This window comes from Nelumbo lutea, chromosome 2 (genome assembly GCF_056320005.1).
Source record: "Nelumbo lutea isolate HS-2025 chromosome 2, American lotus-T2T, whole genome shotgun sequence".
NCBI classification, from domain to species: domain Eukaryota; kingdom Viridiplantae; phylum Streptophyta; class Magnoliopsida; order Proteales; family Nelumbonaceae; genus Nelumbo; species Nelumbo lutea.
In genome coordinates this window covers 16,365,724-16,430,392 of record NC_142685.1, presented here as the reverse complement: position 1 = coordinate 16,430,392, position 64,669 = coordinate 16,365,724, and the positions used below count along the sequence as shown (strand labels likewise).

Sequence of the window (64,669 nt, the reverse complement as noted above, 5' to 3'; positions counted from 1 at the left end):
TATATATAAATAACATCTTTAATGTGATTTATTGAAATTTTGATTTAATATGGAGCAAGTATTTGAAATACATGATAACTGCACTGTTCCAAATACATCCTCAAAATCACCTCAAAGGCGCTAAGGTGCCGAATATGCATGTCAAATTGTCAACCAATTCTTTTAATTTTAGGTAGAAAAAGTCAGCCAATTCTCAAGGAGATGAATAATAAAACAAAACTGAGTCCCATCATAGCACGAAATGGAATCAAAATTCTTTGGAATCGAAATAATCCATTCTCATAGTGTGTTTGATTTAGAAGGGGAGGGAATGGCCATTCCCTCAAATGGGGGAATGTCATTCCAGCAAGAACGGAAACAGGATTCCAATTCCATCCAACCAAATAGTTGAGAATTGAAATAGTCCATTCCAATTCTGATTCTAGGCCTTTATTCCTACAAACCAAACAGGGCCTAAAATCATTTGGCTAAAGGTATCTTTTTCAGTAGCATAGAAATTGCAAAAAATACTTGCTTAAAAAAACAAGGAAAAAAGTTTTGATACTGGAAAAACATTATACAGCCACCAATTAACCTGATAAAAAAAAAAGAATAAGAAAAAGAAAAAAGCTCAAAATATTTTGATCTCACCCAACATAACAGAAAGTTAGAAACTAATGGTGGATAAAGACTTCCAGAGTGAAAACCTGCTCTCACAAGCAGGGAAGGGTGTTCTATTCAAGAGTTTTATTGAGGTGATCCCTAACTACTACCTTTCTACCTCTCTAATTTGTCAAAGTATACTTATAAAATTAATTCTCTTTCTCAGGATTTGTAGTAGGGCCGATTCGATAAAGAAAAATATTATATGGATAATAAGTACACTGTTTCATCTCAGAATTTTGAATTCTATTGCAGACTAACAATAATTCAAAATGTCAAACACCCTCACCCTAAACATTAATACCCACCTATGTATTGGCATCAATTCTGAGTTGACACATACCTCAACTATACGGTGGAGCTAAGAATTTTGGGGGTGAACTGAACAGTTATTCTCCCAAAAAATATATTTTAGGAAGAGTGGGAATATTCCATTACAGAAATTAAAGAAATTGAAGGTTTGGCTTTTGTGACGTACTAGTCACAAATAAGGTTTCAATCATGAAGCTCATTTGGCGGTTCCTTTAACACCTAGATATCCAATGGGCTAGAGATTTATGGGCAAAGTATCTTAATTATGATTTATGATTCATCCTTTTGGGATGTGAGGGGGGCATGTCCGTTCCCTTCTCAAGGGGGTTTAGACGGGGCCATAGTGTCATGTGGTTAGTTTTGCAGCGGAAGAAACCCATGTGGCGTTCAAGACAAGCCTTTGTGTGTATAAGGGCTATGAATTAGTCTGATGAATGGCTGCACCAAGGTCGGTGGCATTGGATCATAACCTTGTGACATATGGGGTAGCCCGATAAAGCAACCGTTGTGCTAATGATGTATAAAGGCAACCGTTGGGTCATGAACACTCCCGTGCATTGTGGGAAATGGGGTATCTCGATTAGTTTAGATGTAGAGCTAGCAAGGTATAAGGACATGCTTGGGCTAAACCCACATGGAAAACTTCCCCTTCATGTGTATTGTGCAGTGCAAGTCCATGCACTGTCCCCATAAGTGTGCATGTGTGTATGCCCATGAAGAACCCTGGTTGCCATGTTAGCCATTAACTAGGGCTGCCCCACAAGGGATGCTACTCTATAGAGTGCCAAGGTTAGGCACCCAAGGAGGTAGAGCATCCCTCCTCAAAGAGAACGTTAAACATTTAGGGGTCTATCAATAGGAAACACAACTCTTCTAAAAAATCATACTGACAATATTGACGGTAATGTTATTTAACATAAGCCCACCAAACATAAATAAGGCTAAACTTATATCATGACAATAACCTTTGATTGGCAAATCAATCAGGATGTTAGATGGTCGGTGCATGGGTGAAACTTTGGAGACCAAGGGCCATTTGTACAGCTGGTTTGACTTGTAATGGTTGACCGAGTGGCTAATTTAACTAATTTTACCACTAGAGAGTGGAGCAGGATTCCATACTTTCTCTCTTTCTAGTTCATATTACTGAAGTTAATGGCGCTCCCAATCCCATCTCCCTTCAGTCAGATACCCCCATCTGGAAATTATTATCTCATGGCTTATTTACCACGTTGTCTTCATGCTCTTTACTTCATCTCAAGCTCACTTAGCCTTGGGATATGATATTTTTGGAAGTTCAAGCACTTGCTGCCAAGTTTATTTGTTGGGTGCTAAAAGGTGGATTCACAGTGTTCCCTTTGTAATGAACAATGAGGAGTCGATGGAGCATAATCTTCTCTTGCTGTCTCTTGGCGCATTTGATTTGTAGGTCCCATGAGTATGAGGGTGAGTGGTCCCTTACTGATTGGATGTATTTTTTGTATTCTTGGGATCGAGTTCCCAGCAAATACTTCTCACTTATCTGTCCTTGCCCAATCCTTTATAGTGCTATGACAAATTTGGCAGGCTCAATGCAGATTGGTGTTTGACAATGCATTTTTTATTCTCACCATGTTGTTGTTAGAAAATAAAAACCTATTTAGGGATTTCATTCAACAACTTAAGTTTTTAAAGTTAAATGTTCTTTGAGATGATAGCGAAGCATGTATTATAAAGTGGTTTAGTTTTCGATTTTCGTAACCCCATTATAATTATTAAATTATAGCACAAGGTCTAGGTGGGCTTATGCTTATTCACTTCAAGCCCAGTGGGCTTTGTCATGAAGAGGCTTGTTAGAAAATAAATACCTATTTAAAGATCTCACCTACAATGTATTCATGGGTCAGATAGCTTAAGGGTTAACTCAACCCGACCCATTCTTTGTTAGGCTTGGACAAAATTTTAAGCCCATGCTAAGTACCAGGCTTGGCCATTTATGGAATCCAACTCTGACATTTTCAAATAAACTTAACTCGATAATATTGCTTATAATTGCAGTAGTTTAATATATCAACATATTTTTCATAATCATAGTCAATCATATAAAAAGTGAAACATTGTAGCAAGAGGCCTTTTAGACCGGTAGGTTTTTAATGAATGGTCATACGACTCATACCCAAACCAAAAGTCCTGAATCCTGGAACAAGCCCAGACCAGGCTCAAATAATAACTATAGTACACTTGAAAAGGGCCCATTGGGGGCTGTCCAGTCCCTATCAATTCTAAACTACATTGATGTTTTTAGGCTAGGGGAGTGCAATAGATGAAAAGTACCTCTCTGTGATTAGAGATTCTATCATACCTGCTCCTCTTTACCCTACCCTCCCTATCCAATTGCACATATCTTCTTCACTCTATATAAATTATATTGTCTATACATTTCAAAGTGGTTTACCAGAAAAAAAAAAGTTGAGAAGAGTGCACTTGCTGCTCATCGCCTACCTATACCACAAAAGATTGATTGTTGATTTACAATGAGAAGTGTGGTTGTTGTCTTTGGTATTTGGATATGTAAATGTAAGGGTTCCATACACTTCAGTTCAAATCGTCCACAGTTCTACTCGCAATACTTGGCCGACCACCCCAGCTCTATCATACGTGCACTTCATTTTCATATTTAGGCTGTTGTATTGGCCCGGTACCCTCCGGTCATAATAGAGGGTTTTGAAGTGATATTTTGCCTTCTCTAATGGTGTGTGAATGTATAACAGCACACCCAACCAAACACTTTTCTTTAGAAATGTCAATGGGTGGGGGCTTGTTTGGTGTATAGGGTTGAGCAGTCTTAACTGATTATTAATCGTTCTTATTAAGATAGATTCAAAGCTAAAGGCAATTATTAATTGGAATAATTCGGTGTGATCTGATAAGACCCAATTAAATTTGGCATTTGTAATTACTTATGAAATAACAAGTTGAAATTTCTTATTTGATAATATAACCTTAATAAAAATTGGCTGTAAGTAGTAAATTGTTTATATGTTAATAAAACGAAATAAGATTGGTTGAACGTGATAGCAGGTTGTGTGACCAATGATAACGCCCAATACCAGTCACAAGAAAAGGATATAGTTCACAATCACTTAGGTTCAGTTTGGAAACAGTACATATGCAAATATGTACAGCGTAAATACATACAAAATATAAGATTTTGTACTCTACATATTTGCATCTGTGCTCCTTCCAAACTCAGCCTAATCTATCACATAGCATTTAGAGCTTCCAAGTGGCATTTTCATTGGTTCCACACATGGCCATTGCATTCAGCTAATCCGAATTCTAATAAAACAACAAGTGTTTTAACCAAAATGATCTTATATACTGTCTATAAAATTTACTCTTTTAGACATACATTAAAACAAAAATTATAAAAAGAAGATACCTTTATATATTATTAAATGCAAAAATTATAAAAATCAGTCCTAACCCAATAATTATAACCAGAAACAAAACTGATAACCAGAACCAATAAAATTGGGTAGGTCGGTCTGATACATCAGGTGGAACCAGCCCATTCACATCTCTATTCCTTTACTACCCATATATAATTTCAAAAGAAACTCACAAAGAAATGTATATTATAAAAATAAAAATACACAACTAATAAGATCTATAAAACAAAAGAAAAGAAAACTAGTTTTAGAAAACGTCATTGATTCTGCTGTTCTGTGCTGTTGCACGTAGCCGTTAATTTCTATTATAAACATTGACAGGTTTCTTGTCTCTTAGTTGACTTAATTTGTAAAATCATTACTATATAATATAGATTAAGCAAAACCCGGGAATCTCTAGTTAGTTGCCACTAACTTACAAAAGAATTTAAACCCACAAGAAAAGTTTAATCAAAATATTAGAAAAGAGAGGCCAAAGAGAGGCCCACTAGTAATGACTGATGAGGTAGGCTTAACTAGAAGCGCCTATGTATAGAGCCCATCTGAGAAATTAGCTCAACTAAAACTAAAACCATAGGCTATAGCCTTAACTTAACTAAGCCAGAAGTGGGTCCAGTATGGGCCACCAGAAAGAAAGGTCCAAATTTCTATTTAATAAAACAAATATAAAGGCCCATTAACCATCTCATCAGTCATCACGGTAAAGGTGCATCCAAGTAACTGTACGATTCAGAACCTCGGATATTAAGAGCACGTATCTTCTTTAATTTGATGAAAGGACTACGGTTAAGTGGTACTCCATTAGAGTACCTGATACTCGCAAAATAGAATATTATATTTCTCAGTTCAATATCTGAGAAATGGGAAATTTTATGGTGCATCTAAATCTAAGGTCCATTTAATTTTAATGTCAACGGAACCGGTCCTCCATAACTCACTGGGTCTGTCTGGAATAAATAAATAAAATCTGTATTCTTTCGTGACTACAGTACAGAGTACGGGGGGTCCACACGTCTACCCAATATCAAATTTTGACAGCATTTTTTTCGAGGTGGGCCACTGACCAATCGGTCCATTAGATGAAGCAGATAACACAAAATTCTATGAATAGAGAATATTTGTTCTTGATCGTAAATGTAGTATTGTTGATGTGCGGCGTTGGGACAAGCCAGACAATTGGACGACGCACCTTGCAATTTATGCTATGATTGTCTTTTGAGTTTTGGCCAACTGAAAAAGTAAAAAAATAATAAAAAGTAATATTACCGATTACGTGGTGGAGTAGATAAATACTATGCATTGACGAGCGTGTCAAATATCAATCAATTAATTAAACTAATAATAATGAAATCATCATAGGCACTAACTAAAGTGAAAGAGAATTAATTGACCGTCGTTTCAAGTTCAAGTTCAAACCCTTCACACTAATATTTCTTCTCACTTCTCTCACTCATCGTAAAATGCAATGGAACTTCCAAGGTCATTTCTTTAATTTTAGGGTTAAATCTGTCATTTAGTACAACTTTTATATTTTTTTATTGTTTATTTTTTATTATATTTTTATAGTTGGTGAAGGGGAAAAAAAATAGGAAAATACCAGTACATTACAAGAAAAAGACGGGCAAAATTTCCGGGAATTTCTTCCAGGCTTCTTCTGGGCTCTGACTGATGTAGATTGTATTTTTCTTTTATCTTTAGAAAAAGTGGATATTAATTTTCCTGTAAACTTCGACCTCCATGTATATATATTTCTGGGCAATCGGCTCTTCTTCCCTTGGCCCTTATTCCTTACCATTCCTTGTAAACGTTTACCTCACAGCTTTCTTCTATAAAATTCCATTTTTTTTTTCAAAAATTTTCAGTATCCTTTCTTGAATCCAAATTTGTTTGTGAAAAATCAGAGCTAGTCATGAATTCCTGCAAAGACTGTAGATTGTCTCCTTAAATCCCCCTCTATTCATCGTCTGCTGTTTATTTCTCTCTGCGGAAACTGAAGTTCTTTTGTATTTTATGAGAGCTAGGTACTGACAGTCTGTGAGGAGATAAAGAGAGACCAACTGCTCAGAAACCCACTTGTTGCAATCTCCGTGATCTCATAGATTTACGAGATTTTTTATTCGCCTTTATCCTGCTCCTTCTGGAGCGACAATGGTTTAGACCTGCAAACCTTCAACCTTGCAGAGTGTTCACGTCATGTCTTTCGGGCAGAGTCTTAAGCTGTTTACCACCAATACATGAAGTTTCTGCTCCTAGGTTTTAGAAATGGCAGCTGTAGAGAAGTCCCATGTTGATGTAGAGGAAGGAGGTGGTCGTCGTCGTTCTGTTGCTGCAAGCGATGCAGGGAGTGAGGAAAGTGTCTGCTTTTCCGATGCTGACGACCGGTCGTGGCACTCCCAGTTCGGTTCCACTGCCTGTGGGTCGTATGATGAGTACAGGTTCTCTAGCGTGTCTGATCCCGAGAATGTGGGGAGTTCAGCCCCCCGGAGGAACTCTTCGGCGTCGGATTGCTCGGTGGAGGTAGATTTAGAAAATGGGGTTCCGGAGATTAAAGTGCATTTAGCTAAAGTAGAGAAAGACTGCAGGATTTGTCACCTAAGCTTGGACAGCACTAATCAGGAATCTGGAATTCCTATTGAATTGGGTTGTTCCTGTAAGGATGATTTGGCAGCTGCCCACAAGCAATGCGCTGAGGCCTGGTTTAAGATTAAGGGAAACAAGTAAGTAGAAAGCCCTAGCATTACTATGTGTTTGGTTATAAAATTCAACCTTTTATGCTCGATTCCGTTTTTCTGCAACAAAAACCCTTTGTGTGGTTTACTTATTTGCCGACTTAAGATGCTCATGGAATTTCCCTACAGCGAGATGCTTCTGTTCATTGTTGTATCTCATCTATTGCATACCGTGAATTTGTGAATTCTCTTTGCAAGTTGGTAATTTTTCTGGTAAATGAGGAAGATATCATCCAACATTAGTCATATCAGTGATATTAATTTGAAATTCTTGTCTAGGTTCTAAGCGCTAGATTTTGAGGCAGAACGTAGAGTATAAGGATCTCATTTAATGTAGAGCACATGGTTTTAGAAACTTAAATGGGAAGCAACTTGCTTCTCTGTCGTGGATTTCATAAAAAAAGGGTGGAAAGTAAAGCAGATTATATTAAACAAAGGGCATCAGGGAAATAAAGCAAAAGTTTAAAGCATCAGGAAGTTCTGTTTATGTATCTAATTTGTGCCAATGATTCCTTTCGCCTTTGTTTTAGAGTTCCAGAACGGCAATTGCAGTTTCTCGTCCTCTCCTTTCTGGTTTCTCATTTTCCTCTTGAAAGCGGTGATTTGACCCTTGTTAATGTAATTGCCATCAAATAGAAGGATTTATTACTTGGAGATACTGTCAAGATGATATTCTGATTCGTTCACTAAATGGAGAATTGTAGACTTTCCATTTGTTTAATGTAAATGCAAAATGCATTTCTACAGAAGCATCATTTCATAATGCATTTCACTTCAACGAAATGATCTGAATAACATTATTTTTAGGCAAAAAGGCAATTCCTTTAGTCCCAAATAAATTGGATCCATCAGACATTAGAAACCATCATGAGTTTTGACTTCTAATCAACCTAAGAACGCCTATCTGGGTTGATATGATTTGTTTCAATTTTCAAACTCGTATTTTAATGGTACACCTGTTACAACGCCATTTGTACTATAAGGTGTCCTGGTGTTGTCTTCGACTTTATGAGTTCATTTCCATATCTGGTTTTCCGAAATCCTGATATTTGGCATATCCTGTTTGTGCCTGAAATTAGCACACTCTTGTGTGTCCAAGTTACATGTCCCTTCCCCATTTATGGGATTTTATTTCTCTGTGTATGCATATTTTTTCTTTCTTCTCATTCTATACTATCAAGTGGAGAATGCATGTATCACTTTGACTAGATTGTTACCAATTTTCTACTTGATTCTTTTCCTATTGAATACCTCCATGGGTTTTTTCATTTTTTCCCCAAAATGACCCTTCAACTTGTTACCAAAATGACCCTTCAGGATTTAGGCCAGTCCAGGAGTGCATCCAGGAACGGCCACTCTGAAGACCTCCCTGAGTTTTTCATTGGATAATGGCTTTTATGCTAGGGGCGGTAATGGGCTAAGCTCTGGATGGGTTTAGCCCAGTCCCATACTGCCCTAGAATCACCTTTTCTGGCCCCAAGATCTAGTTGCTTGCCACCCTGTCCAATACATCTTCCTTTCTGCTTATGTTATTAACAGCATCAGCCAACTTGATTCTGCCTATATCCATATCTGTGGTTGTGGAGGTATGGACTAAAAGAGTAATTTTTCGTTTGACTGTTAACTAAATGAAGCTAAAAGTATTTTAGCCTTGGAAAAGGGTTGAGTTGTCAGTGTTTTGGTTTTATAGTCCCAAGGAAGGAAAGAAGAGCAGGAGGGCAGATCCTAGAACTTTATTTTAGGGTCTTTAATTCCAGAATCTCTCCTAAATTACAGAGACTGCAAATTCTAATTATAGAAAAAGAAAAACAGTTAATAGAAAGGGAAATAAACTCCTTGCCATAAACAGAAATGAACTTTTTACAATTACTAAATAAAGAGTTACAGAGAGACCAGAAGATAAAGGAAGTATGTATGAGAAGCATAAAATAGGCCCAAACATGTAGAACAGATAAATAAAGTAATAAATTTAACTTTGAGTGTTTATGATCTGCTGGTCCAAAATATTTACATTATCAAGAGATGTAGCAATCATGACCCCCATCGTCAATTATTTTCATCTCCATTTGGAATAATAATCTGATCCATTCTGATTACTTTTTCATATGTTCGAGTGACCCATGACTGCCTTTTCAAACATTTCTGCCAGAATTGCATGTCTCATTGTTGACCTTGTTTACCGTTTACTTGTATCCCAGTAGTGCAACTTCTGTCTTTGTCTTGCTATCAGTATCTTAAATGCAGTTAGCAAGATTGGGAAACGTGGAAGGAGGGATTCATAAAATTAATTCTTTATCTGAGAATCTTGTTGCTTTGTAATTCTTTCCATTATTAATTATTGAGTTTCTGGGAGATTTATTGAAACGTTTGGTAAAGATATTATCTCTCTTTGCCCATTTCAAACATTTTTAGATGGTTCTTGCTGGCCCTGTAGAGGCTGAAATCAGGCAACTTCAAGACTCATCCAAATTTCGTTGGGCCTGGAATTCCAGTTCAGCATGTCATGCCATTAGGCCTGGTGAAGTTCCTTCACAACATGAGCTAGACTGGACATTTACTTACTGCACCAAGTTCATTGTTCTCAACAAAAATACACTGTCCTGGGACCATCTCAACACTCTAGGTGATCCAATGGATGTTAGTTTCTTGAATTATCTGTCTTGGCAAACAACATCAATATCATGGTCTTGGCCATCTAGCCATTTTATCATCTTGGATGGTCATTTTCTATATAGGAAGCTGTGTTTTTTCCTTTTCTTTTGGTCCAATTGAATGGTTGTTTCTTGAATTATCTGTCATGGAAAACAGCATCAGTATCATAGCTTGAGCATCTAGTTGTTTTATCATTCTGGATGGTCACTTTTAATATAGGAAGATGCATTTTTCCTTTTCTTTTTTTCTTTTGTTTCTTTGACAATGTAAGAGTGTGATTTTTGGATCAGCTGGCTGGTATGGTATTCTGCCATTGGCTATTCCAAGAGATTGACCGACCCATTGATTGGAGGGTGTGGATCAATTCAATAGCCCCAGGCTGAATGGCAGAGGGTTTCTACTGTTAGCAGTATTACAAATTACTATTTCTTTTAGGTAAGTATGTTCTGCAAGCTAATACTGGCAAGATGCCTTCATAAAAACTTGTGATGCCGCTTGGTTTTTCTTCATTTCCATCATATTGCTTTTAGTCCAAGAAATTTAACCTCTAACTTAAGGTCTGTTATGGATAAATGGACTATCAGGAGGCGCAACTTTAAGTAATGGATTTTGAATCTTATCACCAAAGTTTCAATTTTCCCAAGTTTCTGTATTGCAATGCTATGCTTTAATCATGAAATACTGAAAATTGTAATAAGTTGGTTCAGGGGAAAAAGGCCAACTCATATTAGCATTCAAGGCATTTGCAGGTGATGATGTCAGAGAAGGACCAGCCCACCATGAAAAGTCTTGTGTAGTCCATGAAGATATTGCATATAAAAACTTTAGTATTGTATGACAATGAACATCAGAAGACAACTATTGCATATTTAAACTTTAGTATTGTATAACATATGAAAATATTGGCATGTTCCTACTTCCTTTCATTTGTGTATGCATACACATATTGGATCCATTGTTGGGAGATGTTTATGCATACCCAAAATCCTGTCCCAATTATTTTGGAACTTCAGCTCCTCTTCACTTTAGCAAATTTGTCCTAAGGACCCTCTGCTGTATATCAAAACGGATATGCATTGATAAAAGAAAATCTCTCTCCCTCTCTCTCTCTCTGCATATGTATTTATTTATGCCTTACTTTTTTGGCAGGACATGTGAAATTTGTGGTTCAATTGCGCGCAATGTTGTTGGTGTGAATGATACTGAGTTCATGGAACAGTGGAATGAGACAAATAATGCTGCAGCACCAGCACCTGCTCCATCTGCTGAGAGTCGAAGCTTTTGGCATGGCCATCGCTTCCTTAATTTTCTGCTTGCCTGCATGGTCTTTGCCTTTGTGGTATCTTGGCTCTTTCACTTCAATGTACCTTCGTGAAAACACCATAAAATAGATCCTGATCTCTCTGTTGCTGTGATGGATGAGGAGCATCAGGCAAGTTCTAAACCTTGGTATATTAGAGGGTATCTCACCTCTACCTTTGGCCCTCCATTCTCACCCGCATTATATCCATATTTGCATGTTATATCCTCTGGTTTGACCAGAGCTCAGGGGGGCATCCTATATCATCTTATATACGTGTTTTTTTTTTTTTTTTTCCTTTTAACAGGACCTACAATATCATATATGTATTGTTATTGCTTCCATTACATGGTTGCCCTTTCTTCCTTTTCTTGATAACAATCTTTCTGTTTTCGGACAGTGCTAAAAAATGTGCTCTGGACAGACCTAGTTTCATGAAGGCCCTGTTCCCCTATGATAAGGTGATGAATCAATACAAGATAATAGATATCGAAATTCTAGCACTACACTTAGAACTACTTAGTATAGTACAGTTGTTAAGGTTCAAGGGCATTATCATCTAGTGGGATAGGTTTGATTTTGAGCCACTTTTCTGCTCGTCGTCCTGCCTCTTTGAGGTGTTTCTTCCACAGACCCATTTGGTGCTTCTCAATAGTCAATTCAAGGTGTTATTTGAATGAGGAAAAGTGAAAACTGAATAAATTACAGAGATCATGTAGAGCTCACGTACCTTCCAACTCTTTCATGATCAAAGATTGGACCACGAACGGCTGGGATTTGATTTCAAGTTGGATATGGGAAGCTTCAGATTGGATCCTATAATATCTGGGTTAGACTTGAATCTTATCCATCCGGTCTAGATCGGACTAATCTTTGGTTAGAGTATTGCAATTTCGTTAATAGATTGGATTAAAAAAAAATGAAAATGTTATATTATCTTTACTTGCCCTGGCTTATCTTTACTATAAGAATTAGGAGCTGAACAGAAAAAAAGAATGATTCGTATAGCTGACCCCATGGCCCAAGAATCCTTCTTGCATAGTTTTTGGTCCACAATACATTCCTTGAATGTAGACAAGAATTTATATGTGCTCATATCGGTGATTTTTCCTTGTGTTTATTCCCTCCTTGACATGGCAGTTGCTTTTGTTTTATTAAAACAAAATCATCTATATTGCCAAATATGCCCCTACTAATTACATTTCCCTATGCATAGAAGGGACCAAATTGAGATTAATGCGTTTTTGGCCAAGATACCTGTAGACATGTGAATTTTCTCAAGGAAATGGAGCTAATTTGCATGGCGGCTTCAAATTAATATGGGCCTCCATGGCCCAAGAACTGAGTCCTAGTGGACATGATCCATGGTCTAATAATCTAAATGTACCAAGTCTAATTAGGTCGAGGCCTTGTTGTAATAGAGTAGACCCATTAGCAAGACCATTTAACTCCTACATACTAGAGCATATAAAGGAGTTAGCTTTAACCAACATCCCACTTAAATGGGATTGGTTAATGAGTAGACTGAGGTGGTAGCCTTAATCATATGCTATACCAAATTGTGCCTTAGGAAGAAAATGCTCTCTCCTTCAGTCTCACAAAAACACACTTGAGAATTGCAAGCCATAACACCTATGAACTCACTTTAATTCCACTTCAATCTCAAGAGAGAAAAAGAAAGAAGAATAATTTCTTGTCTCTCTACTTCACATTTAGGTTCAAGTTCTCCAAAATGATCAAGCCATTATGGAGGTCCTTCCTAGAGAAGCATTCTTCACAATTAATCAAACAAGAAGTCCAGAATGAGGAAATCTACACCAACATTCCAAGAAGTATTAAGAAACAGGTCATTGACCATTGTCTTCACCATTTTTGACCATTAATGGTTTCTCATGTGATTACACACAATCAAAAAGAGTCAAATTCCTTGTATTTTTTTATTTTGTAATTTATCTTCATATTTTGATTTAATTTAATACACAATATTTGTATCTTTAGTACTAAAGGGAAATAGATCATTTTTTTTCATTTCCTAGGATGTGCATATCTTATGGGGATATCAGATATGGCATATTGGCACTTCCTAGGAAGTGTATATCAGTTTTTTTCATTGTTTGTTTTGTTAAAAAAAAATGATAAGATATATGGCACATTGGCTTCTTGATACCACTAGGAACATGGGAAATTTTCTAACAAATCCAAAGACAATGAAAAATTGGATCTATTTCCAACAGATCACACGCATCAAGAAAAATTTCCCTGTTTTAAATATATAAAATAGAAATAGGCACAAATTTAACCATGCTTTTCTCTCATGGATAATATGCAATTTGTAGTTGTCAATCATATACTTTAGTGTTTTCGGTTAGATGGTAGTTTCAAATAAACAGGATCAATAGCTTTTGGTTTGATAGAAAATAAAAGAGAAACAGAAAGTTTTGGGAAATTTCATAAGTAAATTTGCAAATTTCCTTAACAACTTTCCATCAAATGTTTATGTTTCCCTCTTATTTTCTGTCAAACCAAACACAGCCTTGGGGTTCAACATCTCCACATCAGGCAGAAGTTTTAGGTTGGAAGGAAGGAATCTTGTTAATAAAGAAACTAAGGCTGAACATGACCACTTTGGACAGTGATTGCAGGCAGTAGGTTTCCGGGTCTGTATGTTGCAAGTGAAGCTTGGTCAAAAGAAAGCTGGTTCGCGACCAGGGACATTCTTCACCTAGTATGACTAATTTGGGTTTAAAAGCTCAGTTTTGTAAAGCGCCTAGGGGATATGGCTGCCCATATAGCCACCCAAAGAGGTTTCCTGGAATCCTGAGAAGTTCCGAGTTCTTCTCCAAGTTGGTTGCTAAACAAACTTCAAGACAATTTGAAAAAAGGAACCATTAAATTAATCTCCATTTTGAACCATTGAATTAATAATGTTGGCAGTTCTGATGCCTTATGGTTTTTTTTTTTTTCCTGATACTTCAATTAACTAGTAATTAAGCAAGTGCATTGCATGTGAAATTTTTTTTTCATATTAATTACTTGAATTTTAGATATATCATAATTAAGATAAGAAATGAAAACTAACAAAAGTAAAAATATGATTAAAAATAAACTCAAATGCTTGTAGTAAATGTGCATGTGCATTGCATATGGAAATTTTAAATTACAATAACAATTATTATTACTATTCTTATTATTATTCTTATTAATTTTTTATTCTCAAATGCAATGGAATTTTGTACTTTTTCATTGTTTATGTTCTATCTTTTTTTAAATATTTATTATTCAATTATGGCATCATGAATTTCTTTGAGAAGTTGGATCATTAACCCACCATCTAGATAAGAAAATAGCTTTACTTTCAGATTTTTTTAAGTTATATATCATATAAATAATTTTTACTTATCATACTTAATTTTTGTTTGACATAATTAATATATAATTTTTAATATATTCTTTTGACTACTTGTACTTTTTTATTTTTTAAAGATTTATTATTTAACTATCATATCATCACTTAATGCATTTGATCCAATCCACTAACCCAAAACCCAAAAAGGAAAATAATTTGATTTCTAAGTTGAGACTAAATTTTATATTACATTTCCATCATTGATAATGAATGCATGATATTAGAGATGTACCCAATATATAATATTAGATATGTGCCCAATTTTTTATATTTATTTTTGTTATTATTTATATTTTTTACTTTTAAAAATTTTATTATTTGCCCATGACATCATTTCATTTATAGGTTGATTTTAACTTTGGCATTCCATTTTCATCATTAATAAAATTACTTCTTACATTTCATACATATTTTTGTTTAGTATAATGAATATTCAATATTAGATATATCCAATTCTTTTTGTTTTTTGTATTATATGTTTTATATATTTAAAATTTTTATTATTTAGTTATGACATTATTTATTAACCCATTTGACCCAAAATGGTTGAATTGTTTATCCACCATTGGGATTGTTTTGTTTGCAAATTATTTTTCATAATATTAAAATTAATTTTGTAGATTTAATAAAAGATTATACCTTAATATGAGATTTAATGAGAGAGAATAGGAAAATAGTTTTATTTCTAATCGGTTTTAAATTTTACATTCCATTTCCATCATTAATAAAAGCATTTCTTATTTATCATACTTATTATTGTTTAATATGTCAAATATATGATGCTAAAAATTTTCTCAATTTTTTTAATTTCTATATTTTTTCATTTTATCTATTTTTTCATTTTATTATTTAATTGTGACAATATGGATTGCCCATTTGACCCAAAATGGTTTAATTTCTTACCATTGCCTAGATGAAAACACTATTTTTTTAGGTAGATTTTAAAAGTATGTTTTTATGTTACTGGAATTATTAATTTATTATGTGTGAATTTAATTAGTAGAATTTAATGATGATAAGAAATAAAAATGCCTTAAATATATGATTCAATGAAGGTGAATGCAAATTAATAACTTAAGTGTTGGATTTAATGAGAAGAAGTTGAATGCATTGAATATCTTATAATTGTATCTTTTCAACTCATTTATATTAATAATTGATTACCCTTTTGTCTTCATTTTTTATCAATAAATTTAAATATGGAAGGGTAAATTTTGTCATCAAAAAATTCCAGAAATATTAATGAGGCTATTCGTGCTTTTTAATTTAAAATAGTAAGTATAGATGTGACAATGCACATATAATGGCTAGACCTGTTCATGGGCCAAGTGGCCCGACCTGGCCTGACCCGACCCTCGGACGGGCTTGAACGGGCTTTTTGGCCTACATAAAATTTGAGCCAGGCTCGGGCTTTGCCAAAATAGCTCGGCCCGAGCCCGACCTATAGTTAAACCTAAGTAAACCCAGCCCGACCTATAGTTAAACTTAAGTAGAAACCCTACGTGATGTCCATTTGAATAAATTTTTTGATTTGAGATGGTTGTTGATTCACTTGTAGGCCCATTGTTCATTTAAATAGGGGAAAAACATCTGAATTAAAATAGATAATGTCTATTTGAATAGGGAAAAAATCGAATTTCTTTTATTAGGTCGGGCTTTGGGCTCGGGCTCGAGCTCGGGTTCGAGCTCGGGCTTCAGGCTTTTTATCAGAGTCGTGCTCGGGCCCAAGTTGTAGGCCCGTTGGTCGGGCTAGGCTCGGGCTTGGGCCTAACATTTTTTTGTTAATAAAGAGTCAAAGCCTGGACCGAGCCCAGCCCGGCCCGGCCCATGAACAAGTCTAATAATGGCAGATTTATCAAAACAACAAGAAAAGTATCGAGTAACTCCAAATCTCCAATGGCCCAAATCCTAATTTTACAGGGTATTATTTATCTTCTATGCGGTTAGAAACATGAGAAGAGAAGGTGCCTTATTGATTATACCATATGAAATTACTAAAACTTCTTTGATCCTACTTGGATTTGGACCTGTCATTAGAAACTGATGGTGCGCAATCTGGCTGGTCCTAGTTGTCAACAACCTTGCCTCTGACTGGAGCAACAGGTGCTTGAAACGGAGAAGAAGGTGAGGAAACTCCGGGGAGGAACCCGGTGAGATTGCTCCAAAACTCAAGTTAGTATTCTCTCAAAGGCAAGATCAAAACCAGATAGCGCAAAGTTATCACCTACCTCCATTCTTGGGGGTAGAGGGCCTTTTATAACCACTTCGCGCACTCACTCCCAAGCTCCTGTCAGGTCGGGTATCATTACCTCTGCACTTTTGCCAGTTCGGGTGTCATCACCTCTACTAGAGCAGACAACCGCCACTGCTCTCTTTGTCGGAGCCGTCTCTATAACTAGAGGTGGCGGTGGCAGGTGGCCGTTGAAGTGCAGCTGCCAAGCGTCAGATCCTAAGTCAGTCAGGCACACTGCCTTGGGATACGAACTCCTTTGGTGTCAGGTACAGTTGTTCAGTTCGGCAGCCTGGAGACGAAGTGCTGGGGTGGTGTGTGAGGTGAAGTCTTGAGTTCGGATAGGGGTGTGGCCCAAAATGCCTTGGGGCGGGCCAGTTCGGGCTGTTGCCCTTTGTGCTCGTAAGGCCCAGGGTCAAAGGGAGAGTTTGGGCTCCTTGTGGGGAGTTCGGACTGCTGGTTCCTCCTTTCGGAGCTCGCACCTTGGGCGTACTGTCATGCCGAGCTGTTGCCTTTGCCATGTGTTGAGTGGTTATGAGGTCGGGCCAAATCTTCCTTCATCAATTGCCCCCTACTCCTCGCGCAAAGGGGCTTGCCCTAGCACAGGGAGTTTGCGAGGTGGCAGGTGGATTTGACCCGTACTTCAGACTGGTTTGACTGATAGCGCGAAGTGCACATTCGTCAGGATTTTTCTGGGTTTCTCGAGCGCCAAAAAGTTGGGAAACACGCCAGTCCGTCTATAAATGTTGACAGACGTGACAGCACGCGTTTATTTCAAAATTTAAAAAACGCGTCGCTGGGAGACGTGACAACGGACATTATTTCAAATTTGAAAAAACGCGTCGCTGCTGCCTTTAACGCGGGGAGACGTGTGCCAACGCTCTTTCAGTTTCAAAAGACGTGCAGCCAGTCACTTTTCGGTCTCAGTAGACGTGCGGTCAGTGCGACTGCGAGCTGTTGGACTTGCCTTGATCAGAGCCATTGATTTTTGGTTACTGTGAGTATAAATAGGGGAGGCAGTCGCTTTTCATTGCCATTCTCTCGCGTTTTGCTTCTCGAGCTCTTGTCCAAGTTTTAGTTCGCGTCCAAGTTTTTTAGCTCGCATCCAAGTTTTCGTAGTTCGTTTTCCTTTTCCAAGCGAGTACTTTCTTCTTGATATCTTTTTACTCCTGATGTCTAGCTTGGATAGCTCAGACGATTCTTTGAGGGGTTTAGATACAGGTTCTATGAATCGAGCTGCATCCCCCGAACGCCTTAGTGAACCCGAGGTAGAGCTCGAGGAGGAGCTTGAACCCGTAGGCCGAGTCGCCTCTGGTAGTTTGGCGTCCTCCTCCCGTCGAGGTCGGACGTTAGACAAGTCTGGGCCCTCAACCATGATGCCTGAAGGGCTTCACTCCCTTATTACCCAGTTCAACTTGCCTAGGGAGTACACTTACTTTATACCCTCGGGCAATTTCTTTTGGGAACACGGTCCCGATGAGATCATGATTTTCCGGGAGCAGCTCGTCGCTGGGTTGCACCTGCCTTTCCACCCCCTCATTGTCGAGATTATGAACCACTTCGGCGTTACTATCGGCCAGCTTCACCCGAATTCTATTCGTAACTTGGTGGGGACTATCTCCCTATTTTGCGAACAGATCTTGCCTTTAGGCCTGGAGATCTTTTCTTCTATTCTAATGCTTAAGAAGCAAGCAGGTCCCCTTCTCGGGCGTAGGCAGGCGTATTACCTGTCGCCTCACCTGGGGTTTAAGCTTTTACACGATCTTCCCAACAAGGTCCCGGCGTAGAAACGAGACTACATCGGGGTGCGGAGTGCATTGGGGTGGCCGTTCCAAACCGGTGGGGGATGGCTGCCCTTGATGTCGGTGTTACGCTTGATAAGGAGACAGTGAAGGGCCTCCGGGAATGAGCACAGCTTGGGCAAAAATGCCACCATTATCTGACGGAGGCCAAACTCATCGAGGCTGGTCTAAGTTCGGGTAGGTTCCTTAGAGGCTTGCCTTTTGTTTTGCTTTGTTCTTTCGTTTTCCTGATGTCGAGCTCTATTTGCAAGTGCAATGGATGCAGAGAAGACTTGTGGCGGGAACCTGTTTCACGTCATGAAGAGGAGGAAGCGAGTCACCAAACGAACTCGTGCCGAGCTCCCTCGAGATGCGGAGCCTGAGGTACCAGGCTACCCGCCGGTGGATCCTCCTAGGGAGCCCGAGATGGCCCCTCCAGTACAAGAAGCGGCAAGAGCCCCTTACGCCGAGGCTGCTTGTACGGGGGCTTCTTACACTGAGTCTGCTTATATGCGAGCTGGGCCTTCAGGCTTGGAAGGCCAAGGTGAGTTCAGGAGTGTGTTGTCGCTAAACCACGCTCTTTAAAAAAGTAGGGAGGCCGTTTACCCTGAGGAGGTCGCAGCATGGACCGAGCTTCCTTTGAACCAGGTAGCTTGTCGTGCTGCCACTCATGCCATGGTGGTAAGTCAGTGATTTCTTGTCAAGCTCTTTGTCATCATCTTTTTTGCTATTGCTCTTTTGAACATTTGTAATTTTTCCTTTTCGTAGGTGAATTCTTCTATCCATGCCTTGGCGGCCCAAGTGGAAAGGAGCTCGAGGCAGGCACGGGCTATCGAAGAGGCTTCCCACGCTGCCGAGGTGGCTTCTCGCGTTGCACAAGCTAGGCTGGCGAGGTCTCAGAGAGATACTGAGGCCATGGGAGTGGTGGTGAAGCATATGACGAACCTGAGGCTGGACTTGCAACATTAGGTTGAATACCTTCAAGAGGATATTAGGGAGAGGACTGAGATCTTTTCTTAGGGCATCGAGGATGCCAAGAAGAAGGTCATCGATGAATATATCGCCTCATCGCGCTTTGACGACCTAATGGTGGGCTCGTACAGAAGGGGCTTTAAACTGAGCCGGTGGATGATCCGGAATACGTACCCCGAGCTCGACATTAGCGCCATAACCACTTCGTGCATTACTTAGGAGATGGCCAACGCTGCTGACGGTGAGCCAGATTCTAAGGATGAAGCAGGACCTTCAGGTATCGTTGAAGTGCCTTCTGATGGTGAAGAAGTACCTCCGGGCCTGTGAGCTCGCTTCTGTTGCTGTTGTTTTTTTTTTGGAATTATACAAAGTATTTTGCAATGGAATGATTTTCTTTTGGTCAAGTGTTGGTCACTCTTTCTTTCGAACTGGCCGTATTGCCCATGCCGATGTCCTTGTTAGTTCGTTATCCTAGCCCTTAGGCTTTGGTAGCGACTTAGTCCACTTCGCTTGGTGATCTATAGGTAGTATCATCTAAAGTTAGCGATGTTCCATGCTTGGGGTACTTGTTTGCCCTCTAAAGTTTCGAGCTTGTATGCCCCCCCGAGTGCTCTCTTTACTCGGTAGGGCCCTTCCCAATTCGGTCCAAGTTTGCCCATACCGGGCTCGGGTGCCATGATCTTACGGAGGACCAGGTCGCTGACGTGGAAGTTCCATTTTTTTACTCTGGCATTGTAGTACCGAGCTACTCTTTGCTGGTAAGCTGTGGTCCGGATGTACGCGAGGTCTCTTACCTCGTCCAGTAGATTGAGGTTGGTATGTAACTCATCTCCATTTGTCTGATTGTCGTATGCTTCTAGTCGTAGTGTAGGTATTTTGATCTCCGTCGGGATTACCGCTTCAGTGCCATAGGTGAGGTTAAAGGGGGTCTCTCCCGTGGCGGTTTTTTCCGTAGTTCGGTGAGCCCATAGAACACTTGGTAGCTCGCCCGCCCACAACCCTTTAGCTCGGTCTAGTTGCACTTTCAGTCTGCGGAGGATAGCTCTGTTCATTACTTCTGTTTGACCGTTTGCCTGCGGGTGCGTGATCGATGTGAAGTTCTGCCAAATCCCCATATCTTGGCATTGTTGGAGATTAGTACCCGAGGTAACCTGAAGCGACATACTATGTTATTCCAAAAGAAGTTCTGTACGTTTCAAGTTGTAACTGTTGCAAGAGGTTCAGCTTCTATCCACTTTGTGAAGTAATCTATCGCCACCACTAGGAACTTCCTCCCTCCTGTTGCTGGCGAGAATGGCCCCAGGAGATCGATGCCCCATTGCGCAAAGGGCTATGGGCTGGTGAGATACTTGAGATCGGCGATAGGCTAATGGTGGATATTGGCATGCTCCTGACATTTGTCGCATTTTCTGACGAGCTCAACGGCCTCTGACTTCATCGTTGGCCAGTAGTACCCTTGTCGAAGTGCCTTTTGGGCGAGGATTCTGCCCCCCAAGTGTCCACCACACAGCCCTTCATGAGTGTCGCGGAGTACGAGCTCAACTTCGGCAGGTCGCAAGCAACGCAGGTAGGGGAGCGTGTAGGACAGTCGGTATAGTCGTTCGTCTATTATGACATATTTGGTTGCCTGGCGCTGCACCCTCCTGGCTGTATTGCGGTCCGCAGGGAGGGTTCCATCTAGTAAGAAGCTCGCGAGTGGGTCGATCCAGCTCGGCTCTGCTTCAAGGATGGGAGCGACCTCCTCTGCCCCACTGAGAATGCTAGGTTGAGGTAAGTCCTCTATGTACACGGTTCTCATGGTGTTGTGACTGATGTTGGCTAACCGGGACAGGGCGTCAACTCAGTGTTCTCTGACCTCGGGATTTTCCTGATGAAGTGTGACTGAAAGTTGAGCAGAGCCTCCTTTACTTTTGCCAAGTAGGCGATCATAGTTAGCTTGCGTGCTTCGTATTCGCCGGTAACCTGGTTGACCACAAGCTGGGAATCGCTGCAAATAACCATGTGTTTTGCTCTTACCTTTTGCGCTAGGTTCAGCCCGGCTATCAATGCATCATACTCTGTCTCATTGTTGGATGCTGCGAACTCAAAGCGTGGTGCGTATTCCAATTTCATGCCACCCGGGCTGCGTAGGACTATTCCAGCCCCGCTGCCCTATTGGTTCGAGGAGCCATCTACGTGAAGGATCCAAGGCTCCTCATCCCAATTCGCGTTCGGCCTAACTGGGAGAGATGCCACCTTGGCTGCTACTTCATGGGGTTCAGACTCTATTGGCTTAGGAGCTCCGGGCTCACCCAAACTGGGGATCTCGAGCTCAACCGGCCTAGGGACTTCGAGGCTGAACGTGCACTCGACGATAAAATCTGCTAAGGCTTGGGCCTTAATAGCAGTTCGTGACTTATACTGGAGGTCGTACTCGCTGACCTCGATGGCCCACTTCGTCAGTAAACCAGAAACCTCGGGCTTGAATAAGACTTGCCTCAGAGGTTTGTCAGTCAAGACGATGACAATGTGAGCCTGGAAATATGGGCAGAGTTTCCGAGCTGCATTTATCAGTGCGTATGCCAACTTTTCTATCTATGGGTATCTCGTCTCTACTCCCTGTAGAATTTTACTAACATAATAGATGGGTCGTTGGACATGATCTACTTCTTTTATTAGTACCGAACTGACCACCTCGTCGCTTGCCGAGAGGTATAGTTCTAAGACCTCGCCCTTCTCGGGCCTGGTTAAGATTAGCACACTAGCGAGGTAGTTTTTTAGCTCATCGAACGTGAGCTGGCAGTCTCGGGTCCATTCGAACCCTTTGCCTTTGATTGCTTTAAATAAAGGCAGACAGCAGTCTGCCGACTTGGACATGAAGTGGCTCAAAGCGGTTATGCGGCCGTTTAGCCTCTGAACCTCTTTTACCTTTCAGGGCGGTCTCATATATAGGATGGCTTTTATCTTGTCTGGGTTGGCCTCAATAGCACGCCGGTTGACGATGTACCCTAGGAACTTACCCGAGGTGACACCGAAGACACACTTGTTTGGGTTCAGTTTCATGCTAAATTGACGTAGAATTTGGAAGACAGAGTCTAAGTCTTGTATTAATTCCTGTGAAAACTGTCTTGACGACCATGTCATCTACATAACATTCTATTTTCATGCCAATTAAGGGCTGAAACAGCTTATTCACAAGTCTTTGGAAGGTTGCCCCAGCATTCTCCAGTCCGAAGGGCATGACCTTATAGCGGTACAGGCTGAACTCGATTATGAAGGTGGTTTTTTCCTCATCGGACTGAGTAGGCATCCAAGAAGCTTAGCAACTCATGTCCCAAGGTCGCATCCACTAGGTGGTCAATTCTGGGGAGGGGGAAGCAATCTTTTGGGCAAGCTCGGTTCAGGTCGGTGTAGTCGATGCACATGCACCACTTGCCGTTTGCCTTTTTTACCAGTACTGGGTTGGCTATTCAGCTCGGGTAATGAACTTCCCTTATGGATCTGACTACAGGGTCAGTATTAAGTTTGTGAGTTATAAGGCTGGGGTCAATGCCAGGCATATCGGTCGCGGACCATGCAAAAATATCTAAATTTTGAAGTAAGAAACTTACCAGTTCGGATCGTAGAGGTTCCTAGATGGAAGCACCAATCTGTAGCGTCTGTGTTGGGTCCACAGTTGAAGTTGGGATCGTGACCGTTCTTCGCCTTGCTCCGTATGCCGCTCCAGTTCGAGGTCGTCAGCCACCTTGGTTTTTCTCTTCAGGGCGGCAACATAACACTTGCAGGACTCAAGCTGGTTGCCCCACGCTACCCCCACACCGAAGTCTGTAGGGAACTTCATTGCCAAGTAGTAGGTGGAGACCACTGCCCGTAGGACATGCGTGATTGGCCGCCCTATTATGGCATTGTATGGGAGGGGGTCGCGATCACCAGGAAATCGTGGTTGAGTCTGACCGCACAAGGCCATGTGCCGACTTCCACAGGTGCTGTTATTTTCCCGAGGGACCTGACTTCTTCTCCGCTAAAGCCCACCAGAGGAGTGTTCGCGGGCTTCAACTCGCTTTTCTACAACTGAAGCTGGTCAAACGCCGACTTGAAGAGAATGTCCGCCGAGCTACTCGAATCGACAAGTATGACCTGACTTCGAAGACGCTGATCCATAGTTTATGACAAGCGCATCATCATGAGAGTAGTAGACCCCTTGCGCATCGTCTTCCGTGGAGAAAATCGGCTCCTTCGTCTTCGGCCTCTTCAGAGGGTTTTGTTCTTCTAGGGCAGCTTCGCGAACTGACGCCCAGACCGCTGCCGAAGTACAACCTGCTACCACCGAACCTCCCACTATCATGTGGATGGTTCCCCGAACTGGCCTCTCTTCCGGAGGCTGTCTTTGCGACAGTTCGGCCAGCCTACTGCTGGATTCGGGGGCGTCCCTACCGTGCTCCCCTTGCCGACCTGTCTTATTATTATTATGTTGTACAAAATTTCTCAAGTACCCACGACGGATGAGTCCCTCTATCTCGTCCTGGAGATTATTACACTGTTCGGTACTATGACCGTGATCTCTATGGAAACTGTAGTACAAGTTTTTGTTTCTCTCATTTGGGTTCCCTTTTAGGCGAGGTGGCCATTTTATGTATGGGGCGTCTTTGATCGTCATCAAGATCTTGGCCCGCCTCGTGTTTAAGGGTGTGTAGTCCGTCTGAGCTGCTAAGGGAGCTCGAAACGGATGGCTTGGCTTCATCTCCCGAGCTGGGTTTTTTCTTCTGTCACTTGGGCTGGAGAGCTTGCCTTTGGTTGATCTCTTCCTTTGTTCTCATGAACTTATCCGCTTTCGGTCCTTTGGTTGATCTCTTCCTCTGTTCTCATGAACTTATCCGCGAGCTTGAGGAATTCGGCTACGGTCGCGGGCTGGCTAGCTACCCTGTGTCATTTGAACTCCTTGTGTGTTACTCCTCTTGGCCGCCACGAGCTGCACCTCAGGGTCTAGTCGTGGTATTTGCAAGCACACGTCATTGAACCTCTTGATGTAGCCCTTGATGGACTCTCCTTCCCTCTGGACTACTCCGAAGATGCTTTCCTTGGTTCTGGTGCACCGCTTGCTAGTAACGAAGTGTGTGGTGAAGACCTACACGAACTGGGTCCAACTTCTTATTGATTCGGGGACCAGGTTCCTGTACCAGGTGCGGGCCACCCCCCTGAAGGTGGTGGTGAAGGCCACACACATTCACGATTCACTAGCCCTTGCCAAGTGCATTTGGGACTGGAAGGCATCGACGTGGTCGTTGGGGTTGAAGGACCCATCATACTTGTCTAAAGGGGGGAGTTTGAATTCTTTGGGCATGGGGATTGCAAGGAGTTTTGATGAGAGGGGGGAAAGAACTGAGAGAATAGGGGCAGCTTTTACCTCATCCGAGCTTGTCTCTTCTTTACCTCTGAGCTCGGACAGGACATGGGTGGCAGTTCAGCAACTTCACCAGCATTTTCGTTGCTGAGTGGGCCTAGTACTGGCATTGCTAGCCTCTGTGTTGCCGAGCTCGATGGGCCCACAATGTTGGTAGTCCACTGCTAGGACGCTGAATCGGTTCTCTGTGGGCAGGAGATCAGACTTGGAGTGCTGAGGTACTAACTTGGCGGGCAAGGTTCCCGACCCATCGGCGAGCTGCGAGGCGGGGGTGGTTTTCCTTTCCCCTCGACTCGGGGATGAGGCCTGACTCTTGGGGGGGTTCTGAAGTTAGGAGGCTTCTCCTCGGTGATGGCGTCCACCCTGAGGGGAGGGCTTAACCGGCTTTGGAGTAGGGTGCCGAGGTGGAAGTTGTGGTTGGTTTAGAGGAGGCAGTTAGGGGAACTGCTACTGATAGTGATACTGAGAGAGGTGGTGCAGTACTTGGTGCTACTGGAACTGCTGCATTTGGGCTTGCATTGCTCGCATGCACAGCATCAGATCGTTAAACTGGCTCTGGCTAGTCGCCAGGGGGACATAGTTGGTTCGTTATAGGTTGTCTCGACAGGTAGAGGAAGGGGGACATTCACGGCAGGAAGGTTCACTGGCGCCATTGTTCGTGGCGCATTCAGGCTGGGGATCCCATCCACCGGAAGGGGGATGGTGAATTGTCCGATGCACACCATGGAGACTTGAAGTTGTTCCCCGGGGGCGTTCATCTCCATGCTACGTTCGACAATGCTGGAAGAAGCCATGAGTGTTGGGGTTTCTTGAAAAAAAGGGGGTATAAGAGTTTTAGATGGAGGCTTTTAGAAGCGATTCCCATAGACGACGCCAATTGATGGTGCGCAATCCGGCCGGTCCTAGCTGTCAACGACCTTGCCTCTAACTGGAGCAACAGGTTCCTGAAACGGAGAAGAAGGTGAGGAATCTCCGGGGAGGAACCCGGTGAGATTGCTCCGAAGCTCAAGTTAGTATTCTCTCAAAGGCAAGATCAAAACCAGATAGCGCAAAGTTATCACCTACCTCCATTCTTGGGGGAAGATGGCCTTTTATAACCACTTCGCGCACTCACTCCCAAGCTCCTGTCAGGTCGGGTATCATTACATCTGCACTTTTGCCAGTTCGGGTGTCATCACCTATGCTGGGGTAGACAATTGCCACTGCTCTCTTTGTCGGAGTCGTCTGTGTAACTGGAGGTGGCAGTGGCAGGTGGCCGTTGAAGTGCAGCTGCCCAAGTGTCAGATCCTAAGTCAGTCAGGCGCACCGCCTTGGGATACGAACTCCTTTGGTGTCAGGTACGGTTGTTCAGTTCGGCGGCCTGGAGGCGAAATGCTGGGGTGGTGTGTGATGTGAAGTCTTGAGTTCGGATAGGGATGTGGCCCGAACTGCCCTAGGGCGGGCTAGTTCAGGTTGTTGCCCTTTGTGCTCGTAAGGCCTGGGGTCAAAAGGAGAGTTTGGGCTCCTTGTGGGGAATTCGGACCGCTGGTTCCTCTTTTCGGAGCTCACACCTTGGGCGTACTGTCGTGCCGAACTGTTGCCTTTGCCATGTGTTGAGTGGCTACGAGGTCGAGCCAAATCTTCCTTCATCAGAAACCATCTCGACTGTTACGAAGCCTTTTGTTTTGGGCCTGCTCCAGTTCTGTTGCCTTTGCAAGATGAAGCCTTTGCTTGCCTCCAAGGCATTAATCTAACAAAAAAGTTTTGAAGGGGCCCTTTTTGTAGTTTTATGTGATAATAACTTCCTGATGCAAGCTCTAGCCTCAAAGAACCCGCTTAGAGCTCATGATGCTTTCTTTTTTTTGTGAAGATAAACTCCAGTAAAGACATGGACCTATCTTTTTCTCTCTGTTAGAGAAAATAATGTACTAGCAAAAAACTGCCTATCGAATTCAAGTGTTTATACTGAAGTGATGACTTTATGGTTAGCTAGCTGGGTGGAGTTACCCCCTGCTTTGTAATTTCTGATATTTGTACATTGTCATTTTACCCAAAAAAAAAAAAAAAGAAAAAGAAAACACAACCTGTCAAACTCTATTATTATTATTATTATTATTATTATTATTATTATTATTTTTTTTGTGTTATTAAGCTTTGGAGTTTGAAATTTGACTGCTAAAAGAATCAAAATTGTATCCATTTACTTGGGTTTTGATTTTTTCGGCCGTAGGATCATGGAATGGAAGATTGTGGAAGAAGAAAAAAAATTATGGGTGAGGATAGAACCACAGCTTGGATAGGTTTGGTTTAGTTAATGCACAGATTGACAGAAATATTGTACATTTGGACTGCAAGGTAGGATCGTGTAATGGAAAACTGTAAAAAAGTTGAACTTGGGGAAACTTTCAGAAAGAATCAACCTTCAATCTGCTGGCATGTCACCATCAAATCCTGAAGTGCATCTTCAAATTCCTCTTTTGCTGAATCACCTGCAAAACCCCAAACAAACATCAACAACAAAAGCTAATCTAAATTAACCCTCATTGCTAATTCAGTATAAAACTCTTGACTGCAGGTCTAGCCTGATTCAAAAGTCAGAGTTGATGAGAAAGGAATTCTCTCCCTCCCTAATAAAAAGTGCTCTTCTTGTTTAGGAGAGAAGTAAGAAGTTATCCCTAAAGCTGTGTTTGGTTTGAAAGAAAAAGTAGAAAAAGGAAGGAAAAGTAAAAAAACCTGTATAAGGTTTGTAAAGGTTTTCCTAGCATTCTCTTATTTTCCTTACCTTTCTTTTTTTTTTCAAACCAAAGTACTAAACACAACCTAAATGAAAATGGAAATGGAAAATGCTATTCAAATCCTGTTTGCCATGAAATGATGAAATACCTATCACAAGGGAAACAGATTTGTGCATGTTATGTCAATTTCATTCCGAAACCAACCCCATCAACATAACTGAGAAGCTTCAGTTGACGATTGTGTGCTGGGTTACTCCTTATTCCAACCCATACTCAGCAGAGACCTTACCAACCTAAGTACGAAATTTTTATGTTTGATGGCTTGATTTCTACGTTCTAGGGATGGATAGAATTCATTGGATGTCTACATTCTACGTTCTGGGGATTTACCCGAAGAGCAAAACTGTGGAATTGGAACGCCAACGAATAAAGTGATTATTCAACCTATCAATCCCTGGAAACAGGATATCCAGATACTAGTATGAGACTTTGAGATTGGAACTCGACGCTCTGGTGGCAATATGGCATATTCGGATATTTCGACGAGTTAACAGTTGATTCATTTTAGGAAATCCCATAAATTTAAGGCCACATCATCGTCACCCCACCCCCAAGGCCCCAACCATATATGCGGCACTTCTGCCAAGGAAAAAGCCAGACTTTTCTACGAATACCAATTGCGAACAGTTAAACTTAAAAATGGCACAAGTTAGCGAGCACATGCATTGATTATTTGACGCACCTTCATTAAGTGGCAATACCAAACAACTACTTAGGATTCAAAGTTGGAATGCACAAAGCAATCAAATTCAACTGGCTGGGGCTCATCCGATTCACCTGACCCCAAGTCCCAACAAAGTGCCACTCCATCGTGTAGAAGAAAGACAGCATATGCATAAGATGTTTTCAGCTTAAATGTTTTTTTTTTTTTTTTTTTTGCAGCAAAACAGAATGAACATGGAAAAGCACAATATCTGTGTAGGAGGCAGCACAAAAGTATGATATTTTTTGGTACTTCTAAAAGTGAGATGAGACCAAAGCGTCAACCCCCCTTCTCCCCCTTCTCGCGGAAGGGCAATAGAGAATAGTTTAAAAAGTGAGAACGTAGAATGGACATAAGCACCAACAAAAGATTTTCAGAAGAATCCTCGTGTATCAAAAACTCAGAATTAAAAAAGATTTAAAAAATGGAAGAAGATAAATACAAGAGAGTGAAGAACAAAAAAGACCAAAAGCTAAGCAGAGAAGAAATGGACCAGAAAAAAAAAAAAAAGAAAAGAAAAAGAAAACCTATACACTTTTAGTTTCTGCTGTTCCTTTTCGCCTCCAAAGCTGTGCCATCCTTGAGAGTCTCTTGAGCATCAGTATCCATACCAAGGCTGAAGAGGGCAGCCGCTTGAAGATAAAAGGCGGTTGGCCACTCAGGAGATACCACCTGGGCTTGCATGGCATCTCCAAGAGCTTCTTGTGGCATGTCACTCATTAGGTATGATAAGCAGCGTCTAGCAAACACGGTTGGTGATACCATAGTCCCACCATCAATGAACTGCATGATAGAGGATCAAGTAAGCACTTATAACACTAATGATGAATAATAATAATTAGAAAATCATCTAAGAATTAGTAACTTGGCAAACTGTTCTGGTAAGAACCAGATCCAGTGTCTCAACTTAATTGTGTAAGTTGAACAATGGCTATCAGAGGATGGTTATTAGAAGGAATGGAAAGAAGGATATACCAAGTGAGCCAAAAAATTGGGATGCCTAAGTAAAGAAGCTTATCTTTGGCACCCAAAGTGTAGCCCTAATCTATCAGGTTCCTAGATTGACTAAGTTCTATAATTCATACTTCATAATCTTGAAAGTGAGTGTTAGAAACAAGGTATTCTTCGGACAGTTTATATAGGGGACCAGTTGAGCCATTGGGCAGCCCTGTATCCCTTTTATTTTATTTTACAAGCATCTCTCTTATTTTACAAGCCATTGGGCTCTACAGATATGGGGCATATCATATTGATATTTTGATCCTTGATATGAAGCATTCATGGTTAAACGTTACGTTGAACATATTCATAGAAAAGTCTTCTGATGCAAACTAGTGGAGCTAATCATGCTCAAGAACCAACTTGATATCCTTGCCATACAGTGAGATTAGTTCTAAGAGTTTAAAGGAATTTTTGTTGTTCTAGACCCTAAGAAGCATATTTTTAAGCACATTTATTATATATATGCTTTGTTTATGAATCAATGACCACACAAAATGTTACTACTTCCTTGTCCAGATGCATTAACGTGTCATATATACCAATTTGATGTACGCATACTTTCACAATATGCTAGCTAAACAGAATGTCTGCTTATAAAAATAGAAATGTGGGAAATTCCCAAGCAAAGGGTCTACCTGTGTATAACAATCAATGGCAGTTGCAAAGTCTTTTGCACGAAAAGCAGCATCACCCTGTTTTTTAGAATTTAAAGTTTCTTGCATTTGATTGGTCCACATTTGAAAAGAAAGCTGCAAGGGTCGCGATACAACATTTTTAAATAAAACAAGGAAACTCATGGTATATCAAAAGTAAATTCAGTTTAAATAATTGAAGAAATAAACTGATAATGTTGCAAAAGACCAAACAAAATGAAGGACAAAAGTTTCATAAGGCAGGGCTCTATTAAATTTCTATTAAAATTTTCATGTTTTAGGCAAGAATGCTCCCAGTAAAGCACTAATCGGTATCCAGATAGGTTTAACTTTTCAGTTTTAATATATTTGATATTTGGTAATACATGGAACCTGATTAATGAACCATAAATAGTTTTCACCTATGATACCCTGATAACTGTACATGGTGCTGTATCATGTTGGATACTTCAATTTTTATTGTAAAATTTCATCCAATAATATATCCAGTCATGTCCTTGCTGTATCCAGGTAACATAGTTTTTGGATTCTTCCATAAATATATATATATACTTTCGAAAGATTTAACTGACAACAAGCATTTTGATGCATATATGCATTCAGAAATAAAAATTAAGAAACCGACTATTTAGACCGCCATCATAAATTCTTCCAACACCATAGTTAAAGCTAAAATGCATTCCAGATGACCCAATTAGAAATTAAATAGAAAACAATCATCAAAGTTAAGTGCATTTCTCAATATTCCATGTCATTCTATGGTGGAGAGGAGGATTTTATTACAGAGCATTCACACAATTCACCAAGTCTCAAATCTAAAACGCAGAATAGTTCATGAAAGATGTGTCCACATTTTCCTTTGTGTAACATTCTGAATGTGTGCATGTTTTCTTCTACAGGAATAAAGGAAAATTGTGTTTCATCTGCTCTGATTGCTTAAGTGAATGAAAAGAAAAAGGACTAGCACAATAACAGCTGTTGGAGTTGATATATATGTCAGAAGGCAACAGTTGTACTTGGCAGGACTATTTCGCCAACTTAAAAAAAGAAAAGCAACATAATAGATGATAAAACTGGAATTAACATTAGCATGATGTTCAAATCAAAGTTAATTGGTAGTTACTTGCCCATCTGAAACAGAAAAGTAGAATTTAGTATCAATGATCACTAACCTCATTGGCAACCCCTTCATCATCTTTATATCCAATTTTCTCTAATATTTCATGTATGGCAGTGAGGTCCATTCTGGAGCATGCTTCACCTAAAGGTGTCAACAACAACTGCACTGGGGATGCTGTTCCATGTGGAATACCCATCAAGGTATATGAAGGCACCTGCTAAATACCAATACATGAGAATATATGTATTTCTATCAGGCCAAATAAAATCTTTGGTAAGGTTAATGTTTGGCCACGGGGAGGTACCAAAGTATAAGCTGAAAGGTTACTAAAAGGCTCTCTCTGAAACTACCTGATCATTCAGATCCTATTTAAACAGGATTAAGCAGATATTACATATAATACCCAAAATAGGTAACAACCAACTACAAATTTAATAACAATTATATAGACTAAATGGAGGTAAACAAGGGATGATATATATCGAAGAAAAGATCCAATTAAGTGGTGTACACCATGTTCACAATTCCAATACTACATTTAAACTAGGTGTAAATGGAGGAATCCCCCCCCCCTCTGATTCACAACTTCCTGGATTTTACGGCTTGTCTCACAAAAACATAAAAAAAAAAAAAAAAGGCAACACAGATCCAGAAGGTATTGGGCCATAGATGCTATCTCAACCATTTAAGTGGATCATCATTTTCCCTGCATGGGAATGTAGAGCATGTACCAAACAGTTCACTTCATGCAGTAATATTGTTTACCTCTGTTTCTTTCTGAAGTGAAGTCAGAGCAGTCACAAGGGTCTTTGCATTTGGCCTTTCACGAGGTTCATACTGTAAACAACGAGAAGCTAAGCGCACTAATTCAGTTCCATCATCATTAGAGAAGTGGCCCTCCAAACAAGAATCTATCAACATCAGAAAATTCTTTCCACGTATTAAGTCTAGTGCCTGCAAGAAGAGATATATAAATATATATGATAAGCTCCATCCTGAAATTTTTGGAATATTTAAGAAAAAAACAGTAAGAATCCATCACTGACATTTAATATAAATAACAAAGCTCATCCTATTCTTGCACATGTAAGCACCTCCAATTTTAGTATGATGATTTGGACCAAACTTCAGATACAAAAATGTGTGGTAATACATGAACACAAAAATGGACAGTATGCATGTCCCCACACAGGAAGGTGGGCAATCAAATTGAAGAAGGAACACCAAATCTTTTCTGAATTAACAAGGCATGGAAACACTTAGATTTACCCTCAGGCTCCATTTGGGAAGAGTGCAAATGCTGGTTCAGTGCATATATGCACTCTGGTTCAGTTTTGCTGGTATTTGGTAAGAATGCATCTGTGTATTGAAAATGACAGCAAAAACAGATTCCAAGACATGTTTGCATTCAAAATGAGAGACTCAAAGTTGGTCAATGTTAAAAAAAGTGGATTCCAGTCTTGGGATTCATGTTTGTACCAATCACAACTAAAATCATTTTGCAAGAGTACAAAATTATCATAACAAATTTGCATTTGCTCTGAACATTTTTGTATTTGCACTCTTCCCAAATGGAGCCTTAGGCTGTGTTTGGTTGCAATGCAAATAAATTTGCACTGATGCAAAACCATGGCAGTGTAAATTCTGATATATTTTTATTTCAAAGTTTAGCTTATTTTGTTTGACTGTAGTACAAATGAAGTAAATTAAGATACAAAGAAGAATAAAGTAAAACTCAAAACAAAATTAAACAAGAATTTGCATTTTTTTTCCATTTGCACTCCCATTCATTTGTACTAGTGTAAATAAAATTGCACTGCAACCAAATGCAACCTTAAGGACATTTTATGTTCCCTGCCCATAAGTAATCAAGTATATGGCAGTTGACATTGCTAATAACTTAAACAAACAACAGGATTACAAGCTTTATAGTTTATAGACAACTCAAGAGTTCCCAAAGATGTCTACAGGTCAATTTACTACATATTACAACCAAGCTTAAGAGGAGGAAAGCAAAACGTACATGGCTAGGGGGGATGTGTTTCCCACTGAGGAGATCAAGCAAAAGAGTACCAAAACTGTAAACTACACTTTCTGGTATCACTCTACCTGCCAAATAAATAATACAAAAACAAGTAGACCAGTTTATATTCAACCAAATGACAAATAATAAGATGGCAGTAACAACTGCACATAATAAAATATGATAAATAGTTCCATAGAATTAAATTCAATTATAAGCAAACAATTACATATAAAAAATCATTGAGAAATGTACATGTAAATTTCTAATAACTGATCCTGTAGCAGTTTTTTTAACTGCATTATGGCCATTCAATCCACCTATAAAAACACACAGAGAAGGATAATTGAACATATACATTTCTTAGAAGAAATAAAGTAGTCAAAACAACATCTATGGGATAATTGAAAAATAAAATCAGCAACCTTACTAAACCAGGCAGACATCATTTATGTCACAAGGAGAAAAACGATGAATCTTTTGGTCATTTGGAGGAAAATCCATAGAATAATTAAATTTTGTATATTAGATTATAGTATAGAAAAAAATGGCAAACTTATTAACCACCTATAAAGCTACAATTTCCACTATACTAAATTGTTTTTACACACCTGCAGGAAAAATAGCTTAGGAAGTATGACCAATTAAACCAATCATCAGATATTTCTTGATTCCATTGTGTACACAACTAAACCCCTTGTCTATTGGAGGTGACTTTTCCTTTAGCTTAGGAAGTATTTACCTGTCCTCAAGTATTCTGGGGGGGTAAAAGCCAAATTTGTACTGTAGCTCTTGCCGTCTCTGCTATTCTTCATGAGGCCAAAGCACGAGAGCCTGGGATTACCATCCTGTCAAGTGCTGACTCACAATAAGGACTAGAGAATGAAAGGCAGATGGTCTTCCAATAGATAAGAGCAATGTAAAGAAATAATTTACCTTATCAAACAACACCCGATAAGCGTTAAGGTCATGATATAATGCCCGGCCTTTGCTGCTGCAATATTCCAAGGCTTGTGCCAAATACAAGGCAACTCTCAACCTCATGGCCCATTTCATTGGCTGGGCCTCCCCTACCCATTTCAATTTTCAACCCATAAGAACCATTGAAGTGTCTAAATTAGCAACATAAACTTGGCAAGCATCAGCTGAGGATTTAGCAAGATTTTTTTCTTTCCTTTTTTTTTTTTACTTGGGGAGTGGGTGGTCAGCTGAGATATCTCTTACCAACTAAGCATACTATAGTTCTACTAGCTCATATGGAAAGAAGAAGCTCAAGCAGTTCAGTTTTGTTCTTTGACCAGTTAAAGCCCTCAATTATAACTATAAAGTCTCATTGGAACTAAAGACATTTCTGGTCAAAAGTTCGGCATTTTAGTTCATTCAGTCTAACCGAAAGAACTTTATAAGCAAAACGACTGATAATTGTCAATGCTATATATATTTTTTCATTAACCAGAGCAAGAATTCAAATTATAACAATGTAAAGTACGGATGTAAACTACATTGTCTCGCTCAGACCGACTAAGCTCGAGGTATCTGTTATGAAGAGTAAGAAAAGCTTACAATGGAAGAGATGCTTAGAAAGGGTTTCATTCGGCATGAACTCGGCAACGAGTAACCTCTCATCTCCTTCATAGCAACATCCAATCAAGTTCGCCAACCGGTCATTCCGAAGCTGACCTACCGCTCTGGCTTCCTCCTGCAACAAAATGAAACCAAATAAGAATCAGAAAAAACAAAAAAAAAGCCAAAAGAATAAACGAAAAAAAAGAAAGTCAGGGAAAAAGAAGTATACTAATCAATCAAATACAGATAGAAAGGAAAGCTAAAGGGAATGTAAAGGAGAGAACGAACGATGAATTGGCGAGCATCAGGCCACGCGGACTTGTTGAAACGCTTGACGGCGATCCAACGATCGTTCTCGAGCCTTCCTTTATAAACAACATTAGGAGCTTTCTCTCCATGCTCGGAGACGATGTTATCGACGGAGAAACCAGCGGTGGCAGCCCTGAGTTGCTCCAAGCTGTACTCACTGAAACCAGGCAAGGAGTCGCGGTCGTTTTTGCCCCCGTTCTCTGCAAATAATTACACCGTTAGACAAAAGGAAAAAACAAAGAAGCCGGTCTCATCAGAATTTTCAGTGTCTAAAAAGAGAGAATGAGTGAAGATCTGGAGCGTCGAATGAAGTGAAGGCCTTTACCGAGATCGGAGGATTCGAATGAGGTGGATTTGAGATTAGAGTGCCACCAGCAGAGGGATAATTTGGAGCAACGGGCTCCCATCGCCGGAGATCTGACAGTTATGACAGGAAAACAAGATCGGAGATCAGACGGCCTGTATTTCTCTGAAACCACTAGGTGGGAGGGTTTTCATTTGTGTGTGAGTGTGTGTGTGAGAGAGAGAGAGAGAGAGAGAGAGAAGCGAGGGAACGTTTTGGGGGAATACCGAAAAAGAGGAGGGGAAAAAGGAATGACAGCGAGAGAGCGTTTTGTATAGTGAAGGGGAGAGAGATAGAGAGAGGGAGAAAGCAGATTTGTGGATCCAAGGTTTTACTTTCTCTCTCTACTCTCCATCTCTCTCTCTTCCTCTGTAATATTTAAAAATTATAGAAGAATATTTAATTAAGCAATCTTTTCCCTGTCCATCTGTTTGTAATGTCTTTCTCTCTCTACGTATGAACTGCAAATTGCCTTTTTCTCCTTTTTTCCGTTCCAGTATCGTGCTTTGCTTTTATCTTTCTTTTTCCCCACCTCATCATTCCTCTCCTCTCGCTCTCTCTCTATCTGTCTTCTGTGTGTTTTTTATTTGGTTTTATTTATTTTAAAGAGCTATGTGATTCTGGATTTGGAATCCCCTGTCTCTGTTTCCGTTGGAGTGAACGGTTAACAGGTCGGCGGCAGCGTTACGACTTACGATTTGTGGTGAAGTCATTTTCTTTCGGTGCAGTGGGAGTGCAATGGAAATGGAGTGGACAAAAAATTATCAGAAAGGGTGAAAGTTGCACTCAAGTTTGGAAGATGGAGCCCCGGCGGCCCGGCCCCGTTTTTTTCCATTCTCGTTTATTTATGGGTAATAATGACTAATGGGTTTTTTTTTTTTTTTGAAAGATATTTATGGATAATGGGTTGAAGAAGACAGCCTTCTTGAGTTTGAGGATGAGGATAAGCCGAGAAGGTAATACCAGCAGATTACAGAACTTAAAATATAAAAGCCAACATTAATAATTAATATTAACTCCCGACATTATCAACTTGCATCCCACATTAACAACGATTATAATTTATAAATTATAATTAGTTTAGAAAAATACTATTTTGTTAAAGAATGTTGACCGTAGGTTTGACCAATGAAAGCTAAAGCCTCAGGCCTAAAGCCTAAAGGTGTGTTATGCTACTGCCTACTGCTAGTGCTAGGCTTTCTCTTTCGAACGTGTGCCGATGCCGTGCCGTGTGGCCTCTTGAGTTTTTTTTTTTTCCTGGGCTTGGGCTAATCAGCTAATGTCCAACTCCAATGGGCCAGCGATGAATCATCAACTAGTGGATGGGAAAGGGAAATAGGATTAATTAAGAAGTTGGGATTAGTGGGGAAAATTGGGATTAATGTGAGAGGAGGCGTCAAACTTGGTAAGAAGGTGGAGGCAGAAGCGCCAAAATCATATCATAATTCATACGTATAAGAGAGAGAGAGAGAGAGTATGATTTGTGGGGCAGCATAGAGCAGGCCCGGCCTAACAATGTGGTGGGGTGGGGCCCAACAGGCCCAACACACAGACATAGACTGACTGGTCACTTGGGAGTGTTGTGAAGGAAGGAGAGGTGAGCGGGCTGCTTAGCAATTTGGGTGTCGTTTGAGTTTTGCCTGCGGGCCATAATACCCATAACTTGGACTATTCCTTGTTACACGCTGGATCAAGGGCTGAAGGCTAGTTATGGCTGCAATTAAATGTAATTAAGGATCTTATAGTCCGATATTTGTGTGTGTGTGTGTGTAAGGGAGCGTTTGCACCGAAATTTGACAAGTTGATGATATGATTTTTGTTGAGAGGTCCATGACCACGAGATCGTCCAAGCATGGAAAAAAGCGTATAAGCTGGTTGGTTTTGTCTAGACTCATGATCCAGATGTGTGTGCATGATTTTGTTGTTTCTTTTGGATTTCTCTACTCCATTATTCTCTATGTTGACAATGATGCCTGGAGTATTAATCTTTTGTTTCTTACTTTTTCTGTTTTCTTTCCAACTTCCTCTTGTATATTTGGTAGTAATGAACATTGTATTTTAAGAATTAAAAAGAAAAATCCCCTGTGTAAAAGAGGGTAGAAGTTTATATAGTTCGGGCATGACCCTGGTGAAATTCAAATAATGCCCAAAAAACATTTCAGCTGTGTTTTGGTTTGACAGAAAATAGAGAATGGAAAGAGGGGAAATTCCCAATGAATTTCACAAAATTAGTTAAGAACTTTCTTTTATACAGAACATAGTGTTTGGTATTAAAAAAAATAGTCTCTCACTCTCTCTCTCTCATCCTTTGAGTCTTTGAGGGCGTGTGGAACTAGTACAAGCAAGTTCTAGTTCACACGCTATAACCAAGAAAAAAAGTTGTAGTACACTGGATGGTGGAACCCATTTAAGGATACTGGGAAATCTAGCAAAGAGATCAAATGTCTCCAGGAATGGGCCACTTAAATGCTCAACCAGACCTCAGCCTGGGTTTAGCTCCTGTTACATAATCATAATGTGCATGGTGGGATTTTGGATGAGCTTTGGACGTCGTTTTTGTTTCAATAAGAGTGATTCATTTATATTAATTCACCATTAAATGGACCAACATTGACTTACATGATATATAAACTTTCTCTAAATACATTGTCTTGAAAAAAGTATATTGGGCAAGTCCAATATTTGGGGCCCATCTTAGGGACACAAGTGGCAAATACCCTTCTAGTCACAGTGGATCAAGACCCACCACGGATATATCCGAGCTGGAGTTGATGTCAAGAATCAGAATGAATTGGGTGAACTTTTTATCTAAGCAAAGTTGGGGTCATCGCAATTCACAAGTCAGTGTGATCTACATCCATTGACTCACTTTACCAGCTGGCACCTTCATCATTGGATAACTTTTAACAATCCGGGTCATTGTAATTATTTTTGTTTTTACGTAGTTTTAAAATTACCACATCAACAATAAAACAAAAATACATTCTTAATTTTGGGGTCATTTGATAAGTATTTTTTGAAAGATCTTCTGAAAGTTTTGACAGTTTAAAGATGATGTGATTTTTTGCATCAAGATCTTAATGGACTGTTTGGTTGACATGCATTTGTCCACGTGTCTTTTTGCGTGAAGATGAATTAAAAGAAAAAGTGAAAAAATCCAGAAAATAACCCAAAATGAGTTTCTTGCATCTTTTTTGGGCTACTACTTTCGGTGATTACATTTTTTTTCCGACCAAACAAAAAAGACCAAAATACGGATTATCTGCCTTCTAAAAACTGACAGCTCACGCAAAAAAAAAAAAAAAACCAAATGGGGCCTTTGTTTTTGTCTTGAGAAGTGAAAATAAGATAGTTTTTTTTTTTCTAAACATATATCATGCTTTTTGAAACCATCAAATTATGTTTTTTAAGGGTATTCCACAATTTGAATGGCTTTATTTTCTAAAACAAAAAACGCCCGCCATTGTAGCAAAAACATTATATTTTTGCTGATGTAACAGTAATTTTTGCTTTCGAAAACAAAAGCATTCGCATTATTGAATACCTTCTAAAATAATAAACAATTTTTATTCTTGGAGCATTTGAAAATGAAAACACATACACAATCCGAGAACTTACCTCTTTCTGCATTTTGTTTCAAGAATCAATCTATTTTCAAACAAATGGTTTTGATTTATTTTTCAGAACTGACAACAAGGAAAACAATTCAAGTTGAAAAACGCCGCCGATTTAAATGGGCTTTGAAGTAACGACTAAATCTAAATGTATAATTGGAAATTTGGAATTAAACAATGTCAAGTTGATTTTTGACCCACTTAATTAATATATATAGTCTGAATCCCTGTTGTGCAACGTAGTTCTATTTGTGAATCCCGTAGCCCAAAAACCATTGTTGTATCATATAATTTTTTTAGACATCCACATGTCAATGGAGTACTAGGACAAAACACATCACACTGCAATGCAAGGTGGGCAGGTGAACCCACTGATGGTTCAGTTTCTCCGCCGCGTTGTGTATTGAATTTTCATCCGCAATGACAGTTCATTTTCATTGAGGATTTATTGTAAATAACGACTATATGCAACCCATGTAAGCTTCGCCCTACACATACATACTTTGGGGAATCCAAAAGAGTTGCATTAATTTGTTGTTTACTAGCATTCATCGGCAGACATTAGAGGAAGGACATGTGATAGTTTGGTCTAAACCCCCGGCGATGACCCAGTAGTCAATTAGGGTCCGTGGATGTGCAGGCTCTTTTCTGTTTTGTAGCCCCATCCTTTATTTTTCTATATTAAAAAATCGAAATTAGGGGTGTCAATGGACCGACTTTGAATTGAATCAGTTCAGATTTAATGGTCCAAAATATTTATTGGATTTGATCTACTTATAATGAATTTATATTAGACTAGGTTGGATTGAACTAATATCTGATTCATTGATATAAAATAACGATATAGGTGTCAATAGACCAGATTTGATTAGAATTAATCTAAATTAAATAAATTTGATTAGATTGGACAGTCCAAACATTGAATTGGACTGGTCCAAAATATTCAATGGATTGAATTAGATCTAGTCCATTTGCACTTTGAAGCAATGTATCCCCATCTTATTGAAGGATCTTTGAATTGTCCTGCAACCATGGTTGCAAGACATTCATCTCCGGTGAGTGCAGCCCAACAAATAAAAACATCTTTATAGTATAATGCTGATACTTGCTTTGGCCTCGTGCCAATACCTTTTTTTTTTTGCGCCAAAAAATTAGTGTTTCTTTAATAGTTCAATTTAATCCGTTCAGTTTAGTAAAGTTGCTAAGAGTGATTCAGGAATCTTCCACGTGTCTTTACAATAAAGGGTTCCATACCATATCTTTTCATGGATGGGTTTTGATTGGTGAAAACTCTTTTCATACCATATGTCTTTCGCATCATAGATTTTCTTAAAAATTGGCTGCCGAAATTCGACAGCGTGGGCTGTTAATAGGACTTCCCCCACCCTGTACAATAGCTCACACCGACTTGATGTAACAATATCAGCGCTGAATGCATGGTTGGGTAAGTTAACGTGTCACACATCAAGTGCGCTATTGACAACCCACGTGGACGGTCGAAGCTTTCTCTATGATAATATGATATACACTGGAACAGTTACGTGGCAAAAATAGACCAAGTGATATGAAAATATAAATTTTTGAGGTGGCAGTAAGTGGGCTGGGCCTTCGTTTATTAAGTATTCTTAATAGGCTCGAGCTAAAGGCCCAAGATAATTCGATGAAACTGTAAAGACAATTTTAAAAGCAAAGGCAAAAGTATAAAAATTAGCTAAATTCTAAACAAAAATATATATTCTATTGATATAAACGTAAAGTACCGATAAAATACAGACTAACTTTTTTATATCTTTTTTCCCTGATTAATCTTTCTCATTAGTGTAGAACAGCGAATCTCCCCCCTGCTTTACGAGACACAATCAACGTTACTACAAAAAAATGGGCCCAGCCTTCAAAGAACGTAAGCCCTGCCCACAATCGGCTCTGCTCCCGATTGGGATTTGGGAGGGCTCAGCCTAACTCGTACCTCACTCGTTGAGCGGTCCTCCCAAGTGCCACCTATCCAACGAACAAATTAAAAGCTAGGGATTTGACAATTGATCCGAGAAAGTAGAAACCAAGTTAACATTTATTAACCGCCCTTCATAGTTTACAATCAAACTATAAAAATAGTAATGCTGGTGATGGTGGTGGTGGACTGGTGGTTTCCATCTCTTTCAATTCACTAAAATGCTGATGTTCAAATTAAATAGATAAAGGCGCACGTCCGGCAAACTGACCTGAAGTATCTCCGATTGGAGACATTTGATGGTGAATTTATTGATGCCCAAGTTTAATGGCTTTCTTTTTTTACCTCCTTCATTTAATTAGCATTAATAAATAAAACTCCAAACTGAAGAATTGAGACCAAGACAAAAAAGGAACAAGAGAAAGTGGAAGTAGCGACATTTAATTAAGGTGAATGATGGTCATGGAATAGAGAGAAGGAAAGAGAATTCGACAGTGAGAGAGAGAGGGGTTGCAGAAATGGGGATAATAATGAGAGCCAACACGCTATCTCTTGTAAAGTGTAATTTGTAATTTGTTGACGCAGAGGTGAGGGGTCGGGGGTGTATTGTTGTTATAATGAAAAGAGCTTGAAAAGGGGAATGAGGTAGTTAGACTTAGACATGCCTCAATGATGATAAAGAGGCATAAAGCATTAAATCCTGCCCTCAGGTAGATATGACCTTGGGGTAATGGGGTGGGACCTCTCTTACTCTCCAAACACCGTTTATTGACCGACTTTTGATTTTTGATTTTTAAAGGCGCCTGTCCTGTAGACTGTAGTTCTTTTCTCCAACAGTTTCAGCCTTCAGGTGGCGCATTACGCACCATCTTCATTCCCAATTAACCCAGCAACAGGCAACAGCAAGCAGATGGGCCTGCTTGCCATGTAGGACGTAAACCCACTGTACGTACCCACCCCCACCTGAACCTTTCACCAGCACAACACATGGGGGTAGAGCCCATGTGGGCAAGCAGGATTACGTGTATACAGCCCATATTTGTATTTTGAATGTCAAGTATAAACCAATAAAGCCAGAGAAAGAGATGTGGCATGTGAAGGGTACATGGACTAGCGTGTAAAGAAAGGTTTTGTTCTGTCTTTGTCTTTTGTTCAATGCTGGATTTGTTCATTAAGATTTAAGACCACCCAGAGAAAGAGAAAGACTCTGTTCTTTCCCTGCCTCTCTCTCTTAACGTGGGCCTGAATTCCCACCCCCCCCCCCTTCCTCACAAATCACAATATATGGTGAAGGATCTCAATCCAACGTCAGAAAAAATTTTACCTCCTACAAATGGCAATAGTACTAGGTCCAACTTAGTTCATGCATGTTGTATAATATGCGGAATGAGTGATACCACACTACTGTGACTAATCAATTTCTGTTTTTGTTTTTTTTTTTTAATATAAATCATAATCATGTTGCCTTTATTCAATCCTTTTGAACGAACCTACTGCAACTCTGCAACTCTCACTTTTTTGCTATTGCCACTTATTTCTTGATATTCGAACCAAACTTGATTCAGCTCACATGCAATGAAAATGAGAAGTGGCAGTAGCATTGTACATTAATTAATTAGTATCATATTTTTTTTCTTTGGTAAGAGAATTTTATATTAGAAATGTGATCGTAGTACTCATTTTTTTCGCTTTTAATTACCAATTTATCTAAGACTTTAGAGCAAGACATAAAATTCTGGCATGGCTGGAGGCTCTAAGCACAAAGATAGACATAATCCTGGCATTGTTAGCGATTGGGAGTACAACAAAGTCGCCACGCTTTGCTGTGAGTGTGAGATATGATTATTTATATGTGAATCCGTGCCTACTAAAAACACAAATACAAGCACAAACAAGTTGTGTTTTCTGGTTGTTTGTACTTCGTAAAATAAAGGAAAATGAATGGTTTCCTTTTTGTTTTTTGGAGAACGATATTCAATATAGGAAAACGAATCGTATTCCTAATTTTTCTGCCATTAAACTGAGAAGTTGAGAAACACTAGCATCGCAATATATGAATCAAGTGGACCAATCTCTGTTTATAAAAGTGAGTAATCATGAAAAAATTAGAAGAAACAGATGCAAGTTGATAAAAACGTTCCTTGAATAGATTACTCAATACTCATCAAACAAAAGACAGAAAATTTTGAAAGAAAACCGGTAGAGTGTGGTTATGGGTGCAGTTCGGATCTGATAGGAAGTCGAAATTTTTTTTGACACTTGTCCCTTAAAATACGCTCACCCCACCTTTGAAAAAGATTAAAACCCACTTTTGACATTTGTCAAAATACTTATTAAATGCTCATTTAACGTGTTTACTTATATTGTGTCTACTAAATCCAGACCCGGGTGGGACTGTGTTTTGTGTGGGGGCACGGGAGGGTGGGGCCCCAGCATGACGAGATGAATTTCCACCATCCAATCTAGTCTAATCTAATCTGTTTGTTATCTTCTGCAGTATTGAAGAGTTTAAGCAAAATGTTCTCCCGCCTTTCAATTTATGTAGATCTTGAGGATATTTTCAGGCCCATCCCATTTTTGTTCCACTGAAATTCTTGACAAATTATATATATGTTTGTTATTGATGCTGTAGTTGTAGCACCGTTTTGCTGATGTGTGGCTTAGAACACCGTTTTCTCAGAAAATGGTGCTTTTTTGTTGTTTGGAATTGTTGCTGCCAAATAGGACATCTCCTAGAGTAACAATTTTTTCTGTTTGGTATTAATGCTCTAGGAAACGTTTCTTGCACCTATCATCCACTGCCCGGTTGGCAGCAACGAGATATAGCTCCAAGAAACGCCAAATTTGGCATTGTTCCAAGTCATGCCTTTCCGATTTTCAAGGCAGCTTAAAGCATCGTTTTCTATATGGAAAAATGGTTACGAGCAAAAGGCTATTTTCTACAACACCGTTTTTTCCTACATAATGCTAATGTGGCACCGTTTTCTGAAGCAACAGCAATGGTTCCAAATAAACGCTATGGGTCTCACAGACCTGTTTATATGTTCAAACTCCAAAGGACCCAGATACCCAAACCAAAGCTTAGCCGATATTTGGTGAGTCTACCACCTAAAATGATCAATGGAGCCAAAAATCGATGCAATATTTGAATGAAAACTTCAACTACTAAAGTGGATAAATTCCTCTATAAAAGGCTTACAGGCGGAAAAAAACCCACACCATGACCAAAAAGTTTTACTCTAGCCTTTTAGCTTTTAAGAAATAAATAATTCTTGGTAGAGGTTCTCGATCTCAAAATTGTTTAATTATGAAGCTGTTGGAGAAATTGATAGCTAGTGTCCTTATTGTAATGGTCAGTGGCCTAATTAGATAATCACTGGAAGGTTGAAAGAATGGCAGAAGAAATAACATCAAATTGCAGGTTGCAGATCACTATCTGTGTCCCAAAACAAAGATCATTAGTTAAGGGTAAATGTAAAAAGTTGAGAAAAGAAGAAACTAACTAATGTAGATGTGAATCTTAGCCTTTGGGCTTCCAAGAAAACTAACAACTGATGTTTGCATTAATATAAACCCTTGGATGAATTGATGGTTCTTTTGGTCTCAATACAATACATTTCGTATTGCATCTTTTGGTCTCAATACATCAAAATTTAAAAAAATATTAAGCGATTAATTTTTAGTACCGATATGCCCCTGCCGATACACAGGGGCGTATCGATGCTTTGAACCTTGGGTAGAGATCCAGCTCTTGTGTCCCAGGATCAATGTTAATGCGTGGACTCCGACAGCAGACACAGATATGCTAATATAATTAAAACTTAAAAGAAACGTAGACAAGGCTAGAGGCATAACTTATGAGTTATAATGACTCGGGAGGCTGGAGACGGGAGACAAGGAGCATGAAACGTAACGTGCACCAGCGCGTGCCACTACCAAATTACTTGTTAAACACTAGGAAGTAGGAAGCATCATTTGACGCTATCGTTAGTCGTTACCATGCCATTAACTTAACAAAAGAAAAGATGGTTGGCTGCAATAAACAAGGTTTCGTTTTTAGGTTTTAAGCCCACGCTGCTAAGTGCTGACTGTTGTGTGGTGGGTGACACCATTCAAGTTCTCATACTTTGCACTGACCTTCGACCAGCACTACCCTTTTGGATTTGCTGCAACTGCAACAATGGACTATGGACAGACTAACGCCTCCTTCGGATCCTTGATCCTTTTTAATTCGTGGAGGGTATTAGAAAATTTAATATGTTGTACGTTTGACAGGTATATATGAATTCTGTGAACCGATTAAGCCTATTAAAAGATCACCAGGATGGATCTTTTCCTCTACAATAGGGTCCACCAGTTGGGATTCTTCTCTTCGCGAACTAGTGTAGAGGTTAAGCAGTGAGCGGTTTTGTTCCAATTTGATTTCGAAATCTGATCCCGATTAAGTATATCCATTTGCCTTTTTTTTGGTTTTCTGAAAGCAAGAATATCCATATTAGATCTCTCTAATATTGAATTCAATACATAAAATATATTTATTAGTAAAGATGATTTTTGAAAGTTCTATTTTATTAAAGGGCAACAAGTTTTTCAAGTCTCATGAAAATAATTTTTAAATCATCTCTATGTCGCACAATATGAAAGTTGTTTTTTAATTCAATTTATTATTATTATACATTAAATAATGAAGCAATATCTAAATCTGGTCAAAGCCAGATTTGAACCTAGTAGAAATTATTTGAATTGAATTTGGATATTAGAAAAATCGGATTTCAGATTCAAATTTGATCGGTTGGCACTAAGTAGCTGTGAATAATTAGATTTGAATGACCTATTTTTTCTAATCCAGCAGAACATGTTTTTATATACAATTGGAGTCCTAAACGTTAGGACTTGTTTCCTATTTTAAAAGAGAAAATCTTGTCTAATCTATTCTAAATAAAGAAACAATTATATAGCTAAATACACCTGATTTGTAGCCTAATTTATAGTTAATTTACAGCAAAGAATCCCAACACTCCCCCTTAAGCTAGGTTGTAAATATTTATCATACCCAGCTTGCAACTAAGATTTTCAAAATGCGCCATTGGAAATGCTTTAGTTAGGATATCGACAGTCTGAAGATTAGAAGGAATGTAAACAGGCTTGATTACTTTCCCTTCTATCTTTTCTCTGATAAAATGCCGATCTATTTCCACATGCTTGGTTCGGTCACCCAAATTCCTTCACAAATACCATGAGCCATAGCTCGAAATTCCACTTCTGCACTACTCCTAGCCACCATAACTTGCTTTTTACTCCTCCATTTTGTCAAATTTCCCCAAACATAGGTACAATATCTAGAAGTTGATTGTCGATCTATGATTGAGCCTGCACAGTCTGCATCAAAATACAATTCCACTTACCTACTTGAGGTTTTTTTTCTGAATAACAGTCCCTTTCCTAGAGTCATTTTCAAGTATCTCAAGATTTTGTACATTGCTGTCATGTGTTCTTTAGTAGGGTTGTTCATGAACTGACTAACAACACTTACTGAGAATGCCACATCAGGCCTAGTATGTGAGAGATAGATCAACTTCCTTACAAGCCTTTGATATCTTCCCTTATCTATAGGAGCACTTTCTTTATTTGAACCAAGTTTGATAGTGTAGTCCATAGGTGTCTCTGTAGGTTTACCCCCAAGCATACATGTTTCTTTAAGAAGATCCAGTACATACTTTCTTTGAGAAACTACAATGCCCTGCTTAGACCTAGCCACTTCCATTCCCAAGAAGTATGTGAGTTTACCTAGGTCCTTGATCTCAAACTCTCTAGTTAGAAATTCTTTGACTCTTGGAAACTCCTCAACATAATCCCCTGTTAGAACAATATCATTAATATAGACAATCAACGCAAAAATCAGTTCTTCTGAAGAATGTTTGACAAACATTGTATGATCAGACTGTCCCTGTATATACCCATTACTCTTCATAACTCTAGTAAATCTCTCAAACCAAGTTCGGGGTGATTGTTTGAGACCATAAAGTGACTTCTTTAGTTTACAAATTTTGTTGATGTTTGATGAGTTTTGTAGTCCCTGGGGAATGTCCATACAGACCTCCTCTTCTATATTCCCATTCAAGAATGCATTCTTGACATCTAGTTGATAGAGGGGTCAATCCAAATTTACTACAAGAGAGATAAGTATTTGAATAATGTTGAGTTTTGCAAACAAAGCAAAAGATCTCCTCATAATCTATGCCATAGGATTGAGTAACTCCCTTAACTACCAACCGAGCCTTGTATCTCTCAATACTACCATATGCCTTTGTTTTTACAGTGAAGATCTACTTGCACCTAATCACATTCTTTCCATGAGGCAAATTAGTAATTTCCCAAGTACCATTCTTCACTAGAGCATTAACTTCTTCATTAACTGCCTTCTTCCATTCTGGGATAGCTATGACTTATTGGATTGAATCAGGAATGGAGATAGAATTGATCTTGCTGGTGAATGCTTGGTAAGATGAAGATAGTCCCTCATAATTCACATAGTTGTCAATAGGGTACAATGGCCTGTTCTACATTCTCTCACCCCTTTCCTGAGTGCAATGGGTAGGTTCTCATTGGAATTATCATGATCACTTAAACTAGTACTTGTAGAATTTTCCTCCACAGTCTGTAAGTCAGATGTAGGGATTTTTACCTCAGGTTCATATGCTGGCAGTATCTATGAATCTGTTAGAGTCTCTGATTCCTTTGGTTCTTCCCTTTTTCTGTGATAGACAATTATCTCGAGAAATTCATAATTAGTTGGTTTCGGTTCAGGTTCAATTTGGACACTTGAAGAAGGTGTTTATGGTGTGCAATCTATGTTATCCAAGAAAAACTGATATTCTTATGGTTGACTTTGACTAGAACTCTCCCCCTGAATATCAGTTTTGGGGTAATAGGGTTTGGTTTCAAAAATTATGGCATCCATGGTGTGATAAAACTTTTGGTTGTTAGGACAAAAGCATTTGTAACCCTTTTGGTTGGGAAAATACCCTATAAAGATACATTTGCTGGATCGGGAGTCAAGCTTAGTTTGATATTATTAATGGATATGCACAAAACAGTACACCCAAGTATTTTTAGCGGAAGAGGGGAAATCAGCCAACTTTGAGGCAAGTGTTGTAAAAATACTTGATTTGGAGTGGAAAAATCTAGTACTTTGGATGGAAGTCGATTGATTAGGTATGCTGCTATAAGCATAGCCTCACCCCAAAAACGTTTTGGAACATTGGATGAAAACAATAGAGACCTGGCAATGTCCAGAAGGTGTCTATTCTTTCTCTCGGCTATCCCAATTTGCAGAGGGGTATCTACACAGAAACTTTGGTGTATGATTACCTCAGTTGATATTAGAGTTAAAAAACTCTCTTCCATTGTAAGTTCTAAGTATTTGAATAGAAGTTTGAAATTGATTTTTAGTCATTGTTTTGAAATTCTTAAATATTTGATGAATTTCTTATTTATTTTTCATGAGAAAAATCCATGTGAGTCGTATGTGATCATCTATGAAAAAGATGAACCACCGAGCTCCTGTGACATTTCGAACTTGAGATGGACCCTAAACATCATTGTGGATCATAGAAAAAAGGTTTCGATGCTTTGTATGGCTGAATTGGGTATGGAATGCGAGAGTGTTTTGCAAATTGACAAATTTCACACTGAAAAGAACTAGCACTTTTATTTCTGAATAAACTTGGAAAAAGTTTGGAACCTATAATGCCACACATCACCAACCTCTCACTCTCACTTTTCAACTCACTAACAGACAGTCAAGAATTATTGTGACAAGAAATAGGTTCACTCTCTCCTAGAAGAGATCATCTTACAGAATCCAGTTGAACATCAAGATGATAGAGCCCAGCATGACTCTTAGCATTGCCAAACATCCTCCCCGAAGTCAAATCTTGAAATTCACAAACATAAGGAGAAAAATTAGCTATATAGTTAAGATCTTGGGTAATTTTATTTATGGAGAGTAGGTTGCAGTCTAGATAGGAACATATAGAACAAATTTAAGTGTAACCAGTTCCTTCAACTTTTGCCAAAGAACCATATGCAATTCTAACTGTGAGAGTTTCATTACAAGGAGAATATGTGTAGAAAACTCGCCTATTTCCTGTCATGTGATCGGAAGCACCAGAGTCTAGAATCCAATGTTTATAGTGCTATTGTTTTATAGTCAAAGCCTTAAGAAAGTTACATTTTCGAGCTATGGAACCTGACCCAACAGTTGGTGGATTTTGCTATGATTGCAGTAGTCTTCTCAGTCCATCAAGTTCCTCTTTGCTAAAATTTGCAAATTGCTTTGAACTGCCAGTCATGTTGCCTCGAATTTCCTTCTCTATTGCTGTCTTTGGCTTCCAATCAGCAGGTTTTTCATGGAGTTTCCAACAGGTTTCTTTGGTATGACTAGGGCAGCGGCAATGTTCACACCATGGCCTTCCCCCTTTGCGTGGACACTGCTGGTTTCGAGCAGCCAAGGCTGATGACTCACCACCAGTAATTGATTTTTCCATCCCCAACATCAAATGGTGTCTACTTTCTTCCCTTCAGACCTCAGAGAATGCTTCACGTAAGCTTGGCAGCGGTTTTGTGCTAAATATCCTTCATCTTATAGCATCAAGATTTGAATTTAATCCCAAGCAAAATTTGTAAACGCGCCTATTCTCAATTATCTTCCTGTATTGTTTGAGATCAGTGGTAGTATCCCAGGAATATTTTTCAAAAGCATCTAGTTGCTGTCAGATTTGATGGAATTTGTTGTAATACTCGGCCATAGATAAATCACCTTGTCGGAGATCATGCAAGACACCCTCAATTGTCACCAGTTCGGGGGTGTTGTCTTTGTGACAATAAGTGTCTTTTGCAGCCTCCCAAATCTCTGCAGTTGTTTCATATAGGAGAAAATTTTCTCCTGTGTGGCTCCATGGAATTCACTAGCCAAGACATAACTTGGCTGTTATCTCTCTTCCAAATCCAATAACCAGCATATTTTTCATCTTTTCTAGTGAGATAATCTTCTCGCAACAATGAAACATGAAGGATTGAGACCATTGGATATAGTTTCGGCCATTCAATTTGTAGATGGTGATGGGTGTGGATAAGTAGTTTGTAAAGTCTCCACCATTGTTGTTGAACATAACAGTTTCAACATTTGAGGAAGAGGATTTTGGAATTTCAATTGAAGATTTGTTGGTGTTTGTCATGGATGGTATTTGATGTTACTGCCAGGAATGAGATAAAGGCTAGGATGGCTGATGAATACTACCAGAATAAATAGTGTAGAATGCTACTGGAAAAGTAGTAGATAGAAAACCTGACCTAGGACGGATGTGGGAAGAACATGAGACATCTAGGGTTGCTCTGATACCATGTGAATAATTAGGTTTGAATGACCTTTTTTTTTTATATTCCAGCAGAACATGTTTTTATATACAATTGGTGTCCTAAACGTTAGGACTTGTTTAACAATTATATAGCTAATTACATCTGATTTGTAACCTAATTTATAGCTAATATGGGAAGTTGGCATTTGGCAACGGGCGGTGATAATTGATTGAAAAACTTGCAGAGTATGCATGCTATTAATCGTATAATCAGACCCAAGACCTTTCCTTCAACTTTTAGGATCATGTTGACCACCTTTAGTAACGTGAGACCAAACCGTAAAATGTTCCAGATATGTGGTAGCATTTTGTCGGCACAAGAATATTCCACATTAGTGGTCGGACCCGCGATGAGTGAAGGAGATGAGTCCCATGATACATGGTGACGAGGGATGGCATTAACATGAAACATTGAAACATGAAAGGAACAAAAGTATTAAGAAAGAAGAGAAAAAGAACCATAATCTTCCAACCCTTGATGAATACAGATCAGTTTTACAGTGTCACTGGCCCAACATTACAATTGAGCTGCGCAAGTCGAGGTCAGGTCGCATGGGTTTTAACTGGAAGCCTCGGCCGCATCTCCCCATAACTGCAGTGGTAATCCAGTGCCCCCCGCCATCATCTATGTACCATTCATTACCTTCTCAGCATGGACAGCGTTTCCATTTTCGACAATCTTGCCATTGACTTGTGTTCTCTGTCTCTGGAGGAATATAATACAATTGTAATGGTTCAGCATGTGCAAGTGTACAGAGAGAGAGAGAGAGAGAGAGAGAGAGAGAGTAAAATGAGCAGGATTTGTTCCAGCAGCATACCCAATCGGCTGTGTCCCCAGAATTGCCATTCAAGAGCTTGTGCTGCTCTTCTTTGGTCTTGCTATCCTTCTCTCTGGTACTCAACGGTAACAATGGAGATGAAGTTCCATTTCCATTGCTGCGATCAGGGAGTTCTGCATGTGCATTACAACTCACAAATCATTATAGTTGCTAAAAAAATTTAGTGTTGATGAAACATGGGGAAATTTTGAAAAACTACCAAACAAAAGGTCACAAAATTTCACCTGGCAATTTCTTATCTATAAAGAATACCACCAAATTTACTGTATACCTACAGAACAATGAAACAGATCAATTGTAGCCAAAAGATGACATGCGACCTTTCTTAAAGGTGACAGAAAAAGGACCAATACCATGCAACAACAATGTCGACTGTGTAATGCTTGCGGGATGCTATAATGAGGAGGCTTTGAACAACAGCAAAAAACCAAGCAAGCTGCTTGACACACCTGAGTTATATATACAACCAGAAATATTAGATTTTACAACAGCATCTTAGTGGCAAACTTAGGATACAGAAAAGTTAATACCAAACAAAAATGATACAGAAAGTGGCACAAAATGAGAATGTAGGAAATCAACTATCTGATAGTTGAGCCATCAAGGAAGCGAATCTTCCCTTCACGTGACTTTTTTTAGTTGTTTGTTTCTTTTTGTGGGGGTGGAGCGGCAGAGGCAAAGCCAAGTATTCATATAATTAGTGGGTGGAGGCAGTAGCAAACATGTAATAAAGTGGGTCCTTGGCTCCCCCAAAACATGGAAGTGCCATTAAAATGTTAACGACTGCTCTCTAACTCTCGAACACCCCTCCACATAAATCCCAATAAAAAATTGTTTACTTTTTCTTCCAAAAAAAAAACTGGTAATAGACCCAAACCCTCCCACCCTATTTCTCTCCAAACCTTACCTCCTCTACTCTCTTATCTCATTTTCTTGCTTTTGCCAAGAAGGCAGACCAGTAATCCCGTGAGTGCCCTCCCTTGAGAATCTTTATAATGTAATTGACTTAATATAACTTTTTCATTACCATAAGCCAAAAAAATAAGTTATATAACTTGCCCCCCTCAAAAGAAAATTCCTGGCTCTGCCACCGGGTGGGGGGGCTCTTAATATTATCCATTTTGAAAAAAATTTCTCAAATATATATATTCCTATATAGCAAGAACAAAGAAAACATAAAAAAAAAGAACTAAGAACTTACCTTCGCGTGCCATATTTCTGATATGTGAGCACAAAGACTAAAGTAAAGATCATATGAGAAGAAAAAATCAAATCACCACAGCCGTATATTACACCCCGAGGGACTGCACAAGGAGATTGAGGACAGACCAAATAAATGCCAAGTTTCATTTTGAGGGATGAGATGAAGCCAAATAGAGAGTAGGTCATTTACAATTAATTAAGAGCACTTCCAATACACTGGATGGATGAGGTAGTGTGGCAAGTTTTGAACCCTGCAATGGTCAATAAGAAATACCAAGCTGTAAGAATTTCATCAATTTTTTTGAATAAAATGATAATATATAGATATCCCATAGAGAGGACAACACTTGAAGAATAAAGATCAAACCAATGCTTTACTTAAAAAAGTCTTATTTGCAGTGTCTAAACTGGCCCATAAACTTGGGCCCTTTCTGGGCTTCCTAGCAAATTTGGCCAGCTGAATTGGGGCCTGTAAGAGATTCTCTCAATCAAAGACTTAATTTGGTATCAAATCAATCAAGCATCTGATAGAGATAGAGAAAATCTTTTGGATTTATTTAACATTCTTCCGTTTGTTAGTGAGTGCTTTCATGTTTAGTTGCATTTGTTAGGAAGGTAATTACCATGAAGATCTCAAAGAGATTTGATGTTTACCCGTATATACCATTTTCTTTATCAATAACAAGAATTTTCAATAACAGAAAAAACTTAACTTACAAGGGAAGGAAGCTAAACCATCTTAACTCCCCAAGGATGTCCAAAGACGCCAAAAAGAAGAAAAAACAAGTACAACTGAGCCCAGAAAACAGAATCCCTATTCACCCTTGCCTAAACCCATGTGTGAAAGAATTTACATTTCTCTTTACCCATGAACATTTTACTTCATACCCGTATACACCATTGTACAAGCTATTGAGAACTAATGCACAAATGAAAATTACTAATCGAACAAAAAAATTAATGAACTAATGAAAGTGGAATTGTTCTTAGAATTTTATTGTCTGCTGTTTGGTGCTTACTTCAAGCTTGAAGGTGCTGACTTCTAGAGAAACATAATGGTGGTGCTTTCTTCTCTTCCTTGTAGACCTCTACCAGCCTTTTGTTTCACATAACCGAACTATAGATCTTGTTTCAAATCCCTTTTACAAACTTACTGGTTCTATTTCCATGTGCTGTTTTTGATTATTTAAACCCTCTTAAGTTCGTCCAGCCTATTTTGTAGGGTAAACCTAAGCTATATCTCAAACAAATAAGCTATATGCTTTCCAGCCTGAACCAGTTTGCATAAGCTCATTTCAGCCACATAATTAGGCTGCTGTATTTCAATGTTTTACCTAATTGTCTGGTTTGTCCATATTCACAAGTATATCATGTACATTTTTAAATGCTTTACCTCACGGCAGTGATAGTTTGGCCCAGGAAGCTGTGTTGAATAAAATGTGATGATCCGGAGAATTTGAGAAGCCTACAGGAAACAAAAGATACATAGTAAGATGTTGGGGGCATCAAAGAAAAATATTAAGTACCACCAGTGGGTCATCCATAAAGGTTACATTAGACTTGAGCTGAGGCAGAAGGTACAAATAACAAAACCCTACAAAGGCACATGCTTTCATATGGAACAATGATAAATGCATAAGAATGATATTTTCACGATTAAAATATTTTTCCATTTTTTATTTGCTGGTTTGGGAGCCTTAGCCTTATGGTAAGGCCGATTCCAGTTTTTGGCCTGTCATGCAACCTGTTTGCACGGCACGAGTGTGTGTGTATTTTACATATATAACGATCCACAAGAATTCAAAAGATCTTTGTGTGGATAGCAGATCTGAGAAGTGTCTGGCAATGTAACAAACTGCAATGCAGAGTAATGGTCTTGGACCAGGTGGAGTGTGTTTTCTGTTTAGAGGAGTTGGAAATAGCAAACCATCTTTTCTTGCACTGCCTGTATACAGCCAAGGTGTGGTGTACTGTGCTTGAAACTTTTGGATGCATGGGGTGTTAAGGCGTTTTCCCATTCTGTGCAGTCAATTCTATTGAGGTGGCAGATTGAGGGTGTTAGCAAAAGCAGGAGACTTGTATGGGGATTGATTCCTATGGCTGAGCTCTGGTGTGTTTGGGGGAGAGGAATGCTCAGATTATGGCTATCAACGTACAAGGAGTTTAGATGGTAAAATTATAACAGAATTTTTAATAGGGAGACATTGTTTTCTTGTTAACATCTTGCTGACAGAATTTGTACGGTGCTATACATGTGCATCCCAAGGTTATAGCCTTGCAGATATCCCACTTTTTGTTATTAATACAATATTCTACTGTTTCAAAAAAAAAAACATTAAAAGAATGGATTAGGTCAATGTTATGGCCTTGCAGATATCCCAAGTGGGACCACACTCCACAGGCCACTGGAAGTCTGCTTATGCACTGATTCTGTTGTATCCATCCTATGTTCCTTGACACCCAATCTCTTCGAGTTGAGCTTCAATTGAGATAAACACAAGCATAAGATGATATATTTTAACCCATGATGTTTAAAGAGGTCAAGTTTATACTCTGGCAGTGGCATCAAATTTTACAGGTAAAACCATTAAAGATCCAGTTGGGGTTCACAATGAGGTGGCCACTAATACGAGAAAATAAGCCCATGAAAAAACACAAAAAAGGTGCTGAAAGAACATAAACCATGTATGCAATGATTAGAACTTACAACTAGAAAAGCTAGAACCCTGCGCCATATTAAAACAGTGTAGATCTTCTTACTGTGAAATATGAAAGGGTGAAAAGTCCACTGCAACAAAATACAACCCGAGTTAAGAATGATTAGCACCATCATTGAATAATGAAAAAACAGTTATTACAAAACATTGTCTAAAGGAAATGTGAAATTATTTTCAGTGAATATAAATAAATCAAACATTCTCATGCACTTTGATGATGTAAGTAGAGAAAACAGTTACAAACATCAATGTGTCTTCCATTCATGCTAGTACCAGAACTAGTAAGGAGAGGCTTCTTACCGCTAGAGCAAAGGCTTAGAAAATGAACAGATCATAAAAGCACAAAATCCAATAGCAAATGCATGTTCATGCATAGCATTCTATGTATCTACTAATTTATACTTTCATGGGTACGGGGCAGCTTTACATTTTGTAACTGCATGCGTTTCTTTTCTCTTCAAATCTTTCAGTGAAAAATTACAAAATGTTGTATTGTACATGAAAAGTTTGCCTTGTGATTCTAAATAAAGTTTTCCATAGTTTAATTGTTGCAAGTAGATTTTAAATTTAAATCAAATTGCATTTAGTTCATCAATTCACACAGTTTCATATTTGACACTTTGCCCAAGCAAAAAGAATTTTATTCAATGTTGTCATACTTGGACCAAGTAAAGACCATTTCAGTTACTGGGACAGGTCAGATGGCCCAACCAGTACTGAATCTATTGACGTCATTAGACCATACTCAAATATACAATATAAATTTTATGATATCAACATAAATAAAATAGTAGTTTGATGGCTGTTGTCATTTATTATCATACACTGCAATTCAGGTTCAAGTCATCTTATTTGCATCTTTAACATAAAACATACTTATTGTATATATATATAAGTAACATAAAATATATAAATATACACAAACTAGCATGTGGTTCAATCGTTTGTGCTTAGTTTTCAGTTAACTGGGGCTAGTTCAAATCCCTTTAATGTTGTTTTTAGTGAGAATGGTAAATATAATTGAACAGGGCTACTGGGCCAATAATTGAAAATCAGATGGTTTGACACTAAAAACTGTCCAATTTTCACTAATGCCTGTCCAATAGCAATTCTTCTAGGTTTATTGAAATTAAGAACCACTATATTTAAAAACTGGAGTCCTTACTAGTTGTGGGTTCACTCGTCCAACTATCTGGGGAAGAAAATATACATTCAAGTTGACATAAGCAACAGATCAAGCGTATGTCTTGTCTCCTGTAGCAACCAACAATTAAGGTGCCTAATGTATATAGCTAACATTCTAGGAAACATATCAAATAGTAAAGGATATACTCTTTTTTTTTGAAAGGTAGTAAAGGTATGGTATTTCAAATATTAAAAGACCATTCCCTCAGTTTTCGGAAAATAAAATATTTAAAGAAACTGCAGTAGAAATTTGTTGTGTAAATGGCTAAAAGATTCATTTCCAAAGCAAAATAAGTATACATAGTAACATTTTGAACATTACATAAATAGGTAACTTCCAATTATTTTCATCTAATTTTGTTCCTCCAAAATAATGGTGCCTAATCTCTGCACAATTAACCTTTTCCCCATTTTCCATGACAAAGAAACAAGAGAGAGAGAGAGAGTTGATTTTTTTTTTTTTTTGATAAATAAGAGATTTGAAGTTCTGGTCTTGACAAGTTAATAAGTCAGGCAGTTAACCACTGGTCAATTTGCATGCTAAAAGGAGATGTTGATTAAGTAAAATAAATATACTACGGGAACGAGCAACAAATCGTACATACAATGTCAATAAGTGTCAAATGACCAAAACTGCATGTAACTCAACAACTCAACTACCCATTGCATTTGCAAGGGAAGAATTCATAAACTTGGAAGAGAGAACAATGGGAAATGCAAGTGTTCATTGGTATTATACAATTCTCTGGTATTTAGAATCCAATATCCTGCAGTATAGCAAATTAAGCCAAATATATGAAATTTTAATGGACACATGTCAGCACAACAGCCTGCATAGAGGTAATTAGTAATTACGGTGTCTCAAACGGTAAGGTTAGGCTATTATATCATATACGTAATTTGTAAGCTGTAAATATTATGGAAGTTGCAAATGAACTCAAAATTGTCCTCACAAAAGGAAGCAAAATCTAAGAACATTTGCATGATACTGACATTACAAAATAATTTATAAATAGAAAAAGAGACTTGCAAATTAACAATATAATAATAGAATTTTGGACATAATAAAAATAAGAACAAAATGAAATAAAAGGAAGAGCCTTACCAAGACAAAGGATAAAAAGATTAAGGTGAATACAGTCTCACTGATGTAAGCCTTGTCTTGTCCAAGCTCCTGTAGTGATACAAATGTAAGGAAACATATCTTCTATCATAATTAAATCAACAAATGTCAGAAAAAGAACTTCAACATGAAAACCATCATACGCACTGGAAGAAGAAAAAAGCCGACATCCTGAAGTGTTGGCCCTGGTCGATGTAAATAATGAACTCCTCGTGCAGCCAATCCATGGATGTACTATGGACAGAAGAAAAAATAAGTAAATTAAAATAAAATTTGAGAACTCAAATAATCTCCATCCTAGAAAATTAAGAGAGTAAGGAAATAACAAAACCCTGTCTAGATGAGGGGGAATAGAATAGAAAAACCTTGACAAAATGTTGACCCAAGGAACCATATGAGAACACCAAGAAAGCAGCCTATTAGCAATTAGAATTAAAAGGGAAAATATTATCCATAAAAAATACGTAATCTAGAAAGAAAATCAGTTTCAGATTGTTAAATTTACATTAAATGGGCAAAAGAAACACAGCTACTCTGTTCATGAAATGTTTAAAAGAAATGACAATATTGGGTAGTTGCAGGATTGGTACATTACAACCTCGAATTAGCCTAGAAAATATACACTGAAACTGCCAGAACCATGATTAACTTTCACCGCAAGAACTTCAGAAAGCTATCCTAGGAAAGGTACCTGTGTTTGCTGATAAGAATAACAATAATATATATTATGACCTTTTTATTGAGGCAAACATTTTCTGCAAATGTAATTAAAGGAGAGTGATTCACACTAGTAGCTGCAGAACTTTAACCAGTTGTTATCTTCATTTTGTCTCCATACGTCAAAATGTGTCTATGATTTGACTTGCGGTGATGCTCAAAACAAATCATGCGATATGCACCAATATCAAAGAAACGAGTAGCGAATCTAGAAAAAATATTTTGAATCCCAATCCAAAAATACGCACGAGTAGCGAATCTAGTACTTCACGCCCTGAATTCAAATATAGAGCATCCCGTATAGGAACTGGACTTTAACACTGAACCTGAAGACTCTTCCAGCAACCGATACGGCAAAATTAAATAATGTCTCATGAGCTCTTACAATTTTCCTTCATTTGGTTACAAAGAAAACTAACAAAAGCAAAACAACATTGAAAAAGGGAACTTATAAAGGCCTACTATCAGAAAGACGGTGGTCACTAAAAATACCTGAAAAATCAATCCAGCAAGAAGAAGTTTCCACTTCTCCGCAAGGAGTTTGAGTTCTATCGACGTTTCCATTGAAAATCTTCTCCATAGCTTCACGGAGAAGAAAAACAAGTTATCATCAAAAGGCACGGAGTAACGTAGCAGAAATAAAGTGAAGCAGAAATAGAAAGCAAAAAGAGGAGAAAATTTTGGAAGAATAGAAAAGGATGAAGAGAAAAGGAAAGAAAGGGAGAAGAAATGAACCTTGGAAGCCTCGCGAGCAATATAAAACGTCATTTTTGTATCTTGCAATCAGTTCCATATTACTTCACAACCAGACGTTTGAGGCAGACATCATTAAAAACAACCGATGAATTGATCAATAAGTGTACAGAAGCATCTCCTTGGAAAATTAAAAATTGAATCCCCCAATCGCCTCCACAAGGCGATCTCTTCCTCTTTTATTCAAGCAAGGTCCTCAGATCTCTCTTTACCATAAAACTCGAATAGGGATCATAACAGGGACCAGTCCGATAATTTTAAACGAATCAAACCACGAGGCTCAATCGAAAGTTAGAAACCAATATCTAGATAAAAGTCCAACTGTTTAAAACAATTTTCTCCAATCCAGAGCGAGAAATCGGCTTGAACCGAAGGTCTAAGCTTCAAATCTAATGATAAAACACGCGATCGGAACAGAGAAACGCTTCAATGGCGGAAGGTTGACGAGTTTTTTGTATGCAAAAAGTTGATAAAATATATCAGCAGACAGCACTCTGTCTCTACCTTGCTCAGTCTTGAGTCTTGACGAACGCGGGTTGAACACGGATCGACGGTTGAAAAAGAAGAAAAGATCGCCGCTACGCGACCCCTTAGGAAGCGAAGAGGAAGGATGCGTCGAGACTCAAAAAGAGAAGAAATAAACAAAATCTAAGCTAATATAAATATATATATATATATATATATATATAAATACAATATGAATAAATATTAAAATTGTAGAAAAATAGAAATTAAGAAAACGAGGAGGAAAGGGCAAAGGCAAATATTCCCTTCTATAGTGTGAGACAGTGAAATAGAGATGGAGGGAGGCTATGTAATATGTTATATTGTTGGTGGGTGGGACTTGGCTCTTGGGAGTGGGCTCTTTTAACAAGAATAGGGACTATTAACACTTTGGGCTTTCGGGCCCTCCGGCATCGGCCTGCTATACCGGCCAAAGTACACACTCTCGTGGGCGACGGATGCTTGGATGGGGAACCCAATGCAATGGTGAGCGAATTCTTCAGAGTTTTGGTTTATTTTTATTTTTATAATATATATAATCTAATTAATTGATTTAATGGACCGAGGTTCGAGTCCCAGTGGCCCACCGTTCAGAACGGTTAAAACTTAAAAAAGTTAAAAAGTGTCACTGAAATTCCAAAATTATTCCCACCTCTTTGGGAAATTACCGACATGTACAGGATGAAGTTCCAGGAGCAATCGAGCTGGAGGCGGCTTCCGGGCTTCGAGAATAACGGACCAAAGAACTCGCCATCACTTCCTCGTTCATCCGTTTCAAATTTCAAATGTGTGTGCGTGTCAGTGTGTCACTCTTTGTCTGACTCCACCGTTCAAGGAAGAAGGTGCAATTCTCGTGTTTAAGTTAAAGAATTAATTAATGATAGCGGGACCGTGATGAAGAATCAGGACTTCCAACCAAGATGTCGTTATAAGGCCACGGATAAGACCGTTGGATTAGGAAATTTTAGCTCCAAATGTAGTTTAGGACTGTGTAATCTGCTGGTGCTGGCTGCTAGCTGCTAGCTTGTAGTTGTAGGCTGTAACTGCTGCCCCGGGGCCTAGCCCAGGATATGGAGATTGGAGATGTTCTAGAATGAAATCCCTCTCCCCTAGAGTCTACACTCTAGACCTTATTTTAAATCCTTCTATTCTGGCCTAAGGAAGAGGAAGACAAAGCTATTTTCCTTGTTTTATGGATGAAAAGTATCAACTTTGACGAGAAAATTCAACATTTCACAGTGAATGCATGAATCATTTGACTTACTAATCATGTTGAATCGATGGACCCTTCCGTGGGCGCCCACCACATATTCAAAACTCTTAAAGCCCTCCCCACACGTAACTGGCGGTAACCGGTAAGATGGAAATATCATCCAAATCGGACATTGATTAGGAAAGGACGACCAAAGATTATTATAAATCACATGAACATTTGCATTGCAGTGAATCCCAGCCAGCCCAAATTTCTTGGTCGACATTTTGAAATTTCAATGGGAAATCCTTTTCCTTCCTAGAAGCGAAGCTAGGATCCAGCACCAGGACCAGGAGTGGTTCAAATTAGCTAGGCCAGGCCCAGGTTTTCAAGTCTGGAGGCAAAACAATTGGAAGTTGGAACTTCCAAAATCCAAATCCTGTTTCTGCTTTCCACAATCACACCGGTTAACATTGCATCCCCGTAAGATTTTCCCGTGGTTCTCCAACTTGCCGTCATCTCGAATATCCATCCGATCTGATCTGGCGATTATCACGTTAATCACCACTTGTTTCGGGGAGTTCGCATCAGCGCCCTATAACTATAATGTCCCACAGCACATCCCGACCTTGGGAACATCTCCCGGTGAGAGATGATGAAAGATGTTCTCAATACAAGGTCGAGATGTGAACTCTGTTTCGTGGCGCCCACTGCTCCACTTTATTATTATTTCTTTTATTTTTTTAATCAATCATTCAATCCTGCCTTCTTTATATGAGATTAACTGGTTGGTCCAAAATCCTAAGCTAGAGATGGATGGTCTGGATATGTCTTGTATTTGTAGGCCCTACACTCGGCTTAGAATCTTTGCAGATCCCTAAAAAGCCCATAAAGACAAAAGAGAATACCCTTGTCCCTTGGGCTCGCTCAAAATGGTTCATCTTTCCGGTGTAACTTTGAATTGGATGTCATCATGTAAATGATTCGAATATGTTTTTCGTTTTTATCAGAGTTTCTAGGTTTCACAGTTTCACTGAATCCATGATGAATGTGAAAAAAAAGAAAAGGAAAATAAAGACAAGAAAAAGTTGCATCTTCATCGACCTGAGAATAACCTTGAACGGGATTTTGGTTTCTACCAAACCACATGAAAAGCTTCAAAACCGTTGGAGTATTATGTTCCAGGAATTGCGTTGAGGGTCTCGTAGTTTTTTTATTCCATGCAAGGACTAAAGCTTTGTTTGTTTGTATAGGAGTTCAATTTTTTTACCATTGTTTTACATTTTACTTTGTTTTTGTTTGCAGTGTAGATGGAGTAAATTAATACTTGAAACAAAGGAGAGTGCAACAAACCAAAACTTGCATTCCCATGCGTTAATTTGTACTAATGTATATGAAATTGCATTGCAAACGTTTGGAGCATTAGAGATTTTAGTTTGCACAAACACCAATTTAGTACCCTTCATGTTTAGTGCTGGATGATGGAATGGAAGAAGTTTAGTTTTTTTTTTTTTTTTTTTCCTTTAATTATTAGAAAAAAGACTCACGGAGTCACGGGGAGGATTTACAACCCGCATTAGATCAAAAGGGTCTGGCATCAATTTAAGGGGATTTAGGCCAATGCTTTTAGCTGTGTTTGGTTTGAAGGAAAATGTAGGAAAGGGAAAGGGAAACCTATTCCCTTCCGTACCTTTTCCTTCAAACCAAATACAGCTTTACGTGTGATCATGTACTGAGTAACAGTTCTTTGCCATCAACCCCAAGAATCGTCTACTTCTCAAAAGTGAATAAGAAAAAAAAAATATAGATAAGGCAGTGTCTCCTGAAATGGACAAATAAGATTTTGTTTAAAGGCTATATTTGTTCAGTGTAAATTTAATTTGCAGTGGTGTAACTGCATGGAGTGCAAATTAAATAGGCTATGCAAATTATGGTGCATTAATTTTTGGGATGCAAAATTTAAATTATCAATGACCAAAAGTCCAAAACAAATTTATTAGTTAGAATTGTAAATCACATTTACAAAAAGAAATGGATTGTAAAATTAAAATGGATACAAGTTATTATTATTATTATTATTATTATTATTATTATTATTATTATTAAATTTTAAGTTTGATTTGATGCCCGCAGGCCGCAGAGAATACATATTGCTCTGAGTCTCTGACTGCATGCATGCTTGTAATGATGCTGGGCCATTGCTCTACAACTCATCTTTCCAATATGCTTGGCCCCGCCCCGACCCATAATATTCGAATTCTGAACTGGTCAATTTGTACAACCCCATTCGTCCAACCATATAGAGTTGAGATCATATTCACAGTCATGGTGTTCAAGTTTTAATTAATTTATTTATTATTTCTGATAATAAAGTTATTTTTAATATTTTTTATTGGATTTTAATTGATTTCAATCCAAACTAACGCAAGAAAATCCATTTTTGTACTTCTGTATATATTTCTTTTACCACCCTGGTGAGCCGATTTAGGGTCACCTGATAAGCCTGATCAAATTCCAAACCCGGCATGTCATATATTGTATATTACTAGTGAATGACCCCCTATTAAGTACGGGGAATCATTAATATTAAATTTATATTATTGAATTAATACAACTAATTTTATATTTATTAATATTTTAAATAATTATTAAAATTAAAAAAAAAATAGCTTTTGAATAATTATTAGAATATGGATATTTTTTTTTTGTTATGATACATAAAGTGTTAATGATTAAGTGAGATTGATAGAATGTAGACAGAAATAGTTGTAAATAACTACTTCTGCATTTTCTCCATTTTTTTAGGAATTGATTGAAAATTGTGGTAGTGGGTTGTGGGATTTAGCATCAATTTCTCAGAAAATGCCACGTGTCTAGCTTATGTGTCTGAATGGTGGGGAACTGTAGCCTGATAGTGGGTTATGAGTTTTAACAGGATTTTCTCAAAAATTTCACATGTCTAGCTTTCTATAAAATGAGAAGGCAACTTGTCTGAATGGTATTGGGAATACGATGTGAACATTGATATTATGAAGACCGAATCCGGTCTCTGTTTAAGCATTCAAGGTTGGTGTCTATTGTAGGAATGGCAATGGGGCAGGGATCGTATTCCCCGGTTTCCGATCTTGATTCTGAAATTAATCTTATCTCTGTTTTCGATTTCTGTTGGGGATGAGTTTTTTGCAGGGACTTGAGTCATCGGAATTTTTTTAGATAGTAATATTTTTTGAAAAAAAATAAAAAATTTGAATTATAAATAATATTATATATAATTAAGATCAAGGCGGGGTGGGGACCTCAATCCCATGACCCCGATCGGAGATTCCTATTAATCCTCGTCCCTGCCCCACCAAAACAATCTCCATCCCTGTCCCCATTGAATCAAGAAAGTCGGGTCCCCGTTGGGATGGGAAAAATTGCCATCCCTTGTCTATTGTTTAAACATCTGATAAAACCTCACAAAAATCCTACCTTAAATACAGGAATCAGGAAATTGCAAGCAATTAATCACACGACACACTTCCGGATTCCACTTACACAAATAATGTCTTCCAAACCCCACGTCCACGTCTGCTATACATGTGACCCATTCAAGGAATGGTTACAGCTTGAATTTGGACTGTTTGGCGTCATTCCAATTTTGACCTGACTGGACTTATTATTGGCGCTACAGTTATGTTTGGTTTGAAAGAAAAAAAAAAAAGGAAAAGTAAGAGAATAGTAGGAAAACTTTTACCTATGCTTTCCCATCTTTTCTTACCTTTTCCTTCAAACCAAACATAACCTAACTGACGTGCCCCTTAAATTGAACATGCCACAGGGAACTGGAGGTATGATGGGAAATATAAAGAAAGGAGGAAAATATGGTTCTCGATCCGTGCTGCATAACCCCTAGTACGAATAAATACCTCAGTTGCTGGTACATCTCATAAGTGTAGGGCTTGTTGGTGTATTTACTCATTATTGGATTCGGTATCGAATAGACTTGTATATTTGATTCGTTGTTTGTAGTAGATCCGGTGTTGAGTTAGCCCTAATAAAATTGGATAGAATGCGTGGATGTCGGGACCGCATTTAGTAGTTAGGTATAATAAAATAAATACGTTAAATAAACATTTGATAAATAT

General features: G+C 38.7%; 3 protein-coding genes across 5 annotated transcripts; 1 reads left to right on the top strand and 2 right to left on the bottom strand.

Annotated features, from left to right (window-relative positions):
• The first annotated feature begins 6,052 nt into the window (after positions 1-6,052).
• Positions 6,053-11,413, top strand: LOC148868839 (uncharacterized). The gene is made up of 2 exons (XM_088967400.1): positions 6,053-7,102; positions 10,916-11,413. Exons 1-2 carry the CDS (start codon positions 6,648-6,650, stop codon positions 11,139-11,141), a joined length of 681 nt encoding a protein of 226 aa, XP_088823526.1. The 5' UTR covers positions 6,053-6,647; the 3' UTR covers positions 11,142-11,413.
• A 17,246-nt stretch (positions 11,414-28,659) lies between these two features.
• On the bottom strand, positions 28,660-36,140 carry LOC148868838 (serine/threonine-protein kinase BSK5-like). Of its 3 annotated transcripts, none has more exons than XM_088967962.1 (11): positions 36,024-36,140; positions 35,311-35,402; positions 34,965-35,185; positions 34,674-34,809; positions 34,047-34,180; positions 33,853-33,958; positions 33,111-33,196; positions 31,853-32,041; positions 31,140-31,301; positions 29,950-30,063; positions 28,660-29,095 (listed from the first exon to the last, which is right to left on the bottom strand). In XM_088967962.1, the coding sequence occupies exons 2-11, from the start codon at positions 35,390-35,392 to the stop codon at positions 28,850-28,852; spliced, it is 1,476 nt and encodes a 491-aa protein (XP_088824088.1). In that variant the 5' UTR covers positions 35,393-35,402; positions 36,024-36,140; the 3' UTR covers positions 28,660-28,849. The 3 variants fall into 3 exon arrangements, with proteins under 3 accessions (XP_088824088.1, XP_088824087.1, XP_088824086.1); XM_088967961.1 differs by lacking the exon at positions 36,024-36,140 and adding an exon at positions 35,556-35,904; XM_088967960.1 differs by lacking the exon at positions 36,024-36,140 and having other exon boundaries at positions 35,311-35,540.
• A 14,524-nt stretch (positions 36,141-50,664) lies between these two features.
• Positions 50,665-59,534, bottom strand: LOC148868837 (phosphatidylinositol:ceramide inositolphosphotransferase 1-like). The gene is made up of 12 exons (XM_088967959.1): positions 58,829-59,534; positions 58,586-58,675; positions 57,524-57,610; positions 57,359-57,427; positions 55,059-55,139; positions 53,745-53,816; positions 52,542-52,602; positions 52,350-52,452; positions 51,502-51,597; positions 51,373-51,419; positions 51,128-51,261; positions 50,665-51,015 (listed from the first exon to the last, which is right to left on the bottom strand). Exons 1-12 carry the CDS (start codon positions 58,859-58,861, stop codon positions 50,935-50,937), a joined length of 954 nt encoding a protein of 317 aa, XP_088824085.1. The 5' UTR covers positions 58,862-59,534; the 3' UTR covers positions 50,665-50,934.
• Positions 59,535-64,669: the final 5,135 nt, after the last annotated feature.

Excerpts from the sequence above, each read along its gene's own strand:
- LOC148868839 (XM_088967400.1), top strand. The coding sequence starts at position 6,648 with ATGGCAGCTGTAGAGAAGTCCCATGTTGATGTAGAGGAAGGAGGTGGT. Across the intron at positions 7,103-10,915 it reads TTTAAGATTAAGGGAAACAA|GACATGTGAAATTTGTGGTT; the intron begins GTAAGTAGAAAG and ends CTTTTTTGGCAG.
- LOC148868838 (XM_088967962.1), bottom strand. The coding sequence starts at position 35,392 with ATGGGAGCCCGTTGCTCCAAATTATCCCTCTGCTGGTGGCACTCTAAT. Across the intron at positions 35,186-35,310 it reads ATTCGAATCCTCCGATCTCG|AGAACGGGGGCAAAAACGAC; the intron begins GTAAAGGCCTTC and ends AATTATTTGCAG. Across the intron at positions 32,042-33,110 it reads AACACATCCCCCCTAGCCAT|GCACTAGACTTAATACGTGG; the intron begins GTACGTTTTGCT and ends CTCTTCTTGCAG.
- LOC148868837 (XM_088967959.1), bottom strand. The coding sequence starts at position 58,861 with ATGACGTTTTATATTGCTCGCGAGGCTTCCAAG. Across the intron at positions 57,611-58,585 it reads TTGCTGGATTGATTTTTCAG|TACATCCATGGATTGGCTGC; the intron begins GTATTTTTAGTG and ends TTCTGTCCATAG. Across the intron at positions 53,817-55,058 it reads GGGTTCTAGCTTTTCTAGTT|GCTTCTCAAATTCTCCGGAT; the intron begins GTAAGTTCTAAT and ends TGTTTCCTGTAG.